Below are 62,507 nucleotides of genomic sequence, written 5' to 3'. Positions count from 1 at the left end.
TTTTTTTTTTTTTTTTTTTTTTTTTTTTTTTTTTTTTTTTTTTTTTTTTTTTTTTTCGGGGATGAGGTTTAAACAATGACGATTGTAACAAGATATCCAAAATGTGCAACCTTACGTACCCAAAATAGAAAACGAACCTTTTATATGACACATACATGCATAGTATCATGGGCTAGGATTTCCCAATGCACATGGAGAACGTTAATTGAACAATCGAAAATATTGTGGAAGCAAATAAGATAAAAAGGTCTATCAGCAAAAATTCACGTCACATCTCTGATGTGTAAAACAGACAGTTTATGTTCTAGATGATGTTTTCAACATCAAAGAGAACAATAGTTTTGTCATAACAAAAACAGTCAGTAACAACAATAACTAATAACGAGTATCTCATTAAAATTGGATTATTGGTATTTGATAAGCTTCTGCATATGAATCTTGATTTCAACACGTCCTTGGGGATTTTTCTTATGTCTCACCTTTTACAAATCTCCTCACAAATGTTACTATCTAACTTTTTCTCTTTTTTCTTTTTCCACATGTCTCTTAAACAATCCAAAATACTACATTTATAAAACTGAGTTATTAATCAACGTAACAACTTACAGCCGATAAGAAGATCATGATCTTTTTTAATTTGAGTCCTTCCTACATTCGGATCGGATGTTACATATTAGGGACAAAATTTTAACAGTGGAGAAAACGGTAATTAAATTTCAAAATGTAAATTGATATGCATAAACGAAATTTATTGCCAAATCATAATATAAAATTAAATTAAGAGAAATATAAGTTTTTTTTATTTTATTTTTAGAAATGACACTATCGACCAATGATAGATGATATATATTCACAATACAAGAGCATAGATTACATGATGGTACATGGGCATTAAGCTCAAAGAGGATAAACCTCAACTTGTATAAGAGGGCATGCATTTCTGCAGCTCAAGAGAATTGAACCTAGGACCTCACGGCAGTGGCAGAGCCAAAAATTCAAGTAAGGGGGACGAATTTGAAAAAAAATTATTTAAGGTGGGAAAATTTGAAAAAATCATATAAATTTGAGCAAAAAATATTTAAAAAAAAAAAAATTTAAGGTAAAATTACAATTTTTAAAAGTTTAGGGGGGGACATTTGCCCCTTCTAAGCCCAAAGTGGCACCACCGCTACTTCACGGTGGAAGTACGTGTGAGATTACCACTAGACCAATCAGCTACATGTTTTTCTACATTATTTTAACAATTAATTAGGAAAATAGCCAACTTAAATGTTTGACATTGCTAAATAGCCAACGTTTGGTAAATCTTAGATAAATAGTCACTGCTTTTTATTTACAAGCGCAGTTTTCCATGAATACCCATACATATCATTCTCGCCCAAACGTTGGCTATTTAAATGAATTTGATAAATCGCCCCTCTTAACACGATTAAGTCAACTAAATAATTAATTTCTAAATTTAAACACATAACACAATTCAAATTTAAATGAATGACTCACAAATATATTCAAATAAAAACGTAGAATAAATGTGTTAATATTTGTTATTATGAGTCAATAATTGTAAATATTATGTAAATACGTATAAATGTGAACTACGATTTTAAATAACACAAAATCAGAAAAATAGCTGTTGCTTATATTTTGGGCATTGATATACTATCAGGAATCCACAAAATAATGTTGAAATAACTGCTTTCTATATTTTTGGAAATATAAGAGAGAATTTAAAATTCAAATTTTTTAAAAAAATTGCCTTAAATAAATGGCTGAATTAATAATCAAAATTTAAATGAAAATTCGAAAATAAAAAAAAAGGGACAAACCTGAAAAACATGAAATTTTATGATAGGGCCATGTAATCTTTGTGGCTATTTACCTAAGATTTATGAAGTGTTGGCTATTTAGCAATGTCAAACGTTTAAGTTTGCTATTTTCCTAATGAATTTGTATAGTTTTTAATTATAAAGGTAAATATATTATTGCTAATTTTCTTAAAACTTTAACTCGGTTTAATTAGTCTCTATAAGAAAAAGAAAACAGTTAATTACGTGCTTTAAACAGTCTAATTCATCTTTTTTTACTTTACAAGATTTTTTTGTTATCTGACCTTATTAAATGTTCAATGTAATATATGTATTAATGAAAAATAGTAAAAAAAAAAAAAAAAAAAAATCTTTTTTAATTAGTTCCATGAAGGAAATCTTAAAGCCATTCCTACACACTACACGCAAAATCTAATTGTTTTATACAAACAAATGGGAGTGCTTGCGCAACGATTTACAATTAATTTATAAAATAATATACCTTCCATGATCGACCTATACTAGGCCACTTTGTTTGCATGTTGAAATAACCATCATCATATTATCAAGTCGTACAAAAAATCAAGAAATAAATATATATATATATATATTGCGGCACGGCGGTGGCGATGGAGGATCAGCCGGATGATTCGCAAGAATACTCCGATGGTCACAATAACAAAATGGCGATTTGGAGGGAGTCCATGAAACTGTGGCGAATAGTTGGACCGGCGATATTCTTCCGAACAAGCAATTTCTCGATGATCACGGTCGCTCAAGCCGTCGCCGGAAAAATCGGCAACCTTGAGCTCGCCGCTATCTCTCTCGCTTACAACGTCATCATTGGCTTTGATTTCGGCCTTCTTGTAACCCTCTATCTCTAATAAGTAATAGCTCTCACTTTTTTTTTTTTTTTCATATAACCCTTGATTTAATCATGAGTTTTTTTTGTTTTATATAGCTGGGAATGGCATGTGCCCTAGAAACATTATGTGGGCAAGCTTTTGGAGCCAAAAAATACAGCATGTTAGGGATATACCTCCAAAGAGCTTGGGTCATGTTATTTCTGATCGCGGTTTTGATGGTCCCAATATTCGTGTACGCGTCGCCGATCATGACTCTGATGGGCCAGGATCCGAAGGTGGCTCAAGAACTTCGTGATCGCGGTTGTGTCGTTCGTTGTCCTCTTAGTCCACTTATTTTTTTGTTGGGCCGCCGTGTCGTGGTTCGACTCTGGCGTGGCCGGAGTGGCCGTGGCTTTGGGCTGCTCGTGGTGGCTCTTGTGCTCGGCTTTGATCATCTACGTCGTTTGTGGCGGGTGTCCTTTGACTTGGGAGTTAGGGTTTTCGTTTCAAGCTTTTCCGGCCTATGGGAATTTGCTAAGCTCTCCGCTGCTTCCGGGGTCATGATATGGTAAAAGAAAAACATATTTACAACAAATAGAGTCGTATCAACTATTATGCGAGATTTTTTTTTTTTTTTTTTTTTATTGGGGGTGCATAAATTAAGTTTTTGGTGGAAGATGGCCCTCAAATGTTTTAACTTTGTAGTATTTTAACTATCTTCTTAAATATATACATACATATATATTATGAAATTCATCACCTAAAAAAGTTAGGATATATTCAAAAATATTAAGCTAATTTTTATTTTAACAAATAATAACTTTTGAAAATATTACATTTTCTTTAATATGTAACGATATTTATTTATTTCTGGTATTATAATTGTGATGAAATTCGCTACTAAATCAATTAAGGAATAATCAATGTTGATGTGTAAGATTACTATAATTCTTTATTTCACGTTTAATTCAATAGTTTTAATTGTAAACAAATTTGGTAATATTTTTTTGTTGACTTATTAATATGAATAATTTTTAGCTAACTAATAACAAACAATTTTCTTCTAAAAAAAATTAACAAATAATTTCCACGTTTGATAAATTATCTTAATGGTAACTATTTATTTTTATAGTAATTTTACATTTATAATTCAATATTCCCTTTTCTTTACGTTCAGTTTAATTTTCCTTTATCATTAACGCCTACAGAGATTTTTTCTTTATCCGGGATGTATAGTTTGTTTTGGTCGGTTGAGAAACAAACATGGTATATGAATAAGATTTGTTTGTAAACTGATAAACATTTGTAAAATGCAATGTATTTCATATCATGAACAAAATGCAGCTTTATTGAACTTTATAGACATGCATACAATAATGAATGTTTATAAAGAAACAACGAGCAACATAACAATGTGTTTATAAACAAAAAAAAATGAACAACATAAAAATTTGTTTATAAACAAACAAAAATAAGAGTTGCATTAGATTTTTGACAATATTGAATATCAATGTTGTGCCCTTTAGTTACCTATTTTGTTACTTTATTATTTATTGTCGATTTTTGTTGTATTAATGAGTATTTATTCTGAGTATAGGTACATTTGACATCACACATTCATTTCAAATATTGTGTTGACCATTCTGTAAAATCTTAAATATGGTGTTGACCATTCTCTAAAATTTAAACTATGACTATGTCTATATTTCTATTGACCATACGAATATCATACGCTTTCATTACGGTTAATTATTTCTTATATATGTTTCATATAATAACAGTTTGGAGAATTGGTACTACAAAATACTGATTTTAATAGCTGGAGCGCTCAGCAATGCAGAGATTGATTTGGATGCCGTGTCCATATGGTTAGCATTTTTTTTCAAGTGCTCTCTCACACTATTTAACATGCATATTCATATAATAATAATAATAATAATAGAATGAGGTTAATATATTCCACAAGTTGTAAAAAAAAAAAAAAAAAAAAAAAAAAAAAAAAAAAAAAAAAAAAACCACTTAGTTACTTACTTATTTAATTTATTTAAACTATGCAGTATGTCTATAAACAGTTGGCAGATGATTATTCCGCTATCTTTCTTTGCTGGTGCTGGGTAAGATATCATTTAAACTTCCATAAAAAATAAATAGAAATCTTTCGTCAACTATAAATGTTATATTATTTTCTAATACTGAAGCTAATTCATTTTATAATATTTATTGGTACCAAGTAAATGTATCAATTGTTTCAACTTTCAAGTAACGCCCTTATAATGCTGATTATATATGGTTTTTATAATATTATTATTATTTAGAGTGAGGGTCGCTAACGAGCTTGGAGCCGGAGATGGAAAAGCTGCGAAATTCGCGGCGACAATGTCGGTGACAACATCGGCAATGGTCGGAGTGTTGTGCTGGTTCATCATAATGCTTTTCAACGACAAGATCGCTCGATTGTTCACATCGAGCGACAATGTATTAGAAGCTGTTAATGGCCTCAAACTCCTCTTGGCCTTCACTGTTCTTCTCAATAGCGTTCAGCCTGTTCTTTCCGGTATTAATTAATATATAAACATAAAACATTTATATTATCAATATATTTAATTCTCACTATTAACGTCGCAGGCGTGGCATTGGGGTCAGGCTGGCAATCCTACGTGGCATTTATCAATCTAGGATGCTACTACATCATTGGAGTCCCACTTGGATATCTTCTGGGATTTCCTTTAGGCCTAGGCATCAAGGTACGTAAGAATAGTATTTTGCTTACGAAGCGAAAAAAAATTAACTGATTATTAGTGGATAATATGTTACTCCAAAGAATCAGTCATTATTAATAAGGCGGGCTAGCTATCTAGCCAAATTAAGCCCCTCTTTTAAAATAATAGATCAACTATGAGTTTAATTGAGTAAATAGTCCAAACTCAAACCCAACAATACAATATACCAATTATACCTTTTTACAATATACAATATACCAATTAAATCAAAATATGCGACTCCAGAGCTCCGACATCGTCTCTCTTAGGCGTCGAAGTCTTGAACGTCATCGAGATTGACTCTGATGCCGCGCCGGATTCGGTTCCGCCATTGTGACGAAAGCTCAAAACCCTAGGTTTCACGAACCTCTTACTCCGAACCCATGCCGAGCCCGTCATGACTCGCCAGAGAAAAGTTGAGTCCTTTTTGCGCCGCTGAAAAGCCCGAATTCATGATCCTCGCTGGAAAATGAGCAGCGATCAGATTAATACACAGAAAGTTAATCCGATTAACCTTCACGGTTAATTGGATTAACTAATATCACAGTTAATACGCAAAACTGGACTTGCGACCTTCGAACGGTCAGATCGACGCAACTGCGGGACTCGCCGATGTTTGAGATAGTTTCCGAAGGAGGATTAATGTCATAGTTAATACGCAGAACTGGACTTGTGACCTTCAAACGGCCGGATCGGCACAACCGCGGGACGCGCCGATGTTCGAAATCATTTTTGAAATAGGTTCATCACAGTTAATCATATTAACTGTGACTGCTAATTGGATTAACTGTGATATTTAGTTGGATTAACTGCTGCCGAACTGGACTTGCAGAAGCAAACGAGTCAGGGAACACAGATCCATCCATGGCGGCTCTGCCTCGAACGATCTCCATCGGCGCTGAGCACGATCAGAGACGATGCTAGGTCGTCCCTCTCTCCCTTCCCCGCGTCTTCGCCGAAACCCTAGCCGAGGCCAGAGAGCTTCTCGCCAGAATTTGCTGGAAAAGAACCAGTGAATTCCTCTCTCGATCTCACCGGAGATGAACCAAATCTGCCTCCCTCGGAAGTTCATTACCTGAGATTATTCCACAACGATTGGACTATCCGTTGTAAAAGGTTGTCGCCGCGGCGAAAAATACATGTCGCTACAACGGATAGTAAGCGTTGTGGGAAATCTGAAATATATGAAATTTTACAACACTTGTAGTAAGCGTTGTAGAAACATCATGTTTCTACAACGCTTAGGCATAAGCGTTGTAGAAACACCCAGTTTCTACGACGCTTAGCCATAAGCATAGTAGAAACACCCAATTTCTACAACACTTATTTTAAGCGTTGTAGAATCTATAGTTTCTACAACACTTAGTCGTAAGCGTTGTAGAAAATGAGTCGTAGAATCTAGAGACATCTTCGTTAAAAATGATCCGCCTCCCTCGGTCCTCCCTCCTCCGTCGGATCGGCTTCGTCGAGGAAGATATACGTCGTAAACATCCCGCGGACATGAACGTGGTGAGATTCAGAGACTTCTTCGTTAAAAAATGTGGATTGTGAAAATCAGTTCATGTGGGAGTTGGAGAAGAAGAAATTGATTTGGGAAAAGAATATTATTGAGATTTTGATTGATGTTGATTATTTTCCTAAAAAAATTAATAGTTTAGCTATTATTTTAAAGTATCTCATTAAGTGTCTATTATGTTACAAATCTCTTATTAATAATATATATGGCTTGTATTATGGAAAATAGGGGGTTTGGATTGGGATGATATTTGGAGGAGAATCCAAACTATTGTATTGGCTATCATGGTTGCTTGTTGCAACTGGGAAAAAGAGGTAATATATACATATATCTCATTTAATTAGTTTTGGCTGGAATACTCTGGAAATTATTTGATTTCATTAGTTTATTTTATTTAATCCAATAATGGCACTTTTTGAGTGAAATGTCGTAGAAAAAACGTCGTTACAGACCAGTAATGTTCACATGTAACAAAATATATAACGATTTTAAGTAAGAAAATAATAAACTAATTTGTTAAGAAAATAGCTTAAAGTAAGAAAAAAAAAATATATATCATAAAAATAAAAATTGAAATTGTTAGTTCTTAAGCAGAATAGCTGAGATCCGACACTGTACATAAACTATTGATACTGTATAGAAAATATGTATTGTATTGGTTTTAATTTAGACTTTGTAAAAAAAATGTACACGTTAAGAGTATTAGTCATGCGAATGTGGAGCTAATGGTTTGTTAGTTTTTTAAAACGTGTTAGTGTATTTTGTTGTTCACATAGCAAGTTACGTGGTAGTAGTTATTACTTAGTCTCTTTAGTTCTTAGAATAGTGGATCTTAGATATTTGTTGTTGTCTTTAAATACTTGTTGTTTTTTATTCCAACAAGTTTAAGCGGTAGAGTACTTTCGTTTGTAAATCACCGTGTGTGTGATCATTTGCAATTCATTAAGAATGTAAACAGTATAGAATACTTTCTTTTTCTCAAATACATTTCTTTTTTCATTTTCTCTATTTTTTGATGTTTTGATTTAGGGACATATCCAACATATTGTGTGTTTTGTTTACCACTTGTTTTTGTTTTAATTTTATATGTTCAGTCCATTTTCAAGATTAAATACACATCTTTCAATTTCTTTGCTGTAACTCTATAATATTTTTTATGTTCTTCGTGTTTTTCATAAACACAGGTGGAGAAAGTGAGAAATCGCAAGTAACACAGCAGCAGAAACACCGAGATCGGCAATCAAACAGAGAAATAGTTTTTAGTGAGTCAAATAGATGTTGTAAATAGTTTCATTGTAAAAAATATTCTCTCTCTTTTATCAATCATTAAGATCTCAACACATAATATGGAGATCAGGGTCGGAACTTCAAAGGAAGTTGAGCTATTGCTTTAAGCAAACATTTAATGGTAGACACAAACAGAAAGAAATGCCTCTAAATAAATTTGTTTTGGGACCAAATATCCTCTTAAATGTATACGTGTTAGTGGCTTATATTTTATCGGCAAACTTGTCTTGACAAGATGTCTTGCAACATGCTTCGAAATATGTTGAGACATCTTGTCCGCTGTTTGCAGAATTGGAATTTTTTTGGAAGTTTCCAGTTTCGTCAAGATTGTCCACGGAAAACCTTCTACGATTATTTTCTATGCGTGAATGGGTATGAAAATCATATTTCGACTTCCAGAGATATTGATCGCTATAAAAGAAACATTCCAATCTTGGTGGTATTTGACGCACTTATTCATAACAATATAGGTTCTTAGACGTGTAAGACCGGCAGACTGAGAAACGGATTGTGTGGTGTGTGTTTTAATACTCTATGTGTTATTCCTTGTTTCAGTAAGAAATAATAAGTTTTGTAATTTGTGATCTGTATTCACGCCTTCGCGCCTGTTGTAATTATAGAAGCAAAAAGTTGAGGAGTGTTTGCGTGGAAGTAAGGGAAGCTCCGATTCATGGGAAGCTTGAGTTGGGATTCATGGGTAGTAATAGGAAAAGAGCCTTGAAGTGTGGATCATTGATATAATACCATTGTGTACTATTGACTACTTTTCATAGTGAATTTCATTTCCAGTGGACAAACTTCCCATCAGGCATAGGTGACATTGCACCTAACTAGGTTAACAATCGTTTGTGTCATTTACTTTACACACTTTTTATATTGTCTATCATATTTGCTTCAAAACAGATTGCGTACACATTGTCTTTATATTGTTTGTGACATCTTGTTTCTATCTAAACATAATTTACGTATGGAAAAAAGCTATTTTCATAATATGTTTATTTATGCACCAATGGTATAGCACGTGCCAAGTGGTTAGAGAAGTTAGTTGAGTTTGTTATACCAATGCATGTAGTGTGCTCTGTATATCATTCAATCGTTAATGAGAAAAATTCTTTTCATTCTCATCAATAAATTATTTCTCTCAAGATATCATATGCTAGGATTCTAATATGGTATCAAGGCTTACCATGTCGGAAATGGAGAACACTTCACTAGCGGTGATCGAAACTTTATCGTCTTCTTCATCGATAAGGACCGGACATGTAGTATTCACGCACTCGTTGTCAATCAAGCTCACGAACGACAATTTGTTGTTGAGGAGTCATCAAATCCGCTTCGCTATTAGAGGATGCCAGCTTCAACGCTTTCTCTCACAGGTTCATCGAAACCAGCTAAATTCCTCTACGAATCTGATCGCACGAATGGAATTGTGAATGTAGAGTTTCTTGATTACGATCAAAAAGATCAGTTACTCATTTCTTGACTCCTTCCATCTAAGTCTGAAAGTCTTCTCACAAGAATGATCAGATGCAATGAATCAAGTGAAGTTTGGGTAAAATTTGAGCAATATTTCACCGTTTAGACGAAAACAAGTAATCCCTACAAGACTTCCATTTTAGGGTACATTTATCCCATAGCATCTTTGTTCATAGTATGTGAGCATCTAGGATTCGTAAGGATTCCTCTGTATAAAACTATCTTTCTGCACACTCCGCTCCGATTGATTATGAGCATCTTGCCTATTTATTCGCCGTCTAATGTGATAATCGTTAATGGCCTTAACCAGTAAGGTTAATATAAGTATTTGTAGCAGCTCTTTCTACAACAGCGAGATACTTTTTCCTCCGGCTAGTTCATGTTAATGAGTTCTTGTGCATCTTGTTTCCATACCAGCTACACAAATAAGTTGTTGATAATCTTCTAACTGCCATGAACTGGTCGCCTGCCGTAGGTATCAAAGATAGGTACGAAAAAGAGGACTAATCACTGCAATAAGAAAAAAAGAAGTCAATAACTACCAGTTTCTATATGCGTGTTGATAACTTCGCAGCCATTAATACATGAAAAACCTGTACTAATTCATCGGATGATGAATGCTGTTTGTTGAAAGTTCTATAAAAGTGACTCACTTTGCAATATTGTTATAACTCAAATACTGCAATAAGACTGCAAGAAATACCATGCACTTTCCGTAGGAGTAATCATGCTAGTTTTTGTGCATATGGTCGTATCTATAGCTCGACACTTATATATATACGAGAATTTAAGGCTCATAAACAAATTTAAGGCTTGATACTTATTTTAGTGTCTAAAATAAAAGTTTAGTACGGAATAGGCCACTTGAAATGTTGAAATTGCATTCTAGTCAACGTTTTCAGTGTGCTTAAAATGTGTCATATTTAATTACATGACCTCATTAATCAAATAGCCATTTACATAATTATCCCTAGTTAAAAAAAATATGCTAAATGCTAGCCCGCGTTCCAGGATTGATGTATTTCCATTCATTCCTAATACTCATTTATTTGATGATATTCACTTGCCTATTTGTAGTCCATATATTTTCGCTTATTTACATTGACTTTCATTCACGCGTAAACCCAAGTGATTAGGAATTAGTTATTTTTAAAAAAATAACATAGCAAATATTGTTATATTAAGCAATTGACATTTATTCTTTATTTTCGTATATATCATTACCTTACCTGATTTAGTTATGAAATTTAAAATTTTTAATTTTTTTGAACAATTATTGGTGAGATGATCAAGGAAAAAAATCCTTGTAATTATTTTATGCCTTTTCCTATTGAAATGTTTTGTTAATTTTTGTTAATTTCTGAGCAGTTTATACAAATAGCTTATTTCTTATTAGGTTTAAAAAAGAAGATATTGTATTAATTTTTGTTAATTTAATAATTACTTTCTTTTTTAATTTTTAAATTGTCAACGTGGCCTATGAAATTACTTAATTGATTTTGTTGAGTATTAATTACAGAATCTTGAAACGTGGGCTAATGTTCGATTTTTGTGATTTTGGCTACATAAGGGTAATTTGGATATTTTCCATATGTAAATTTTGGTAAATTGCTAGATTACAAAATAAACTAAACGTTGACTACCTCCTTAATACTAAGTTTGAGATTGACTACGTAGCTAGATCATCTTAAAAAGAACGAGATCATAGCTAATTGATTAATTTTTCACTTTCATCTTATTTTTAACTGACGGATTGTTACCATGATAAATATTTGAATAATATCTTATGAATGTTTTCATTATTGTTTGAATTAGGTTTAAATAATTGATCACTGATTTTTTGAAACTTAGTATTTGAACTACTTAATAACAAGCTAGGCCAAAACAACATTTTAATTAAATCATCCCACAATAGATAATTGATCTAATAGACGTTCGATCACAGATGGCAATGATATACACTATATAGTAGCAAAATAAACAGATAGGTGTAATTAAATTGATGTCAATAAATTATGTGCTTAAAAAGTGGATCGACGCGTTGTTCCAATTTTCCATAATACATCTCCAAAATATTTTCAGCCTTTGTGACACCTGAAATGAAATCACGAGAGCAACATAAGATTTTTCTGTTTGAAAAAAATGAACCTTAGTGCTTAATTAATGCCTGATTTATTACCCGTCATTGCCACGTCAGCTACCTCATCAAGATAGCCTGATTCTCCCAATCCCCTCCTTTCCAGGCCATCCTATTGTAAAAAACGACATGCATGTTTCATAAAACGACAACAAAAGTAATAAAAATAAAATAATGGTTAATTAAGATCAAATTTAGTTACCTTTGCCCACTTGACAACATCTTGTGCAACGTGTCTAAGTAATCCACCTCGGAAAGGTGTATTCAAGCCACTTCTAGGAACCTAACAAATATGTATACACTCAGCACTCAGGATGTTTTAATATCTCGTGACGTCATTATTATATAGTCAATAAATATTTCATGTACTATAATATTACCTCATTTCTCAGCGTTTGCCTCTCCTCCTCGGTCCAGTCGGATATCAAGTCGATAACATTTTGCAGCGAAATCTCGTCGTAAAGTAAGCCAACCTGGTTAATAAATATGAACAAAATAAATAAATAATTCGACGCCATACATATATTATACTTTATCCGCGGTAAGATGACTAGTCAACTATGTAAGTATTTTCGTTAATTTTTTTTTTTTTAAGGAAAATCATTGTAAGTTTTCATACATATGATGTAAATGTGTGTAATATATATACACACATACAATGTATTTGTATCATTCAATTATTTATTTGTGAATAGGAAAAATAAAACTACCCAGAAAGCTGGTAAGGCATATAGCATGCCCAGAGGCCCAGAATCAGCACCTCTCATCTCCATGTACTTTCTCAATCTAACCTGAAAAATCAATACAACATAGTCATGAATAATCATACATTTCTTTGAGTCCTAATTGCAAAAAAAAAAAAAAAAAAAAAAAAAAGTCAACCTCAGTAAAAAGAAATCCCAAATGGAGTTCCCAATCATCGATGGTTGGAAATTCGCCAGGCATTTCTAGGACTTTTCCAGCCATGAAATCCTGCCCATCCACAAATATTTAAAAGAGAAAACTAGATAAATAGCTTATTTAGAATAAGAATTGACATGAGTTCAGCTATATTTTTAATATTTGAATGATTGAACTATAATTTAAATTAATGAAAGACATTAAATTATTTCGAATAGTTTTTCTTATAATCAAAGTGTTCATTTTTTTTTTTAGCTTTAATCACTATCATTTTATTAATTATGGAAACACGATTGTAAAAAGGTTGGGATTAAATTTATAAAAAGAATTTGAAAGAGTGTTAATAAAAAGACGAGATTCATACCCGGAAAGTACTTTGAGAGGGAATGTACTTATTTTGCCTAAAAATACTTAACAACGGAACATCTAGGGCATAATCCACGTACTTCTCGAATCTGTGCCGCATAATATTAATGACGTCATTAATTAAAAAAAAACAATATATGTGAAAGAAAAATTAACATTTTTACGAAGAATAATGTGTAATGAGATTTACCCGAAAGATTCCTTGAAGACGAATGGTAACATTCCAGTGCGACTATTATCGAGGTCGGTGTAAGTTTCACTATAGTTTCAAGGAAACAAAATAATTGATTATCATAATTTGGGTAGTAAGCTCGATTAAGGTTTTATAATTTGAAAGTAAAAATAACCTCCGAAAACTGAGATAGCCATTTGGTTTTCCCTCCGTGATGGGCGAATTTGCGAATAACGCAGTGGCTAACTGTTTCAAGAAAGATCATAAAAAAAAATTAATAAATAAAAGAAGTCTGCATCGATACTTTCTTTGTTAAAAATGGAAAATAATATTGTCATCCCCCACGATTCTAATATCCTTGAAATTTAATTATATCGAGCAGAAATTAAATATACAAATAATTATAAACTAATGATATAGTATTATTTTTTTTTCATGATAATAAATTAGACATGCATGATAATAAAGTCTCTTAGGGAAATTAAAAAAACAAATATGATAATTAATGTTGTTTCTCACCGGCTGTAAAGCGAGACTAGCGCGAAATTTACGAATCATGTCTAGTTCAGAACTGAAGTCCAAATTAACCTGTATTTATTAGAAGAAATTACATGTGATATGAGTTGAATAAAATAAATATATCAATTAATCCTATAAGAATATCTTGACTTCCTCACTTGAATACTGCTAGTGCGGTGGATAACGTCAAACCCGCGCGAGCCAACTTTGGGTAAAACTACCCTATGAGGACCATACCGTGCCTGATTATTTATATCAAATCATTATTAGTGGATAGCTGAAATATATATATATATATATATATATATATATATATATATATATAGCAATATAAGTCACAAAACATAAATATGTGCATTTTAGCTAATTTTTTGTAAATTTTTCGTTAATAATCATACATATTTCGTAAATAGCTAAAAATATGACATAAACAAGGTTATTTATACATATTACTATAAATTAATCTGCGTAAATAGATTTAGGTGACTATGCATAAAAAAATAACGAAACGTTGACTATGTAAAAATTTATAACGTTTTGTTTTATATGGTTAGATAGTCACATGATCCTCTATATATATATATATATATATATATATATATATATATATATATATTGTTGTATAACGCACAAGATAATTGATAAATGGTAATTATTCCAATAGTTGGATCAATCCTCTAAATTATATATATATATATATATATATATATATATATATAATGACGGAGCGTGCAAGGCTAAAATTCCTCCCAATTAACAATTAATTTCTATTTTACATCCATTTAACCTTTTCTTTATATTATGAAAAGATTAGTAAAGTACTTTATACCCTCATTTTCATTTTTATGTAAAATTACACCGTCACTTTTGAATTGTCTTAACATTTTCAACTTCTTAACAAGTTAAAGTAGCCAAAATGAAACTATGAAATTTATTTTTAGTCTAGGTTTCACAACTTTTAGGGAAATAGCCAACAAGATTATGTGGCAATAATTAAGGTTTGGTTTGCCCTTATTTATTAACAAATTCGTCATTTTCCCTCTCTTACTTTTTTCCTACACTTTTTCTACATAAAAACTTCAAAAAACCATATATATCTCATATGAACTCGAAATTGAGTGATTCCAAATCCTACGGATGCGTGACGCCGAGATCTTCAAAAATAGATCCATTGTGTTTGATGAAAAATCATGTTTAATACTATAGATGTAGAAAAATCACGTTAATACCTTAAATATATATGGAAATAACTGAATTTTTTTGAAATTATCGATATAAATATAATTTTTCATCAAACACAATGGGTCTATTTTTGAAGATCTTGACGCCACGAATTTGTAGGATTTGAAATCACTCAATTTCGAGTTCGTATGAGAAAAATACGAATTTTTGAAGTTTTGATGCAAAAAAATTATTTGAAAAAAAATAGAAGAAAGAAAGTGACGAATTTGTTAATAAATAAGGGTAAATCAGACCTTAATTATTGCCACATAAGCTATTTGGCTATATCCCTAAAAATTGTCAAACATAGGCTAGATACAAAATCACATGTTTAAAGTGGTCTAGTTAGTTACAAATCTCTCAAGTTAATTAATACCCTCACTTTATAATTGTGCAAATACGTACCTCGCTTTATTAATTATTGCTAACTCATACCTTCATGAAATTAATACTTTTAATGGGCCTATTACAACAATTAAGCCCTTTTTCATTTAATTTAGTTTCTTTTGAAGATCGATTACTTTTCATTATCATGTAATAAAATTTTAAAATAAGGTTTGAATTTGCAGATATTTAAAAGTAGGGGCATATGTTTGCATAATTAACAATTGAGAAGAAATTGAAAACGTGTTAGGGGTACTATTTTGCATAATTAAAAAAGTGAAGGTATTGTTTTGCAAAAAAAATAAAAATGAGGGGATTATTTTGTAGGTTACTCTAAAAAAACATGCCTGAAAATTATATACTAGTCCACACAGAAAATAATATATTTTTTTTAATTAACTCAACACAACACACACCTTGGGGATAAAAGGAGTGTCCTCGTTCTTGCACTTTGGATGGAATCCCATTCCAAAGAATCCAATTCCCATTTCCTCTGCAACAGCTTTCACCTGTAAGAAAATCACTCTATCATGATATAAATATATTACTATATATATATATATATATATATATAAATATATGTGTAATTTGTTTGGGTTTGACCTGAAAAAGGTGAGAATCAATCTCAGCACGGACGTGGTGCAAAGTTTCCACAGGAGCTCCACTATACTCGAGTTGACCACCACCCTCCAACGATATGTTTTGCTTTCCCTGAATTAAATTATAATTTAATTCATTTACATATGTTCTTTCAATTCCTAAATAATAATATTATGGATAATTTAACAAAATAACCATGTTGAAAATTGCTAAATAGTCAAGGTTTAGTAAATATTAGGTAAATAACTAATTTTGTATATTTACAAACGTAAATATGAAGTAAATAATCACTGTCATAATAAGCCATGTCATCATTTATGATTATTTACTTAATATTTATTAAACCCTGTTTATTTAGCAATATAAGTTGGCTATTTTTCTAATTTTTTGTAATATTAATAATAATTATGTGGGTTTATCTATTAACCTGTTTAAGTCCTATGATGTTGTGACCCTCCATAACTCTCTCCCAACCGAACCTCTCAGCAATTGCATTTAGTAATTTTTCGATTTGGTTATAACTCATCGGATTCAAACTTCCATACTCGAACCCAAACTTCTCATGCTCAGTACCGATTCTGCATTAAAAGCGGTTGTGTTGTTATTTAGAAGAAACAATATATATATATATATATATATTAAAAAAAAATTACTGCTGAATGTACTGTACTGTACAGTCTGTACTAGTATAGACTATATATATATATATATATTTATATATATATATATATATATATATGTGTGTGTGTGTGTGTACATACCTCCATTGATCCTTAGGCTTGCATCCAGAGGAAAGATACTGAACAAGGTCTTGTTTTGTGAGTAATTCCGTAGATACCAACGGCTGAGGATTTATTGCAACATTTAAGCGACTAAGGCGATTTCTGCTATTCACATCACCAATGTTTTGCATCGCAAAACACGTTCTGTGCTTTGAAATAGAGAAGCTTTGACTCAGAATATTCGCCATGAATATAATTGTAGTGTATATGTGTTTGAGATATATAGAGACTCAGCTGTGCTTACTGTTTTTGCGTTGATTGTTCCTTGGGAAATGATGAGTCTATTTATAGCCCGACCTGTTGAGAAGAAATTAAACAATCATATAGAGAACTTATTTAGCATGCACTCTACCGACATAACTGTATTATCAGGAAATTAAAACGTGTGGTCGATCGCATCTCCACTGGAGCGCCAAATCCCACCTATATTGCGTGGGATGCTCCAGTGGATCTGCATATTCCACGCTATAATAGCGTGGGATCAAAAATTTGAACAGTGCAGCGTTACATGTAGCGTTGCACTGTTCATTGCTTTATAAGTTATAAAATTTACCCAAATGGCCCAGATTTTTTATAATTATTTAATATTAACCCCTAAAATTATTTTTTTATATAAAATTTGTTATGTTCTAGTTTGTTTTACTTTATTTTAATTGAGTTGTGTTGTATTTATTTTATTTTAATTGTGTTGTGTTGTTTAATGTGTATTTATATTTATAATTATAATTAATTTATAGAGTAATATTTTACTCATTATCATAATTTTTCCAAGTTATCTAATTAGTAATAATAATAATAATATAGGGGTAGAAGTATAAATAAGAGATAAAATGGGATAAAAATAGAGTGGGAAATAGAGTTCGGTTGGAGAGAAATCACTGTTTACTGAAAAATAGAGTGAGAAATAGAGTGATCGGTTGGAGATGGCCTAATATATACGTGGACAGACAAAAAATTAGTACAACAATTGTATTACGAAGAGCACTTGATTCCGAGCATGTAATCTCGAGAACTCCTAGGGTCTAGACAAGAATATCTCTAAACACAGACAAATCTAGTTAAATAGAGCAAGTAATAAAAAGTGTTGAGTGATAGTGAAATTTTCGGCGTGTGTTTGTGTGTGCAAGCTAAAATGTGTGAATGTCTTTTTCTAACTTCTTTTCTTGTATTTAGGCATTGGAGTCGAATACGTGGGTGATCAGCGGCAGTTATCAAGTAACCGCCCCTAGAACGTGTGTAGTGGGTGACTATCTCCTCATTTGCTCGGTATAACCGTCGAAATACGCATTTTACTTTAGTTTCAATTTATTTACACGTTTTTATATTTGATTTAACTAGTTTTTGACATATCTTCTCTTCTCTTCTCTTCGAAGTTCTGCTTTATAAGGTTCGTTCTTAATTAACTTGTGAACAAGTCATCCTTTATCCGAGCCCTCAGGCTTATTTGACTCGGGTTCGGTGCTGAATTGTTTTTATGTTTTTGGTGCTTCCGAGTTTATGCTCGGACTATGCAAATTATATGAGTATATATATATATATATATATATATATATATGTATATATATATATATATATATATTAATTTATACTTTGCTCCACGAAAGCGACTCCCGAAAAAAAAAAAACACTGCGTCTTCATAGATTAAATAGTGAAGTATATTAGGAGTTAGCTCTGGTATACTTAAAAGATTTAATCTTAGTGAATTACAGTCACAACATCCACACTTAAGAATCTACAGATTTAATATTGATAAAAATAAACTAGCGTCATGGAATAGAAATTATACAAATCAACTCTTACATAGATATAATAACCTCAATACCTCACAATCCCGTGAAGTGATACAATCCATGGAGTGATCTTTTAAACTTCGTACCCACTAAAACCCAATTTCAATATGCGTGGATTATATATTGATGCGCATTAATAAGAATGGTATAAAATAAAGCAGTCTCGCAAGCAGGGCAGTTATATTTTAATTTGATCGAATATCCAAGACTAAAAGCGTATCTGAAATGCAAACGTCCAATTCAAAAATGGTATAAAATATAGCAGTCACAATAATTTGATCGAATATCCAAGACTAAAAGCGTATCTAAAATGCAAACGTCCAATTCAAAAAAAGTGATGTAGTTAAATAGCTAATTTAAAGTTATGAATTTATAAAATAGTCAAATTTTATCTTAATTTAATGAAATATTCAAAATATGCAGTAAATTAATTTCAAAAAAAAAATTGACACGAAAAGTAATTTTTTTGAAAGTGATAAATTATTTATAATAATCGTCAAAATTTTTAATCTTAGCTGTCAAAAAAATTTTGAAAGCGTAAATTTGGTTATTTTACTGAAAAGTTGAAACTTTGGCTATTTTGCTAATTAATAAATTTCAAATGACTATTTTGTACACTTTTGACTAAAGACGAAATATATGCTTAAACAATTTTATCATGTAATTTAAAATGTTATCAAATTAACTTTTTAGTGAAATTTGAGTCCAACCAAAATCGATCCAAAATGTAAGGCTTAACGAAATTGACTTTCAAGAAGTTATTGGGCTCGATTAAAATTGACCCATTAATTAAGTCCGCTAGGTCCATTTGACTTCGAGCCAGATAAGACTTAGTCCGCGTACTTTTTACTCAATCATTTAAAGTAATAAAATAGCCATTTCATTTAAAATAGTGGTTTCATAAAATCATTTGCGAAAAAATCAGACGACTATCATCTAGAAGATCTCGTGTTCGTGAGAAGCCCTTACATGGTGCATACAATCCAGTGACGATTTTGCTTGGGAAATACTCGACCTATGTGTAGTTAATGAAAATTAGTCGAATAGTTTCTCACATCGGCGATGGTATACCACCTCAACCTATGGTGCTCCGACCTAGGGTTCCCAGAGTCCCCCGTTGGTTCATCTTTGAAGAGGCTTGGAGCTGTGAAAAGGAATGTGAAGCCATCATCTCTAATACCGATTCAGAGCAGCCTCTTGTGCTCTGATGCCCGTCGTCGTTGGTAAAAAGGAAGTTCAGCGAGAAGAGCAAGAATATGGAGAAGGACAAAAATTGCCTTGAATGTGCTAAACCCTTCATTTGCCCCTCATAACTTGGGGCTATTGATCAGGAGGCGAAGAGACCTCTCAACGAGCTCCTTAAGAAGGAGGGCACATATTGGCACGAATGACATTGTATTTCTTAGCTTTGAGATGGAGATCGAAACACGCAGTTTTTCCATTGGAAAGCTTTTCAACAGAGGAAGAAAAATCAAATTGGGTGGGGCTCTTTGACGACACCTCCTAGTCCACGGATCCATTGTTGATCAAAGGTATCATTTCACAATACTTTGTCAATATCTTCTCGTCGTCTAGCTCGTCCTCGAGAAATATTGCATGTAATGGTTGTCTCACCAAAGAGTTCACCAAGGAGGTGCCCTCGGCCTTCTTCAACATCGATCCGAGTAAAGCTCCCATGAAAGACAATTTTTTGGGATACTTCTTTCAAAAATATTGAAGGATCGTGGCGTGGCGGTAACCAAGCTATACCGTTGCATCATCAACCAAAAAGCGGACCTCGGCCCTCTTAATGACATCGCTATTATGTTGGCGATATTCTTTCTCTTGTAATCGGCTTCATTTCCTTCTTTATTTTTTTTCCTAGGCAATATATAATTACGTAGTCCATACTTTAGGAAGATTGATAATCGTTAGCGGTCAGCAAACCGCTTATGTGAGAAAGTAGTGGGACACCTGACACGTGAGATCCACACCCTCTCTCACATTAGCGGTTCGCTGACCGCTGATAATTATCATTTTTGATAATTTAGCCAATTACACTTGAATTTTTTATGTGAGCGCTTTTTTCTCGTTCATGTGGAGGGATATTTTGGCGGATACGCGCAACTTCCTCAAAAAGAAAAGAAAAATATCACAAAAAAGTAACATGAATAGTAAAAGCAGACTTGCGTTTCATGTTCTTGGAAAGCATGGTAGGTGGAGTTGAAATATATCCACACATTATCAATATTTTATGCGCATTAGTAAGTCTTAAACTTAATCTCGTTCACAAGTTCCTGTTAGGTTTTCTACCGGTATCGATTTCTTTGGTATGGAGTCACTCAATTATTTGATGAACGTCGGGCCACACAAAAAGCATGTTGTTATTTAAAAGATCCCCATATTTCCTACCAAATCCTCATTAATTAAAAAGAGATTGTTTCAATTATTTGTGGAAAATCGGGTGCAATATTTTTTTTCAATATTTAATGCCTTGGATTTCATGTTTTTTTGTAAAGGAGTGTAGATGGAGATTGGAGAGTCTGCGTTTGTATATATATGATAATGATAGCTTAGAAACCAGATGAGCTGTACATGTTTGTATATATATTTAAATAACAGAGCGTAAATCATGACAGCAGAGAGCCATGTAAATACAAAGCTGTAGATTTGAACAACCAACCCGAATCTTTTTGGGATTTTACTAATCAGTTTAGTAATATTTTACAAAAATTTTACAAAAATATCCTAAACTCATGTTCATCTACCAAAATCAACTAATTAAACATACCCACAAGCATCTGTCTTAAGTGGAATTACCTTTTACGTGTGCGGTCACTTCCTACGTTAAAACATGAGATTAATTCTGTCACGCCCCGGGTAAAATGGGGTGTGATTAAAATATAATTAAACAGTAATAAACTTTACAAAACTAACCCATGGTGCATACTCAGTTATTTACTTTACAAGTCCAAAGATAAAAGAAAGAAAACAAAAATAAAACCAACCTTCGACACTTGAAACTCTATCCAACGAAAACCTTCAAACTCTCGACCACACTTAATCACGAGGTCTTTCTAACCCTTCTCCTTCCCACTTCCTGATTATAAGAAAAATTTGAAGAAATATGGATGAGCCTGAGGCCCAGTAGGTGTTATAGTAATGGTTTGATTTTTAAAAGATCTTGAGTATTTTTATAAAAAATTAATTCTCTTTTTCGATTTTAGCAATAAAATAGTCAAATTTTAAATTTTGGTAAAGCGACATGAGTTTAGTAATATTTATATCAAAATTCCAATTTTTTTCTAACCAATATTTTATTTCCACCCACAGTCAAAATTTATAGGGATTTTGACATATATAATAGTAAAAACAAGTGGCCTTTACATTTAACCAAAACTCAAACTTTGACGTTTTTATTTTGCAAAAATACTATTCTCTCCTCATTTTTTTTTCTTTTTTCTCTTCCAAAAATTTTCCCTCTTGTCGAAGCCCCTCCCAGCTTTGCCTCCACGTCCTCGTCATCTCCGTGGGGCTCGATGGTAAGCCGACAATCCTTGTCATCGATAAGCTTGGTGAGGCTCAGATCAACCTTATGAATTACTTTGCTGACATCGATAGTTCGTACATCACGTCCTAATTTCGCAGCGGGACCAAAATAATTGTGCTCTTTTTCTTGATATTTGAGGAGGAGGATCTACAACGGACGAGGCACAGAGCATACGACAGCGGTGGTAAGGTTGCAAATTGACCAATCTGGACATTCTGATTTTTTTCAAAATTTTATGAAGAGTATAATAGTCTTTTTGGGAATGTTGAAAGAGTATTATAGTAATTACCCTCAAGAGTATTATTGTAATTACCTGAAAATTACTATTAAACAAAAAATATAAAGACATAATCAATGATAAGATTAGTTGCAAACCTTTTTAAGCAACAACATTTAACTGATCCATAGCCCTCTGCATTAACTGAGATTATATTTCAACATCTGATGTGAGAAAGATATAAATCTCGGGTGGAGCGCTTAAACTGGTCAATGATTAGTCTATGCATGAGTAGCTAGACAGGAAATACATATGCAACTCGATGTAGACCGGTTCTGACGAATTGGAGCATTTTGTATGGGGTACCATACATGACCAGGACAAGTTGAAGTTAAGTGCATTGTTTAAGCGACCATTACGATGAGACGTATCTTAATCACAAATGATGGTCACAGTATGCATCAACCTAAATCCTGAGGTGCTCTTGAAAATTAGGGTTGTACACTCGGCTCTTTGATTCATTCGTTCACAGCTACACTGATGCTTATATACTTATGTTTTTAGAGACCGGGGTATAATCAGTGATGTTAGTGAAAAGATAATGTAATTTGGATTTAATTTCAAATTTATGGAAATTTAGGATAATTTTTTTTACTAATAGAAAGTCCATAAAAGTGATCTTATAGTCTCAAACTTAGTTTAAAAAACGAGAAGTCAAGTACAAGAGCTGAATCAGCGTGGCGCGGCAAAAAAGCATCACGTCGCAACCGTTGTCATCGTCATAGTGCACGAAACGACGAGAATAAAGCTGCATACGGTGTAACATCAAGCAAATCAGCTTAGGTAGACAGTTGACTCGCGAAGCACGGCACACTGGTGTGTTAGGCAAATCAAAATTTGTGCGGAGCTCTGATCTTGTGGTTAGGAAAATTTGCTCTGATCTTGTGGGACGTCTTAATAAAGGTCTGCGACTAGTCAATTTAATGTTTTGGCTCGTTAACATGAGCTTTTGGCGCATCATATTGTAGGCCTCGCACTTGGCTCGCGTCATATTTAGTTTGTGGTGGGTGATTGCGCTTGAACGGGTCATAATTTCTTACTCAAATGTTTGATTTTACATATAAATATGTTTATGGAAAGTTTAATGGTCTATTCAATGCTTCAAAAAAATCAACTAAAATCTTCAATTCAAAACCCTCAAAAATATATATAAAAAAAACGCCACTTTACTCCAAATTCGCTCCAAAATATATTCGCACTAAAAATCTGAAATCTAATCTAAACTACAAAATAATATTAAAACGCGTGAGAACTTGCTTTGATTCAAGCGTAGAAATTAGTGGTTGAGAGCAAAATTAGATATCAAAAAGCCTAAGTAGGATGTCTGTGAGTGGTATACTTTTATTTGAAATAGAATTTTAGGTTTCAAAATGAATATGTGTATTCATCAATTTAGGGCATTGTAGATATTCTATCAAGTTGTTTTCAGAAAACACGTGTAATTACAAATAATAGTTTATATATTAAAAAATAAAATTATAGTGTCCATGCAAATAGAAACTAGGCTTGATGAAATCATATGAAAGCAACCATCTTACCTTTGGCTGGGATATATTATACAAGATATACTATACACGTGATAATCTTCGCATTATCAGCCTCCCAAACATCCAATATATTCACAAAATCATCGACTTTCTTATCGAAAGGCTTAGGCCGTCCACCCGCCTCACGATATATTATGTAGTGGGTGAATAGGAAAACTCCAAAGTTAGAGTTTCTCTATTCCTTCCACTCCATTTTTGGAGTGGGACTTTAATCATATTAAAATAAATAAAATAATTACAAAATGACCTTAAATAATGTGTTATAATATTTTACATGTAGTTAGATTAATTTATCACAAAATCATGTTATATTATTCTAATGTGGTATGAAAAATGATCTAAAGTCATTAAAGTACATAGCATATATATAAATTAAAAAATTTAAAAAAAAATCCTAAAATATAACACACAACAAAGTCAAGTGCAAATTACAAAATAATAGACATAAGCAACATCTAGTATTTAGGAATGTAGGATTCCTCATCATTGAAAATATAATACATCGCCGAGTATTTAAATGTTATATGCAATGTGTGTTTATTTTAAAAAAATTACTTTGTATTTATTGGAGAGTCGCATAATTATTTTAAATTTATATAATATGTATAAAATTGTATAGCATGATCGGATACAAAAGATACAAGTTAAATATATATGGACGATAATGTGATAAATAGGAAGTTAAAATTATTAAATTATAAGAAATATGGATTATGATTTTTTAGTGTAGAGGAGTATTTAGTTAGTAATATTAGATTTCATTTGAATTTTCATTTGAATTAAAACCGATTTTCATTTGAATTTTTTGTCATTTAATTCTTATTTGGTATAAGTGAGTGTAAAACTAAATGTTGAGGGCAATAGCGTCTTATACCATCAAGTAATATTTTTGGAATTGTTAATTATCAAGTATAACAAGGACATTGGTTACTTTGCAATTTCAAGTTTTGCAATGGCTACTCAGTTAGAGCGCTCTTATGATGATTAGACCTTCTTGTTTGTTTATATAAATGATAGTAATTTTTAAAACCCGTTTGTTTATAAATATTAGTCCTTGTGTTTGTTTATAATGATTCATGCTGGAGTTAATATACGAGTTTATAATAATTACTTAAATTTTACTTGCTTAAAACTATTATTCATAAGCAATCCCTATATTTTATTACCATTCGTATCTATAGCTCGATACTTATATACGAAAATTAAGGCTCATAATAAAAATTAAAGTCGAATTTGCAACTTAACATGTAGTGTCTAAAATAAAATTTTAGTAAAATCTTACGGATTATAGGATTAGATCGCTTGAAATGTTGGAATTGTAATCTAGCCAGGTTTCAAACATATTTAAAATGTCACCATATTTGATGATATGGCCTCATTAATCAAATAGTAATTTACATGATTATCTCTAATTAAAAAAATGCTAAATGCTAGCCCACGTTTTTTTTTTTTTACTCTTAGGCCACGTTTCAGCATTGATATATTGCCATTCATTCGCAATCCTCATTTATTTGATTATATTCACTTGCCTATTTTGTAGTCCATATATTTGCTCTTATTTACATTGACTTTCATTCACACATAAACCCAAGTGATTAGGGATTAGTTATTTTAAAAAAACATAACGTAGAAAATATGGTTATATTAGGCAATTGACCTTTATTCTTTATTTTTGTATATATCATCACCTCATTTAGGTATGTAATTTAAAATTTCGTATGTTATTTAAATTTTTTTGAACGATTATTGGTGAGATGATTAAGGAAAAAAATCCTTGTAATTATTTTATGCTTTTTCCTATTGAATTTTTTTTTAGTAAATTTTGTTAATTTCTGAGTAGCTTATATAAATAGTTTATTTTAATCTTATTAGGTTTAAAAAAATAAGATATAGTCTTAATTTTGGTTGATTGAAAAATTAAATTTTTTTTAAATTGTCAAACGTGACCTATGAAATCACGTAATTGATTTTGTTGACTGTTAATTACAGAATTTTGAAATGTGGGCTAGTGGTCGGTTTTTGTGATTTGGCTATATAAAGAAAATTATGATATTTTTCATATATAAATTTTGGTAAATGACTAGATTACAAAATAAACTAAACGTTTACTACTTCTTTAAAACTAAGTTAGAGATTGACTACATAGCTAGATCGTCCTAAGAAGAATTATATTAACTACGTAGCTAGATCGTCATGATAAATATTTGAATAATATCTTATTAATGTTTTCATTATTTTTTAAATTAGGTAAATAATTGATCACTGATTTTTTGAAACTTAGTATTCGAACTACTTAACAAGCTAGGCCAAAACAACATATTATTTAAAGAAAAATTAGTCGAACTAAGCTACTTGAAACGTTGAAATTGTAATCTAGCCAACGTTTCGTCCAAATTTTAACTCTAGCAAAAAATGATGACGTGTCTTAATTATGTAAGATGTTAATTACTATAATATCCTCTACTAGAATTTGCTTACAATACTTGTAGCCCACGTTTGATCAACCAAAATTTTCGAAGTTAATACACGTGCATATATTTAGAATTTTAAAAAAAATTATATATTTGGCAAAGTTTGTTATTGAGCGTTTTCTTATTTCTTTCTAATTTTTTGTTAATCTCTGTTGCTTTATTAATTTATGTTAATTATGGTAAATTTACATATGTGCAGGTAGAGGTCGATGGTGTTATCAATTGATATTTCTTTCCTTTAATTTAATACGCATTTAATATGGTGTTATTCACAAGCCGATCAAATTTTCAATGCGAATTTTCGAAGTTAATACACGTGTATATTTAGAATTAAAAAAAAAAAATCTATATTTGGCAAAGTTGGTTATTGAACGTTTATTTCTTTCTAATTTTTTGTTAATCTCCGCTGCTTTGTTAATTTCAATTAATTTCCGTTTATTTTACGCACGATAAACTTCAGCTGGCTGAAACGTTGGCTAGTATTTGGTTTCTATGATTTATGTTACATAAGGGTATTTTCGATATTTTCTAACCGTTTATTTCTGTAAATAGCTAGATTATAAAATTTATCAAACGTTGGCTACATCCTTAAAACCATGTTTGAAATTGACTACCTTACTAGATTACCCTTATTTAAATCATCCCACAATAGATAATTGATATAATAGACGTTCCATCACATATGGCAATGATATAATAAACAGATACGTGTAATTAAATTGATTTCAGTAAATTATGTGCTTAAAAAGTGGATCGACGCGTTGTTCCAATTTTCCATAATACATCTCCAAAATATTTTCAGCCTTTGTGACACCTGAAATGAAATCACGAAAGCAACATAAGATTTTCTGTTTGAAAAAATGAACCTTAGTGCTTATAATTAATGCCTGATTTATTACCCGTCATTGCCACGTCAGCTACCTCATCTAGATAGCCTGATTCTCCCAATCCCCTCCTTTCCAGGCCATCCTATTAAAAAAACGACATGTATGTTTCATAAAACGACAACAAAAGTAATAAAAAAAATAATGGTTAATTAAGATCAAATTTAGTTACCTTTGCCCACTAGACAACATCTTGTGCAACGTGTCTAAGTAATCCATCTCGGAAAGGAGTATTCAAGCCACTTCTAGGAACCTAAAAATATGTATACACTCAGGATGTTTTAATATCTCGTGACGTCATTATTATAGTAACTGAGATATATAGTCAATAAATATTTCATGTACTATTATTATTTTACCTCATTGCTCAGCGTTTGCCTCTCCTCCTCGGTCCAGTCGGATATCAAATCGATAACATTTTGCAGCGAAATCTCGTCGTAAAGTAAGCCCACCTGGTTAATAAATATGAGCAAAATAAATAAATAATTCGACGCCATACATATATTAATATTATATACTTATCCGCGGTAAGATGACTAGTCAACTATGTAAGCATTTTCATTAATTTTTTTTTTAAAGGAAAATCATTGTAAGTTTTCATATATATGATGTAAATGTGTGTAATATATATACACACATACAATGTATTTGTATCATTCAATTTATTTGTGAATAGGAAAAATAAAACTACCCAGAAAGCTGGTAAGGCATATAGCATGCCCAGAGGCCCAGAATCAGCACCTCTCATCTCCATGTACTTTCTCAATCTAACCTGAAAAATCAATACAACATAGTCATGAATAATCATACATTTCTTTGAGTCCTAATTGCAAAAAATAAAAATTAGTCAACCTCAGGAAAAAGAAATCCCAAATGGAGTTCCCAATCATCGATGGTTGGAAATTTGCCAGGAATTTCTAGGACTTTTCCTGCCATGAAATCCTGCCCATCCACAAATATTTAAAAGAGAAAACTAGATAAATAGCTTATTTAGAATAAGAATTGACATGAGTTCAGCTATATTTTTAATATTTGAATGATTGAACTATAATTTAAATTAATGAAAGACATTAAATTATTTCGAATAGTTTTTCTTATAATCAAAGTGTTCATTATTTTTTTTTAGCTTTAATCAACTATCATTTTATTAATTATGGAAACACTATTGTAAAAAGGTTGGGATTAAATTTATAGAAAGAATTTGAAAGAGTGTTGATAAAAAGACGAGATTCGTACCCGGAAAGTACTTAGAGAGGGAATGTACTTATTTTGCCTAAAAATACTAAACAACGGAACATCTAGGGCATAATCCACGTACTTCTCGAATCTGTGCCGCATAATATTAATGACGTCATTAATTAAAAAAAAAAACAATATATGTGAAAGAAAAATTAACATTTTTACGAAGAATAATGTGTAATGAGATTTACCCGAAAGATTCCTTGAAGACGAATGGTAACATTCCGGTGCGACTATTATCGAGGTCAGTGTAAGTTTCACTATAGTTTCAAGGAAACAAAATAATTGATTATCATAATTTGGGTAGTAAGCTCGATTAAGGTTTTATAATTTGAAAGTAAAAATAACCTTCGAAAACTGAGATAGCCATTTGGTTTTCCCTCCGTGATGGGCGAATTTGCGAATAACGCAGTGGCTAACTGTTTCAAGAAAGATCATAAAAAATTAATAAATAAAAGAATGTCTGCAACGATACTTTCTTTGTTAAAAATGGAAAATAATATTGTGATCCCCCACGATTCTAATATCCTTGAAATTTAATTATATCGAGCAGAAATTAAATATACAAATAATTATAAACTAATGATATAGTACTTTTTTTCATGATAATAAATTAGATATGCATGATAATAAAGTCTCTTAGGGAAATTAAAAAAACAAATATGATAATTAATGTTGTTTCTCACCGGCTGTAAAGCGAGACTAGCGCGAAATTTACGAATCATGTCTAGTTCAGAACTGAAGTCCAAATTAACCTGTATTTATTTGAAGAAATTACATGTGACATGAGTTGAATAAAATAAATATATTAATTAATCCTATAAGAATATCTTGACTTCCTCACTTGAATACTGCTAGTGCGGTGGATAGCGTCAAACCCGCGCGAGCCAACTTTGGGGAAAACTACCCTATGAGGACCATACCGTGCCTGATTATTTATATAAAATCATTATTAGTGGATAGCTGAAATATATATATATACATATATATATATATATATATATATATATATATATTATAAGTCAAAAACATAAATATGTGCATTTTAGCTAATTTTTTTATAAATTTTTCGTTAATAATCATACATATTTCGTAAATAGTTAAAAATATGAAGTAACCAACGTTATTTACACATATTTACTCAAAATTACGTAAATAGATTTACGTGACTATTCATAAAAAAATAACGAAACGTTGACTATTTAGAAATTTATAACGTTTTATATGATTAGATAGTCACATGATCCTATATATATACATACATACATATATATATATATATATATATATATATATATATATATATATATATATCCAGTAGCCCAAACAAGATGTCCAAATAAGAACTTTCTTTAATTTTTCTAAAAACTTATTTTTGCGATGAATGGGAGGATCGAAAAGTTGGAAGAAGACAAGATTTTTTCTAAAAACTTATTTTTGCGATGAATGGGAGGATCGAAAAGTTGGAAGAAGACAAGATTTTATGGTTATATATATATATATATATATATATATATATATATATATATATATATATATATATATATATATATAGACGTTGTTGTATAACGCACAAGATAATTGATAAATGGTAATTATTCCAATAGTTGGATCAATCCTCTAAATTAGATATATATGTAATGATGGAGCGTGCAAGGCTAAAATTCCTCCCAATTAACAATTAATTTCTATTTTACATCCATTTAACTTTTTCTTTAGATCACAATTGCAACGTTTGAAGTGACTTAGTTCGACTAATTTTTGAAAAAAAAAAATGAGGGGATTATTTTGTAGGTTACTCTAAAAAAAACATGCCTGAAAATTATATGGAAGTCCCACACAGAAAATAATATTTTTTTTATTAACTCAACACAACACACACCTTGGGGATAAAAGGAGTGTCCTCGTTCTTGCACTTTGGATGGAATCCCATTCCAAAGAATCCAATTCCCATTTCCTCTGCAACAGCTTTCACCTGTAAGAAAATCACTCTATCATGATATAAATATATTACTATATATATATAAATATATATATGTGTGTGTAATTTGTTTGAGTTTGACCTGAAAAAGGTGAGAATCAATCTCAGCACGGACGTGGTGCAAAGTTTCCACAGGAGCTCCACTATGCTCGAGTTGACCACCAGCCTCCAACGATATGTTTTGCTTTCCCTGAATTAAATTATATTTTAATTCATTTACATGTGTTCTTTCAATTCCTAAATAATAATATTAGGGATAATTTAGCAAAATATCCAATTTAAACATTGAAAATTGCTAAATAGTCAATGTTTAGTAAATATTAGGTAAATAACCAATTTTGTATATTTACAAACGTAAATATTAAGTAAATAATCACTGTCATAATAAGTCACGTCATCATTTATGACTATTTACATAATATTTACCAAATCCTGACTTTAAATTGGTTATTTTTCTAATTTTTTGTAATATTAATGATAATTATGTGGGTTTATCTATTAACCTGTTTAAGTCCTATGATGTTGTGACCCTCCATAACTCTCTCCCAACCGAACCTCTCAGCAATTGCATTTAGTAATTTTGCGATTTGGTCATAACTCATCGGATTCAAACTTCCATATTCGAACCCAAACTTCTCATGCTCAGTACCGATTCTGCATTTGTACAAAAACGGTTGTGTTGTTATTTAGAAGAAACAATATATATATATATATATATATATATACTGTATATATATATTTTTTTATATATATATATATATGTGTGTGTGTGTATATACCTCCATTGATCCTTAGGCTTGCATCCAGAGGAAAGATACTGAATAAGGTCTTGTTTTGTGAGTAATTCCGTAGATACCAACGGCTGAGGATTTATTGCAACATTTAAGCGACTAAGGCGATTTCTGCTATTCACATCACCAATGTTGTGCATCGCAAAACACGTTCTGTGTTTTGAAATAGAGAAGCTTTGACTCAGAATATTCGCCATGAATATAATTGTAGTGTATATCTGTTTGAGATATATAGAGACTCAACTGTGCTTACAGTTTCTGCGTTGATTTTTCCTTGGGAAATGATGAGTCTATTTATAGCCCGACCGGTTGAGAAGAAATTAAACAATCATATAGAGAAATTATTGAGCATGCACTCAACCGACATTACAGTATTAACTAGGACAAATCAAAATTTTATTTTGAGAAAATATCAAGTTGGACTGGGGGGCTGCCATGGCTAGTACTCTCGATTTCAAAATCACCCAAGGTCACGACAAGTATCTTGGGCTATCTATGGTTTTTGGTATGAGCAATTGTCTTTGGATTTATCTGTGGGCAGGTGTGGAAGAATATCGAAGGTTGGAAATTCTCATTCTTCTACATAGCTAGGAATGAGATTATCATCAAAGTTATTGTCCAAGTCATTCCAAGCTAGTTATTGTCGATCGCAATAATCATATCTCTAATTAATTCTTACTTTCAAAAATTAGTACAACAATTGTATCACGAAGAGCACTTGATTCCGAGCATGCAATCTCGAGAACTCCTAGGGTCTAGACAAGAATATCTCTAAACACAGACAAATCTAGTTAAATAGAGCAAGTAATAGAAAGTGTTGAGTGATAGTGAAATTTTCGGCGTGTGTTTTGTGTGTGCAAGCTAAAATGTGTGAATGTCTCTTTCTAACTTCTTTTCTTCTATTTACACACGCCCCTGGAACGTGTGTAGTGGGTAACTATTTCCTCATTTGCTCGGCATAACCGTCAAAATGCGCAGTTTACTTTAGTTTCAGTTTATTTACACGTTTTTATATTTGATTTAACTAGTTTTTGACATATCTTCTCTTCTCTTCTCTTCTCTTCGAAGTTCTACTTTATAAGGTTCGTTCTTAACTTGTGAACAAGTCGTCCTTTATCCAAGCCCTCGGGCTTATTGACTCGGGTTCGGTGCTGATTTTTTTTTTTTTTTTTTTTTTTTTTTTATGTTTTTGGTGTTTCCGAGCTTATGTTCGGACTATGCAAATTATATGAGTATATATATATATATATATATATATATATATATATATATATATTAATTTATACTTTGCTCCACGAAAGCGACTGCCAAAATATATATATATATATATATATATATATATATATATATATATATATATATATATATATATATTAGGAGCTAGCCCTCGTATACTTAAAAGATTTAATCTTAGTGAATTACAGTCACAACATCCACACTTAAGAAGCTACAGATTTAATATTGATAAAAATAAACTAGCGTCATGGAATAGAAATTATACAAATCAACTCTTACATAGATATAATAACCTCAATACCTCACAATCCCGTGAAGTGATACAATCCATGGAGTGATCTTCTAAACTTTGTACCCACTAAAACCCAATTTCAATATGCGTGGATTATATATTGATGCGCATTAATAAGAATGGTATAAAATAAAGCAGTCGCAAGCAGGGCAGTTATATTTTAATTTGATCGAATATCCAAGACTAAAAAAGCGTATCTAAAATGCAAACGTCCAATATAGCAGTCACAAGCAGGCAGGTATATTTTAATTTGATCGAATATCCAAGACTAAAAGCGTATCTAAAATGCAAAACACCAATTAAAAAAAAGGTGATGTAGTTAAATAGCCAATTTAAAGTTATGAATTTATAAAATAGTCAAATTTTATCTTAATTTAATGATATAGTCAAAATATGCAGTAAATTAATTTTAAAAAAAATTGACACGAAGAGTAATTTTTTTTTAAGTGATAAATTATTTATAATAATCGTCAAAAATTTTAATCTTAGCTGTCAAAAAAATTTTGAAAACGTAAATTTGGTTATTTTACTGAAAAGTTGAAACTTTGGATATTTTGCTAATTAATAAATTTCAAATGACTATTTTGTACAATTTTGACTAAAGACAAAATATATGCTTAAACGATTTTATCATTTAATTTAAAATGTAATCAAATTAACTTTTTAGTGAAATTTGAGTCCAACCAAAATCGATCCAAAATGTAAGGCTTAACGAAATTGACTTTCAAGAAGTTATTGGGCTCGATTAAAATTGACCCATTAATTAAGTCCGCTAGGTCCATTTGACTTCGTGCCAAATAAGACTTAGTCCGCGTACTTTTTACTCAATCATTTAAAGTAATAAAATAGCCATTTCATTTAAAATAGTGGTTTCATAAAATCATTTTGCGAAAAAATCAGACGACTTTCATCTAGAAGATCTCGTGTTCGTGAGAAGCCCTTACATGGTGCATACAATCCAGTGACGATTTTTCTTGGGAAATACTCGACCTATGTGTAGTTAATGAAAATTAGTCGAATAGTTTCTCACATCGGCGACGGTATACCACCTCAACCTATGGTGCTCCGACCTAGGGTTCCTAGAGTCCCCCGTTGGTTCATCTTTGAAGAGGCTTGGAGCTGTGAAAAGGAATGTGAAGCCATCATCTTTAATATCGATTCAGAGCAGCCTCTTGTGCTCTGATGCCCGTCGTCGTTGGTAGAAAGGAAGTTCAGCAAGAAGAGCAAGAATATGGAGAAGCACAAAAATTGCCTTGAATGTGCTAAACCCTTCATTTGCCCCTCATAATTTGGGGCTATTGATCAGGAGGCGAATAGACCTCTCAACGAGCTCCTTAAGAAGGAGGGCACATATTGGCGCGAATGACATTGTATTTCTTAGCTTTGAGATGGAGATCGAAACACGCAATTTTTCCATTGGAAAGCTTTTCAACAGAGGAAGAAAAATCAAATTGGGTGGGGCTCTTTGACGACACCTCCTCTTAGTCCACGGATCCATTGTTGATCAAAGGTATCATTTCACAATACTTTGTCAATATCTTCTCGTCGTCTAGCTCGTCCTCGAGAAATATTGCATGTAATGGTTGTCTCGCCAAAGAGTTCACCAAGGAGGTGCACTCGGCCTTCTTCAACATCGATCCGAGTAAACCTCCCATGATAGACAATTTTTTGGGATACTTCTTTCAAAAATATTGAAGGATCGTGGCGTGGCGGTAACCAAGCTATACCGTTGCATCATCAACCAAAAAGCGGACCTCGGCCCTCTTAATGACATCGCTATTATGTTGATTCCCAAGTTGAAAAATCTTGTCAAGATGCAAGACATTAGGCCCATAAGAATTTGCAACGTCGCATACAAATCCATCTCGAAGTGTATCATAGTTTTGTTTAGAATACAATGTAGGCAATGATTTATGAAAAAATCAAAGTGTCTCTGTGGGTGGCCATCAAATTTTCGACAATGTCATCATTAGGCCTGAAGGCATCTATACCATAAAAATGGAAAGGTTTTGCAATGGCCAGAGTAGTGCCTTGAAGCTTGACATGTCCAAGGCCTTCTGTAAAGTAGAATGAGATTATCTCGAACCAACCATGCTTTGCCTCAACGCCTATGCCGCCCCTTGGGTTAAGCTTATCATTAGAAGTGTTCAATATATTTGCTTCTCGTTCAATATCAACAAAGTCACTAATGGCAACATCATTCTGAATAGGAGTCTACATCGAGGCGACCATCTTTCACCTCTATTTTTTCTACTGTGGTCCGAAGGCCTTTCTACCATCATTCGTAGTGCCGAGATGGCAAGTGTTTTGAGAGGTATTAGATTTGGTAACCAAGGGCTCTCAATCTCATATATCTTCTTCGTTGACGATAGTTAAATATTTTTCAAAGCTGCTACGAGTGAACGGCGCTTGTCCAATGGATGCATCGGCATTGATTCTCAAGCGTCGGGTCAACTTATCAACTAGGACAAATCAAAATTTTATTTTGAGTAAATATCAAGTTGGACAAGGGGGCTGCCATGGCTAGTACTCTCGATTTCAAAATCACCCAAGGTCACGACAAGTATCTTGGGCTATCTATGGTTTTTGGTATGAGCAATTGTCTTTGGATTTATCTGTGAGAAGGTGTGGAAGAATATCGAAGGTTGGAAATTCTCATTCTTCTACATAGCTAGGAATGAGATTATCATCAAAGTTATTGTCCAAGTCATTCCAAGCTAGTTACATCTTGAGTGCTTCCAAAATTTCTCATTACCGATCTTCATCAACTCGCTGCTAATTTTTTTTTATCAGATAACAACACGGAAAATAAGAAGACCCATTGTGAAAATCAAGAGAATCTTTGTGTCCACAAATCGAAGGACAACATGGTGTTTTGAAACTTCAAATTAGACAACCAATCAGCTCTCTTGGCCAAAATTGGGCGGCAAGTTCTCTAGTTGCCTCTCCCTTTGTCCCATCGAATTCTAAAGACTCGTTATTTCCCTCACACTAGATTCTTTGTGTCTTTATCACTCGTTATGACTCTAGTATTTAGTGGGGTCTTCTATGGGAAAGAATTCTTCTTGATCGGGGCTTTTCATGGTGGTTCGGAATGGCAAAGACATTGTGGCTTCACTAAAGCGCTGGCTCCCTTGATCGGGTGAGTTCTAGGTGCGCAACCGATTCTCTCTCTCTCTCTCTTCTGTTATGCTTGATGGTTGGGGACCACAAACTCTTCAACTAGCTTGGAAAATAAACTGACGACACTGGTGGCTTTGTGCGGATGATGTTCAGGCTGCTCGATCACTGGATTTTAGAAGTTCGGCTGACCAATCGAACTTGCTCTCTTGGCATTCCACCACCGACAGAGAGTTCTCGATTTGAATCGGCTATCGCTTAGTTAATCATTGAAGCTTCTGGTTTGGCTAACTAAATGATTGGTAGCAAGACTTATTAAGACTCCTCATTCCGTCTCAGTTTTGTGCTTTTATATAGTGCATAGCTATGAATGAATTCGGTGGAGAATATATTGATTAGGGGTATGTTTTTTTTATCCCTCGCCGTACTAGATGTCTCGTTGATAATAAGGAAACTACCTTTGATGGTATTTGGTCTTGTCCAGAAAACAAGCCAATTTGGAACACATGAAGCATTGGCATCTCATCAAGGACTTCTTCTGCGGAGATACCATTGGATTCCTGGCTCGCAAGACAGTACACAGTCAGCGAAAACAATTTTGATGTGTTTTTGATTCTTGCGTGGAAATGCTGGAACTAGAGAAACGGCACCACAACTCCAGAAGCCGCCTCTAGGCATATGTCGTCAACTATTCCATTCTGCTCCTGGGAGATTTATGAGCCAACCTTAAGAGTAGTAAAGTCTTTGCTTTAGGCTTCACTTTTGAAAAGGCCCCAAAAAAATTTATAAAATTTATACATTGTAAAATAGGCTCCATTGGAGTAGTGATATAACACGTAATCAATACTCCAGCAATTCCCTATGTAAAAAAGGTCCATTTCAAAGCTAATAAAACTCATTTAATAAAAAAATGGCTTGTTTATGAAGAAATGTCCAAATTTTATATGATAAAAAAAATTACACACATTTCAATGCTAAGTATAAACGTCCCGCCCATAGCTAGCGTACCAAAATTTAGTATTTTAAACGTTTTTCTAAATATAAAAAAAATTATTATAAAAATAGGTATTTTTTATTTCGCTTTAGGCCTCAGTTTAGGTTAAGCCGGCCCTGCGAGTAGGTCTAGAGGTGGTCTCGGAGAAGTTTTCCGCTCCGGTTCCGACACGTTTTTGGTGCCTTTATTGACCCTTTCTTCGGCGCACTTAGTCTGTTGATCGTCGAGGCTATGGCGATCAAATGTGCTTTGGAAGAAGTTCGGCTTGATCGCGATCCTAGTTCAGACAGACAACGAAGCTCTGCCTTGGACTCTACTCTTCTTTGATGGTGGCGATATTCTTTCTCTTGTAATCGTCTTCATTTCCTTCTTTATTTTTTTTCCTAGGCAATATATAATTACGTAGTCCATAATTTAGGAAGATTGATAATCATTAGCGGTCAGCAAACCGCTGATGTAAGAAAGCAGTGGGACACCTGACACGTAAGACCCACACACTCTCTCACATTAGCGGTTCGCTTACCGCTGATAATTATCATTTTTGATAATTTAGCTAATTACACTTGAATTTTTTATGTGAACACTTTTTTCTCGTTCACGTGGAAGGATATTTTGAGGGATACGCACAACTGTTCCTCAAAAAGAAAAGAAAATATCACAAAAAAGTAACATGAATAGTAAAAGCAGACAATTCAATAATTACTATCAAATCCTACCAAAAAAAAAAAAACAAATTAAGCACTGGTCAATAATTTAATCTCATAATTTAATGAGATCCGCATAATTTAGCACACATGCATGTGACACGTACATACATTAAATAAATAAATATAAAAGATCCGCATAAAACAAAAAAAAAACAAATGATATTTAGTTCGGATGCATTATTTGATGACTTGCGTTTCATCTTCTTGGAAAGCATGGTAGGTGGAGTTGAAATATATCCACACATTGTCAATATTTTATGCGCATTAGTAAGTCTTAAACTTAATATCGTTAATTTTGATTTTTTTTTTACACTTTTGATAATTTTACTAGGTTCAGTCAAATAACCTATTTAAAAATAAATACAAAATCTAGTTGCTAGCTAAAGAGTCCTTTTTTTTATACTTTGCTAGAGATTAAACTTGCTTCATTTTTAATTTTAATTTAAGTAATTAGTTCCAAATTTGAAAGCTAGCCGCTGTAGATTTAAGGAGTGCTAATGGCAAGAGAGAAAAAAAAATTAAAATAACACATAAACCAATACGAATAGAAAAATCAGACACTTCAACCACTATGGAGCAAGGTTTGACTTTCCGGGGGAACCGGTCGGATTCCGGCCGGGATTCACCGAACCGGAGCTCATCGGGACAAAACATGAAGAAACCTTTGCCGTGTCGTGAACCCGATAGGAATCCGGCCGTTTTCCGTGAATTCCATCAACTTGACTGCACTTCCAAGCGGATTCCGTTCGTCACTGCCTTCGTTTGCCAAAAAACCGAGGTTTCCGAGAGGTATGAGTCTAGGGTTTCGGAGATTTGGGGTTTTTTCAAAAATTTGTGTCTTAATCCTAGAATATGATGATGAATTGATTAATTTGATGAGAAATTCATGATTATTGTCATTATTATATTGAATTTAAATTAATTTGGTGATGATTATGATGTTGATCATGTTTATGTTGAATTAAACTTAATTTGACGATGAATTGATGATTGTGATCATGTTTATGTTGAGTTAAAATTAATTTGATGATGAATTATGGCGTTCGGTTCTTCATTCACGAGTGACGAGAGAAACTTCACGTATAATTAACTACTAAGTAGTGTGTTTTATATTTTGCCATACATGTTGTAATCAAGGTTTGACTTTATGGTACTTTATGTTTAATTTTATCTTATTTTGAACTTTGTGTTTTATATTTTGTCGTACATGTTGTAATCAAGGTTTGAATTTGATATTGGTTTGAACTTTGTGTTTTATATTTTGTCGTACGTGTTTGTAATCTAAGTAATTTAGTTTTGCAAAATATGAAAAAAAAAATGTTTATTATTGTAAAATATTTATCTGAATACCCCTCGATTTTCTACATTTTTGTCGATTTCCTCTACGGTAAGCGGTTTCCTACCGGTATCGGTTTCCTTGCTATGGAGTCACTCAATTATTTGATGAAAAAAGGTTGTTTCAATTATTTGTGGAAAATCGGGTGCAATATTTTTTTTCAATATTTAATGCCTTGGATTTCATGTTTTTTTGGAAAGGACTGTAGATGGAGATTGGAGAATCCTACGGTCAGTCTGCGTTTGTATATATATGATAACGGAAATGATTTTTGACACGATGCACGACTGACACGACTACCCCACCAAAAGTAATAAACACCAAAAAACTATTTAAAATTGTCCAGTTGTCATATGTTGTATGAGTCATCCAATAAATTCGAACGATGTCAAATAGCAATGCTCATATGATAATGATAGCTTAGAAACCAGATGATTTAAATAACAGAGCGTAAATCATGACAGCAGAGAGCCATGTACATACAAAGCTGTAGATTTGAAGTTTGAACAACCAACCCGAATCTTTTTGGGATTTTACTAATCAGTTTAGTAATATTTTACAAAATATCCTAAACTCATGTTCATCTACCAAAATCAACTAATTAAACATACCCACAAGCATCTGTCTTGAGTGGAATTACCTTTTACTTGTACGGTCACTTCCTACGTTAAAACATGAGTTTAATTCTCGGATATAACAATTTGTCTTCGTTACTTGAAGTTTTAACGATTTTTTTTTTTAATTAGAACTTAAATGGTCCATATAATCAATATATAATGTAAAAAGATAGCCAAAAAAAAAATTTAAACATATAAATTTGACAGGATTAATAAAGAAAATACATAATTTCTTGACGGACCGATTTTAAACTTTTGTGACAAAAAGATCTTGAGTATTTTTATAAAAAAATTTAATTCTCTTTTTCGATTTTAGCAATAGAATAGTCAAATTTTAAATTTTGGTAAAGCGACATGAGTTTAGTAATATTTATATCAAAATTCCAATTTTTTTCTAACCAATATTTTATTTCCACCGACAGTCAAAATTTATAGGGATTTTGACATATATAATAGTAAAAACAAGTGGCCTTTATACATTTAACCAAAACTCAAACTTTGACGTTTTTATTTTGCAAAAATACTATTCTCTCCTCATTTTTTTTTCTTTTTTCTCTTCCAAAAATTTTCCCTCTTGTCGAAGCCCCTCCCAGCTTTGCCTCCACGTCCTCGTCATCTCCGTGGGGCTCGATGGTAAGCCGACAATCCTTGTCATCGATAAGCTTGGTGAGGCTCAGATCAGCCTTATGAATTACTTTGCTAACATCGATAGTTCGTACATCACGTCCTAATTTCGCAGCGGGACCAAAATAATTGTGCTCTTTTTCTTGATATTTGAGGAGGAGGATCTACAACGGACGAGGCACAGAGCATACGACAGCGGTGGTAAGGTTGCAAATTGACCAATCTGGACATTCTGATTTTTTTCAAAATTTTATGAATAGTATAATAGTCTTTTTGGGAATGTTGAAAGAGTATTATAGTAATTACCCTCAAGAGTATTATTGTAATTACCTGAAAATTACTATTAAACAAAAAATATAAAGACATAATCAATGATAAGATTAGTTGCAAACCTTTTTAAGCAACAACATTTAACTGATCCATAGCCCTCTGCATTAACTGAGATTATATTTCAACATCTGATGTGAGAAAGATATAAATCTCGGGTGGAGCGCTTAAACTGGTCAATGATTAGTCTATGCATGAGTAGCTAGACAGGAAATACATATGCAACTCGATGTAGACCGGTTCTGACGAATTGGAGCATTTTGTATGGGGTACCATACATGACCAGGACAGGTTGAAGTTAAGTGCATTGTTTAAGCGACCATTGCGATGAGACGTATCTTAATCACAAATGATGATCACAGTATGCATCAACCTAAATCCTGAGGTGCTCTTGAAAATTAGGGTTGTACACTCGGTTCTTTGATTCATTCGTTCACAGCTACACTGATGCTTATATAGTTATGTTTTGAGAGACCGGGCTATAATCAGTGATGTTAGTGAAAAGATAATGTAATTTGGATTTAATTTCAAATTTATGGAATTTAGGATAACTTTTTTTTACTAATAGAAAGTCCATAAAAGTGATCTTATAGTCTCAAAATTAGTTTAAAAAACGAGAAGTCAAGTACAAGAGCTGAATCAGCGTGGCACGGCAAAAAAGCATCACGTCGCAACCATTGTCGTCGTCGTAGTGCACAAAACGACGAGAATAAAGCCGCATACAGTGTTACATCAAGCAAATCAGCTTAGGTAGACAGTTGACTCGCAGAGCGCGGCACACTCGTCTGTTAGGCAAATCAATATTTGTGCGGAGCTCTGATCTTGTGGTTAGGAAAATTTGCTTAGTATGTACGACACACAGAATGAGTGTAAGGCGCATGTGGGACATCTTAATAAAGGTCTGCGACTAGTCAATTTAATGTTTTGGCTAGTTAACATGAGCTTTTGGCGCATCATATTGTAGGCCTCGCACTTGGCTCGCGTCCTATTTAGTTTGTGGCGGGTGGTTGCGCTTGAACTGGTCATAATTTCTTACTCAGATGTCTATGTCTGATTTTACATATAAATATGAAGATGGAAAGTTTAATGGTCTATTCAATGCTTCAATGTAATCAACCAAGATCTTCCATTCAAAACCTCAAAAATATATAAAAACGCCACTTTACTTGTTTGATCTTTGTCTCAAAAGGCCTTTGAATCGTCTCAAGTTACTCTGAACTCGCTCCAAAATGTATTCGCACTAAAAATCTGAAATCTAATCAAAACTACAAAATAACATTAAATGCGTGAGAACTTCCTTTTATTCAAGCGTAGAAATAAGAAGTTGAGAGCAAAAATAGATATGAAAAAGCCTAAGTAGGATGTCTGTGCGTGGTATACTTTTATTTGAAATAGAATTTTAGGTTTCAAAATTAATATGTGCATTCCTCAATTTTGTAGAGTTGCTACATTCAAATGTCGTTTTTCATTCAGATGTCGTAAAATGAATTCATAATTCAAATATGCTCTTCTAGGGCCAAGAAACTCGTATTCATGAAGTCATAATGAAAGCAACCATATATATATATATATATATATATATATATATATATATATATATATATATATATAGTGACGGAGCCAGCTAAGGCCCAGCAGGGGCTTAAGTCCCCCCTCAAAAAAAAAAATTTGCACTTTTTGCCCATTTAAAAAAAAATTACATTTTTTACCCTTGAAAATTTACATTTAAGCCCCCCTGAAACTTTTTTTTCAAATTAGCCCCCCTGATGGGCTTTTCTGGCTCCGTCACTGTATATATATATATATATATATGTATGTATGTATTTATGTATATATGATTTTTGTTTATGGATTGCCTTTTTTTGTTTTAGGTGTGTCGTTTTATATTGTGAAAACGACGGTACAACAATTACAAAAATTGCATTTTAATATCGTTATTCTCCTACGAAAAAACCACAGCGAAACCCTAGATAACGTAGCTCGAGATCCAATTTTCGTAAAACATGTACGCTTATCATAAATCCACAGAGGTTAAAATTCAAAATGTTGGATTTGAGATTTTTTTCCCTGTGGAGAAGAGCTTAGTTGCAAAAAAAAAAAAAAAATTACAGACCGGTGGCTACTGCTTCTCCGACACAGATACGTGGCGGATCTCCGAGCGAAAACGTGGTGGAATTGGACCAGGTTCCACGGTGGAGCGACACAAAGCACCGGTCTACGATGGCGGCGGAGCTCGCCGGAGAAGAAGACTCGTCGTTCTCGAAATAGAACACTTCGTTCACGAATGCTGTAATCGTGAAAATGTGTGGGTTTGGGTATTTTTATTAAAGGGCATAATTGGAATATTATAAGGTTGGTTGCTCACATTGGATACATATTCTCTTAAACACACTAATAGTTTAACTATAATTTTAACAACCGCATGACTTGAATTGGCTAAATACCTAGTCTGCCCTAAATAAAATTGGTGTAATTTGGGCAAGTGTTAACGGAAAAATTGAAGTTTAGTCCCATATTGATTTATAAGTCGAACCCAAATTATGTGTTCCACAACTTGTGTGTTGACGAATCTTTTTTCTTCTATCAACCCTTATGAAACATATTTTACTCAGCCCAAATTTATTTATTTGATTCTTCTATTTATATTAAAGTAGAATCATAGCGGATTGCATTTTGTTAGTTAGAATATAAGCATTCTTAAGACGTGAACTAATTAATCAAAGAGTCTTGAGATATGATATTGATAATCACTTCAAGATTTAGATCAATTTTCATATAGACATTATTATGTTTGATACGTGTGTCTACATGTGTTGCAGCGTTCCTTCATGTTAGAGTATACGAGCTGGCGAGCTAAGGAGTTACCTTGCGCGACTGCGAGCTGGCGAGCTAAGGAGTTAAGCGAGCTGAGTTGAGCGAGCTGGCGAGCTACGAGCTAAGCTGAGCGAGCTGCGAACTAGCGAGCTGGTGTATTAAGCGAGCTGGTGTATTAATCGAGCTGGTATTGTACTGCCTACGTGGCATTTCGTTTATGTAGAGCTGAGTATATATAGTGGGCCACGATGTAAAATCATTTCAGAGATTGAAATACAAAATCAATTTACTCTCATCTTTCTCTGTCTTTCTCATTCTCTCATTTCTCTCATGGTATCAGAGCACTAGGTCAGAAAATGGCGAGGGAAGAAGTATCGTCAACAACCATGGATGAAAGCTCACAATCGGCAGTAGCAACGACAGTCATTCCAATTGCGTTCAACAACGCGATCTCAGTGAAGCTTGATGTGAACAATTTTTTGGTGTGGAGAAAGCAGGTGCTCGCTGCGGTCAAAGGCTACAAACTCTCTGGTTTTCTTTTTGGAAGTTCGTCTGCTCCGATGAAATTTCTTTCTCCGACCGATGAAACAACCGAAATGGTTAATCCTCGTTACAGTGACTGGGAACAGCAAGATCAATTGCTTGTTTCGTGGTTGCTCTCCTCGATGAGTGAAGGAGTGTTGACTCGGATGATAAATTGCGACACGAGTGCTCAGATCTGGAGTACACTCGAGATCTATTTTGCAGCTCAAGTGCGAGCTAAGATCTCGCAATATCAGACTCAGCTTCAACAGCTGAAGAAGAACGCACTGTCGATGAACGAGTACCTACTGAAAGTTCATCACACGGTCGATCTTCTGAGACTTGTTGGTGAAGATGTGAGCGTCAGAGCTCATGTGGATGTTATTTGCAATGGTCTCTCCGCTTAGTATGATACTTTTGTTCTTGCCACAACTGCTCGATGTGAAGATTTTACTGTCGAATCGTTTGAGTCTCTTCTTCTTGCTCAAGAGTCTCGCATTGAGTCACGGATTCGAGAACTTGACTCGTCAATGTCGAAGTCAGTGAATCTCACAAGTCAGGCATCGGATCGGAAGAAGTCTGAGGTAAATGAAAATCTCAGTCCGAATGTTAATCTTGCATCTTCATCGCCGGCCACTAGAGGAGGCAGAGGTGGTCGAGGTCGAGGAAGGTACGGACATGGTAACTGGAGTGGTGGTGGATCCAAACCAGTTTGCCAAGTCTGTGGAAGGATCGGTCATGTAGCTCTCGATTGCTTCTATCGTTATGATGATTCATACAGATCTCACTCTCAGCCATCACAGTTTCGCGGTGGTTTCAACAGGGGAAGAGGTTTTGGTCGTGGACCTCAGCCTCAAGCGATGTTTGCCTCACCATCTCACTATGTGTCTGATCCAAACTGGTATCCAGACTCCGGTGCTTCCTCGCACGTCACTGCAGATCTGAACAATCTCTCGTACCAGACTGAGTACCACGGTCAAGATCAGGTGCACGTTGGTAATGGTAAGGGTTTATCCATTCAACATATTGGTCATTCCATGGTGTCCAGTCCTCTTACGTCTCAGAAATTGAGTCTGTCTAAACTTTTACATGTTCCTGAAATTACAAAGAATTTTCTTAGCGTGTCTCAGTTTTGTCTTGATAATAATGTTTTCTTTGAATTTCATTCTGATTGTTGTTTTGTTAAGGATCGGAGTACTCTTTTTACACTTCTGGAAGGCAAGCTTAGGGATGGTTTGTATACCTTCGATCCTACTCAAATGTCTATCGTGGAGTCATCTCGGAGTCAGTCCACAGGGTCGTCTACTAGTCCAGCCATACACAGTGTTCTTAGTGTGTCTAAGTCTACAAAATCTGTTGATTTTCCTATTTGGCATGATCGATTAGATCATCCATCTTCTCAAGTTGTCAACTCTGTTATAAGTAAATGTCAAAATTCAGTGTGTAATAAAAGTGTGGATTTCTTTTGTGATTCTTGTTGTTATGGAAAGATACATAAATTTCCTTTTCCATCCTCATCCACTGTCTATACTACACCGTTGCAACTTATTCATACCGATCTTTGGGGACCTGCCCACACTATTTCTAAAAATGGCTATCGTTACTATATCACGTTCATTGATGATTTCTCTCGTTTCACGTGGATTTACATGCTCAAACACAAGTCTGATGCCCTACAAGTGTTTAAGAATTTCAAATCACAAGTCGAGTTGCAAACCTCTCATAAAATCAAATCCATTCAGACCGATGGCGGGGGTGAGTTTCAGGCGTTTAAAAATTTCCTAGAGTCGAATGGTATTGTTCATCGTATCTCTTGTCCTCATGCGCATCAGCAAAACGGTCTTGCTGAGCGTAAACATCGCCACGTTGTTGAAAATGGCATCACTCTCTTAGCCAAGTCTGGTCTTAGTTTTGAGTTTTGGGATGAGGCTTTTCGAACTGCGGTATATCGCCATAATCGTCTTCCCACGCCTATTCTACAAAACTCCTCCCCACTCGAAGTTCTTGAGAATGTCAAACCAGATTATACTCTTTTCCGTGTGTTTGGGTGTGCGTGCTATCCTAATCTTCGTCCCTTTAACCGTCATAAACTTGATTATCGGTCTGTTGAGTGCACGTTTATTGGGTATAGTCTAAACCACCGTGGCTACAAATGTCTCTCTCCGACAGGTCGCTTGTACATTTCGCGTGATGTTGTTTTTAATGAGCGAAAATTTCCACATAAAGTGTCAAGTGTCTCTTCTGGTGTGTCCTCGTTTTCCCCGGTCTCTTCTAGTGTGTGTCCAGCTCAAATCTCTGTTGTCTTTATTCCGCCTGTGTCTTTGACCAATTGTGTGGATCGGATTGACCCTTTACCTATTAACCATGGTCCTGATCATGAGTCCTCTGTGGTGCAGATGCCGAGTATCTCTCAAGCTGCCTCGCCGCTGGTGGGTTTAGTCTCGCCTCAGTCTCCTGCGTGTGCTGTGACAGTGAATGCTCATCCGATGGTTACTAGAGGAAAAGTGGGTGTGTTCAAGCCGCGTGTTCTTCTCGCTGTTCGTGAACCGTTCACTGTTGCTGAGGCTATGCATCATGCTGGTTGGACTGATGCCATGAAGGCGGAGCTCGCTGCACTTGCTCGGAATGGAACGTGGGATCTGGTTCCATCTCCACCTGATCGTCGTCTTGTTGGATGCAAGTGGATTTTTAAGGTTAAAGAAAATCCCGATGGCTCGTTGCATAGGTTCAAGGCCCGGCTTGTAGCTCAAGGGTGTAGCCAAGTGGCTGGTTGTGATTATGGCGAGACGTTCAGCCCTGTGGCTAAACATACCACGATTCGGGTTCTTCTTACGCAGGCTGTGTCACAGAACTGGTCGGTTCGTCAGCTTGATATAGACAACGCCTTCTTGAATGGAGATCTTCATGAAGATGTGTTTATGCGTCAGCCTCCGGGATTTGTTAATCAACGTTACCCACACCATGTTTGCAAGCTCCGTAAGTCGTTGTACGGCCTTAAACAGGCCCCGCGTGCGTGGTATGAGAAGCTGCAAACTGCTCTTTTTGAGCTGGGGTTTGTTGTCTCAAAAGCTGATAGTTCGCTGTTTATCAGGCATTCTGGTCGTGATTCCTTGTTTGTGTTGGTTTACGTGGATGACATTCTTGTCACTGGGTCCTCTTCTCTTGCCATCGAGGATTTGTTACAGTGTCTCAAGTCTCGGTTTTCTCTTAAAGACCTTGGCTCCCTGAATTACTTTCTAGGCATTCAGGTCACGTCGATTGCTCAAGGCTTGGTGTTGTCTCAAGCAAAGTACATCTGTGACCTGTTACTTCGCGCCAATATGCTGAATGCCAAGCCGATTGCATCACCAATGGCTAGCTCATTAAAACTTTCCAAGTATGGTTTTATTCCTCTCTCGGATCCATACCAATATCGCAGTATTGTGGGGGCGTTGCAGTACGTCACGATCACCAGGCCTGACATCGCCTTTGCCGTCAACAAAGTCTTCCAGTTTATGCACGAACCCAGTGAAGAGCATTGGAAGGCGGTCAAGCGTATTCTGCGCTATCTTGCCGGTACTGCTGAATTGGGTATTCGCATCAGCCGTGCTTCTCATATGAACATTTCTGGCTTCAGTGACGCGGACTGGGGTAGTGACCCCGATGATCGGCGCTCTACGTCTGGTTACTGTGTGTTTGTTGGTCCGAATCTGGTCTCCTGGTCTTCTAAGAAGCAGCGTACGTTGTCGCAGAGCTCCACTGAGGCTGAGTTTCGAAGTGTTGCAGGTGTGGTCTCTGAAATCACGTGGGTTCGTGCCCTTCTTGCTGAGCTTGCTATTTCTCAGACTCGTCCACCGGATGTGTGGTGTGATAACTCGAGCGCTGTGATGCTATCTGCGAATCCTGTTTTGCATGCTCATACAAAACACGTTGAGATGGATCTTTATTTTGTTCGGGAGAAGGTAGCGGCTGGCTTAATTCGTGTCAAGCATATTCCATCGTCTGAGCAGATTGCTGATGTTCTCACGAAACCCATCTCCACCTCGTCCTTTCCGGCTCTTCGTTCCAAACTCACAGTCTTCGACACGTAGACTGTTAGTTTGATGGGGGCTGTTAGAGTATACGAGCTGGCGAGCTAAGGAGTTACCTTGCGCGACTGCGAGCTGGCGAGCTAAGGAGTTAAGCGAGCTGAGTTGAGCGAGCTGGCCAGCTACGAGCTAAGCTGAGCGAGCTGCGAACTAGCGAGCTGGTGTATTAAGCGAGCTGGTATTGTACTGCCTACGTGGCATTTCGTTTATGTAGAGCTGAGTATATATAGTGGGCCACGATGTAAAATCATTTTAGAGATTGAAATACAAAATCACTTTACTCTCATCTTTCTCTGTCTTTCTCATTCTCTCATTTCTCTCACTTCAAAAGCACATTTTTAATCAATTTTGTGTCCAGGTCGTGTACAAACTATATCCACAAGATACTCTTATTTAGTGAATCTACACTTCGTGTTCCACATATGTGGTTTTTGAATCTAGCTACTCTTGAGTAGATTAATTATCACTGACTAAATTTAAGTCTTCTACCTTGATTAGATGTTTCATGTACTTTATAATAATCTCATTCAAGTTACCGCGAGGCTATGGATATGGCGAATGTTGTTATTCCTTTCTTTGTAAAAAAAAATATTTTGTTTGCATTTATAATAATGCTTAGCGTATTCTATTTAAATTAACAATCTTTGATAAATTACAATAATACTTTTATGTGGGCGATTCTTCTAACATGAGAATGAATGGTATATATGCTTTTTAAATGGCAACAGTACTTAATCTCATGTATGACTCTAATATAGAGCAAATAAGGTCCTCATTATAATCATGCTTAGCTTATTCTATTTAAAATAACAATCTTTGATAAATTAAAATAATACCTTTATGTGGGAAATTCTTCTTACATGAGAACGAATGGTATATATGATTTTTAAATGGCAACAGTACCAAATTTCATGTACGATTCTAATATAATATAGAGCAGTAAGTTTCTCATCTATATCAATCTGTCAAAAAGGACTGCGAACACACTCTCTCTATAAAACACCGGGCTGAGATAGACGGTAAAAAGCAAAAACGGTAAAGGATGCAAAAGATGTGGAAAGGGAATAATAAACAAAGGGATCATTATAAAAATAACCAATTTAAACGTTTGATATTATTAAATAGCAAACGTTTGTTAAATCTTAGGTAAATAGTCATTTTCATGTATTTACAGACGTAAATCTTAGATAAATAATCGTCTTCACATTTTAGGTCACGTCATTATTTACGACTATTTATCTAAGATTTATCAAACATTGGTTATTTAGCAATGTCAAACGTTTAAACGAGTTATTTTTCTAGTTTTCTGATAAATAAAATAGAGGCGTTACCCGAACCCCCCCCCCCCCCCCCCCCCCCCCCCCCCTCCCAAATCTATTGTAAGTTCGATCTCTGATACGCATATCCTAGAGCAACAAATTGAAGCTATTTAATAACGGAGGCTTTAATACCATGTAGATTTAAAGAGAAATCTAGAGATCTCTAAAAACAGCCTACGAGAATATAAGGTTTATGAACTATGCAAATGCAAATTACCTTACATAAATGCAATATAAGAGGTTTTATTTTTCAACACATAATTAAGTATTGCCACGACTTAGCATAACATGTGATCATGTTGGCATGCATTACATAGCCACGCGACTAGGCTATAACTTTTAAAGTTTTGCTTAAAAAACAAATTACAGCCACGACTTAATATATATATATATATATATATATATATATATATATATATATATATATTTAACTATATCATAAGTGAGAATGGCAATTTCACTGTTCATAAGGTTTAACCAATTACCATCTGCCACGTGTTAATAATCTCTCTCTTTTTACGTTTGATCGACCTCTTCATCTCATGTTCAGATTTCCCTTCTCACCTGCAAAACAAAAAAAAAAGCCGAAGCAAAAACTTTGCTTGATCTCCGTTGCTTATCCGCGACTGAGAGAGAGAGGGCGAGACGGGGTTTTTGGTCGAGGAGGAAGAGGAAGCTCTGCGAGAGGTCAGCGAAGACACCAAAGCAGACGGGGTTTTAGCTCGAGGAGGAAGAGGAAGCTCTGCGAGAGCTCGGCGACGACACCAAAGCCGACACCGAAGCCGACCGTGGTTGCGACGGAGTCGCGCAGAATAAACCGCGCGAAGAAGACGACGGAGCACGTGGTGAGGACCAGCTCCGACCAGAGCTTCTCGCGCACAGCTTGCTAAGGTAATTTGCGAACCCAAAATCTTAGGGTTCGTAATTTTTGGGGGTTTTTGTTTAGGCTATTCAACGTACAAGTATTTATTATAATTTTCAGAAACTTAAATACATACCACTTGCATTGAAACCCCATATTCAAGATCCATAAACAGAGATACATAACATCCCCATTTAACGATCTCTCTCTTTGATTTATTTATTTATGTTTTACCTCTTCGTTTCTCTTTCCCTCCCTCTAATTATTTTTTGCATCTTCCTCTCGTCCTCAGATTTTCCGTGTCACTCGCAAAAAAAAAACAACAAAAAAAAGGCAAAACAAACACCTTGCTTGTATCACTCTGATTATACAGCTTGTTTTCTCCATAACAAGGTAAAGTCTTTCATTTTTGTGGTTCACTTCTTCTGTAAGTTTCTAACTATATATTACATGTTTCTAAATATAGATTTCTTTGTGGTTAGCATCGAACCACCGACTCAAAGGCGACGGTTTGTTTCGACTTCCTACTACTTTGATTTATGTGATCTTACAAATTCCATGTTTAAATTAATTGTGAGAAATGATATTCTGTTATTTCTTTTGCGCAGACATTTAGATCACATTTATATGAATTCGATGGCCGATGATGGTAACAGATTATTTCAATGCTGCTCTAGCTATGATCGTCTATTATTTTTACGTCTATATTTTGTTCTCATTTAAGGGCATGCAGATTCTATATCTTCGGATACGTTGTTGGTTGAATATGTTAATTCTATCCAATCAAAGCGGTGTCGGAAGGTTTGTTGACTTTGTTTTGTACTTCTGCATTTTGTTTTTCAATATTCAAATTCGAATCAGTTTATTCTAACATGGTCCCTTAATATTTACTGTTTTTGTACTTAGAGGGCGCTTTCCTCTGTTATACAACCGCCATCTTTATCGAGTCGTAGAAGCAAGCGGCAAATGTTTATGCAGCGACTTGGTTCCAAGTCAACAGATTCTAATTCCCTTGAAGGTTTGTGCTATGTTATTTAGTGCTTTTATTTATGAAACCGCTTTTTTATGAGGTTTTTCCTTTCGCAAGTTTACTTCTGTATTGTTGTTTGATTGATTTATGCACATAATTGCATATACAAATTTGTATAAATTCTTGGCAGGACGACTACCAACTGCTGCTTCCGTTTCTCTACAGGTATAAAGTCAGTAACTGTGACGTATTATTATTAAACCTGACTTGACTAAGATACGATGCTTATAAAATCTCATCTGCATATTTCCAGAGATGTGTTCCTTCTTCTTCTGCTAAACAAAACACCGACTCAGTTGATTCTGAAATGTTGTTGTCTGACTACATGATTCATATGAGAAATGAGGTTTGCGTGCATTTCCAGCGAATTGGTTATATATCGTGTTTTAAAAAAAATTATTCTGCTTTCCATTGTTATATCCAATGTCGTTTTTCCATGTAGAAAGTTATTGTTGGTGCACGTCATGCCATATCTGCGCATGCACTGATGAATCAATTCCATGACGTGCAGCCTAATCGTATCAGTGTTTCTCATGGTATGTACCTCTTCGTTTTTTGGGTATTTTATGTTCATATTTAATTTATTTTAGTTATGTCCTAAAAATGCTTCACTATTAAAGTTTTGATGCTATGTTTATTTTAGTTTCATTCCTTTAGTATTTTAAAATCTAACTTTTTTTTAACGTATTGGTATTAATGAATTTACTATTAATTTATTCTTTTCGAATGTGCTACAGATGATATCTAACAGAACAAGTTATTCAGAGATTATAAAATCCCCGATGAATCTCAAACGTTAAGACAAAAGATAAACTGTTTGCATTGTGGTGCTATTAAGTTCGAATTTGAACCGCCTGGCTTTTGTTGTTCATCTGGCCAAATTCATTTATCTACACAAGAACCACCAACTGCTCTTTGTGACTTGATCTTTGGGCCAGGAGCCGAGTCTGAAAATTTTAGACATTATATTCGAATATATAATTCTAGCTTCGCTTTTACTTCAATGGGTATTCACTTGGATGAAAAGTTGATGCAACAAAATGCTGGAATTTATACATTTCGTGTACAAGGCCAAGTTCACCATTGGATTAAGCCATTAGACACCCATGGGAATACTGCTTCTGCACTTCAACTTTATTTTCATGATACCGATCATGAGATCCAAAATCGCCAACAATTTTCCAACAATTTAAAGTTCGAAGTCATCCAAAGAATCAGTAATTTTATGGCTTTAAATCCGTATTCTAAATTATTTAAGAGCTTGACTGATTTTTCAAATTTACGTGAGTTTTCCATTTGTATAAAGAGTAACCCTGCTTTAGACCAACGAGTTTATAACTCGCCATCTGTTTCTCAAGTTGCTGCAATGTGGGTAGATAATGGAACAAATGATGAATGGAACAGAGATATTATTGTTCATGGTTGGGATGATCGTACACACAGTATACGTTATGATTATGGTTGTTATGATCCTTTGCAATATCCAATATTATTTCCATATGGTGAAATTGGATGGCAATCAAACATTGCTCGTAATAACACAATCGATTTGAGTATTCCAAGTACAGCCAATCTAGCAACAAGTGTCGAAGAATTTCTCCAGACAGAGCGCAGAGGTACTTTTTTCCCTTTATTGTATTATAATTAACCGCTTATACATATATAATTAACCGCGTCAGCGCCCACGTGGTCTCATGGCCGAGAGGCCAAAGACCGGCCTCATGGGCTCGCTCTCGGCCTCATGAGCTCGACCTCAACTCGACCTCATGAGCTCGACCCCTCAGGCGAGCTAGACCTCCAGGGAGCTCGACCCCTCAGGCGAGCTAGACCCCTCAGGCGAGCTAGACCTCCAGTCGAGCTAGACCTCAGTCGAGCTAGACCCCTCAGTCGAGCTCGACCCCTCAGGCGAGCTAGACCTCCAGGCGAGCTCGACCCCTCAGGCGAGCTAGACCTCCAGGGAGCTCGACCCCTCAATCGAACTCGACCTCCAGACACGGTCGACCTCCAGGCCAGGCTCGACCCCTCTGGGAGCTCGGCCTCGACCTCCGGGGAGCTCGACCCCCCCCCCCCCGGGCGAGCTCGCCCTCCAGGCAGGGTCGACCTCCAGGCCAGGCTCGCCCCCCCGGCGATCTCGACCTCCAGGGAGCTCGACTCCCCGTGAACTCGACCTCCTGCCAGGTTCGACCCCCTCCGCGAGCTCGACCTCCGGGGATCTCGACCTCTCCGTCGGGGAGCTCGACCCCCAGGCAGGGTCGACCTCCAGGCCAGGCTCGACCCCCAGGGAGCTCGACCACCCCGCGAGCTCGGCCTCCGAGAGCTCGACCTCATGGCCAGGATCGACCGGGCGAGCTCGACATCCAGGGAGCTCGACCCCCAGTCGAGCTCGACCCCCCCGGCGAGTTCGACCTCCAGGCAGGGTCGACCTCCAGGCCAGACTCGACGAGCACGACCCCCCGGCGAGCTCGACCTCTAGGGAGCTCGGGGAGGTCGACCTCCAGACCAGTCTCGAACCTCAGGCGAGCTCGACCCCCCAAGCGAGCTCGACCTTCAGGGAGCTCGACCTCCAGGGAGTTCGCCCTCCAGGCGAGCTCGACCTACAGGGAGCTCGCCCCCTCAGGCGATCTCGACCTCCATGGAGCTCGACCCCCCATGCGAGCTCGACCTCCATTCAGCTCGACTAGGCGAGGTCGAGCTGAACAAATTGCCGAAGCCATTCCAAATCGACTGGACGAAATGGTGACGAAGTCATTCTAGGTCGGACGAGCTCGACTGGACGCGATCGACATCGGCCCCATGAGCTCGACCTCGGCCTCATGAGCTTGACCTCAACTCGACTGGGGATGATCTCGACCAGGTGAACTGTACGAGCTCGACTGGGCCGATATTGCCTAGGCGAACTGGCCGAGCTCGACCAGACGAAATGGTGACCACGTCATTCTAGGTCGGACGAGCTCGACTAGACGAGCTCGACGAGCTCGACCTCGGCCCCCATGCGCTCGACCTCGGCCTCATGAGCTCGACCATTCCAGCTCGACAGTGCGAGGCCAACGTACTTGAAGTGAACGTTCTTCCAGGTCGACTGGACGCGCTCGACTTGGGCCGATCTCGACCAGTCGAACTAGACGAGCTCGACCACCAGACGAAATGGTGACGAAGTCATTCTAGGTCGGACGAGCTCGACTGGACGCACTCGACCTCGGCCCCATGACCTCCACCTCGGCCTCTTGATCTCGACCTCGGCCTTGAGCTCGACCTCGGCCTCATGAGCTCGATCTCAACTCGGCGTCGTGACCTCGACCTCGGCCTCATGAGCGATCGCCCAGTCGAACTGGACGCGCTCGACTGGGCCGATATCGCCTAGGCAAACTGGACTAGCTCGCCCAGACGAAATGGTGACGACGTCATTCTAGGTCGGCCGAGCTCGACCTCGGCCCCATGAGCTCGACCTCAACTCGGCGTCGTGAGCTCGACCTCGGCCTCATGAGCTCGACTTCCACTCGGCCTCATAAGGTCGACCCCGGCCTCATGAGCTCGACCATTCCAGCTCGACAGTGTGAGGCCAACGTACTTGAAGTGAACATTATTCCAATTCGACTGGACGAGCTCGACTGGGGATGAGCTCGCCCAGGCGAACTGGACGAGCTCGACAAGTCTGTTCGACTGGACGTGCTCGGCTTGGGCGAGCTCGATCAGTCGAACTGGACGAGCTTGACTGGACGAAATGGTAACGACGTCATTCTAGGTCGGCCGAGCTCGACTGGACGCGCTCGACCTCGGCCCCATGAGCTCAACCTCGGCCTCATGAGATCGACCTCAACTCGACTGGGGATGATCTCGACCAGGTGAACTGTACGAGCTCGACTGGGCCGATCTCGCCTAGGCGAACTGGACGAGCTCGACCAGACGAAATGGTGACGAAGTCATTCTAGGTCGGACGAGCTCGACTGGACGAGCTCGACCTCGTCCCCATGCGCTCGACCTCGGCTTCATGAGCTCCACCTCGGCCTCATGAGCTCGACCTCAACTCGGCGTCGTGAGCTCGACCTCGGCCTCATGAGCTCGACTTCCACTTGGGCTCATGAGGTCGACCCCGGCCTCATGAGCTCGACCATTCCAGCTCGACAGTGTGAGGCCAACGTACTTGAAGTGACAACATTATTCCAATTCGACTGGACGAGCTCGACTTGGACGAGCTCGCCTGGGGATGAGCTCGCCCAGGCGAACTGGACGAGCTCGACTGGACGAAATGGTAACGACGTCATTCTAGGTCGGCCGAGCTCGACTGGACGCGCTCGACCTCGGCCCCATGAGCTCGACCTCGGCCTCATGAGCTCGACCTCAACTCGACTGGGGATTATCTCGACCAGGTGAACTGTACGAGCTCGACTGGGCCGATCTCGCCTAGGCGAACCGGACGAGCTCGACCAGACGAAATGGTGACGAAGTCATTCTAGGTCGGACGAGCTCGCCCAGACGAAATGATGACGAAGTCATTCTAGGTCGGACGAGCTCGACTGGACGAGTTCGACGACCTCGGCCTCCTGAGCTCGACCTCGGCCTCATGAGCTCGGCGTCGTGAGCTCGACCTCGGCCTCATGAGCTCGGCGTCGTGAGCTCGACCTCGGCCTCATGAGCCCGACTTCCACTCGGCCTCGTGAGGTCGACCATGGCCTCATGAGCTCGACCATTCCAGCTCGACAGTGCGAGACCAACGTGCTTGAAGTGACAACGTTATTCCAGTTCGACTGGACGAGCTCGACTTGGGCGAGCTCGACCAGTCGAACTGGACGAGATCGCCTGGACGAAATGGTGACGAAGTCATTCTAGGTCGGACGAGCTCATGCGGCCGAGTCATTCTAGGTCGGACGAGTTCGACTGGACGCGCTCGACCTCGGCCCCATGAGCTCGCCCTCAACTCGACTGGGGATGATCTCGACCAGGTGAACTGTACGAGCTCGACTGGGTCGATCTCGCCTAGGCGAACTGGACGAGCTGGACCAGACGAAATGGTGACGAAGTCATTCTAGGTCGGACTAGCTCGACGAGCTCGACTGGACGAGCTCGACGAGCTCGCCTGGGCGAGCTCAACGAGTTCGACTGGACGCCCTCAACCTCGGCCTCATGAGCTCGACCTCAACTCGGCGTCGTGAGCTCGCCCTCGGCCTCATGAGCTCGCATTCCACGCGGCCACATGAGCTCGACCATTCCAGCTCGACAGTGCGAGGCCAACGTACTTGAAGTGACGTTATTCCAGTTCGACTGGACGTGCTCGGCTTGGGCGAGCTCGATCAGTCGAACTGGACGAGTTCGACTGGACAAAATGGTAACGACGTCATTCTAGGTCGGCCGAGCTCGACTGGACGCGCTCGACCTCGGCCCCATGAGCTCGACCTCGGCCTCATGAGATCGACCTCAACTCGACTGGGGATGATCTCGACCAGGTGAACTGTACGAGCTCGACTAGGCCGATCTCGCCTAGGCGAACCGGACGAGCTCGACCAGACGAAATGGTGACGAAGTCATTCTAGGTCGGACGAGCTCGACTGGCCGAGTTCGACGAGCTCGACCTCGGCCCCATGCGCTCGACCTCGGCCTCCGGAGCTCGACCTCGGCCTCATGAGCTCGACCTCGGCCTCATGAGCTCGCCCTCAACTCGGCGTCGTGAGCTCGACCTCGGCCTCATGAGCTCGACTTCCACTCGGCCTCATGAGGTCGACCCCGGCCTCATGAGCTCGACCATTCCAGCTCGACAGTGCAAGGCCAACGTACTTGAAGTCACAACGTTATTCCAGTTCGACTGGACGAGCTCGACTTTGGGCGAGTGATAAGCGCATTATACACGTGTTTGTTTGTACCCTCGGAAGTGAAAAGAAGTTGGTTCGAGAGCGTTTTCATGTGTTTTGGAGTGTTTTTCTTAATTTTCAGATTTTAGGAAGTTCAAAATGACAAATAGAGCATAAGAGGACGACGGGGCAATCGTAAGGAGTTCAGAACATCTTTCGGATCTCAATTCCGACACTCGGAGCTCAAGATAGATGGTTCAAGGTGAACCAAGCACTGCACAGACTTCCAGAGTCCTGTGCGTTTGCCCTGTGCGGCGCACAGGCCTGTGCGGCGCACAGGCCTGTGCGCTCACCCTGTGCGGTGCACAAGCTGCCCAGAAGACCTGTGCGGCGCACAGGCCCCGATTCCCACTTTTTTGTGTCACGCGTTTTAATTGTAATCCAAGCCGTTGGATGCGATCCGACGGCCCATATGAGCTCCGAAAAACCTAGGAAACCTACAAAAACACTTTAGTTTATTGAGAAACATATCTTTGCTTTAGTTTTTAGTTTTGTTTTCATTCGGCCGCAAAAATCCCGGGAGAGAAGAAGCGTTCAGAGAGGATCATCGTCGCCACAATTCTCGTTTTCATCATTCACAGTTTTCATCTCTATTCTCTGAATCTTTGGAACTCCCGTTTTTATTAATATAATTCAGTTTTTAGTCATGATTGCTTTATATTCATCGCCGTTTATTTCCCGTTCAATCATGCACTAAATTCACTAAGGGCTATGGTGTAGCAAGTTAGGAATATGGTTATGGATTCAATCATGTCAAATTAATGTTCATATGCTCTATCATGTTTGTTTAATTTAATTCCGTGTGTAATGCTTGAATTCGTTTAGCTACCGTGTTCATGATATTAGGATTGCTTAATGCTTGGAAGAGATTAGGTTAGTCGTGCATAAGAATTAATTTACCGGGATACATTCCTAGGCTAGACATAGCTAAGCTGTTTCGGAGTCGTGTGAACGTTCTTGTTTTTAATGCTAGCCGTTGTTTTTAGGGGTTGAGATCGAGAGAAGATATCCCGGCATAGGTTTAGATTCTTAGATGTTCGAGAGAAATCTTAGATTACCATGATCGTGAGCGTGATTAGCAAACATAAGAGTGTGTGTTTTGTGCTTAATTTCTAAATCCAAACCATAGGAATAATTTGTGAAGCCATAGTTCTTGCTTTCTCATTATCGTAATCTTTCGTATTTTAATTGTTTTTAATTTTCGTTTGTTTTGATAACCATCATAATCATCAAATCATTGGGTTCAATTCGTGCTAGTAATCTTGTCAATTTAATTAAACATTTTCCTCGTGGGATCGATTTGTACTTACGAACTCTACTACTTGAGCGACTACGTGCACTTGCGTACGGAAAAATCGCAACAGCGAGCTCGACCGGTCGAATTGGACGAGCTCGACTGGGGATGAGCTCGACCAGGCGAACTGGACGAACTCGACTGGGCCGAGCTCGACAAGGCGACCTGGACGAGCTCGACCAGACGAAATGGTGACGAAGTCATTCTAGGTCGGACGAGCTCGACTGGACGCGCTCGCCCTCGGCCCCATGCGCTCAACCTCGCGCTCGACCTCGGCCTCATGAGCTCGACCTCAACTCGGCGTCGTGAGCTCGACCTCGGCCTCATGAGCTCGATTTCCACTCGACCTCATGAGGCCTCATGAGTTCAACCTCGGCCTCATGAGCTTGACCTCTGCCTCGTGAGCTCGACCACCCCTCGGCCTCATGAGCTCGACCTCGTCCTCATGAGCTCGACCACCCCTCCGCCTCATGAGCTCGACGTCGGCCTCATGAGCTCTACCTCGACCTCGGCCTCCTGAGCTCAACCTCAGCTCGACCCCCCCGGTCCAGGTGATCGGACTTTGAGTGCTGAAACACTGTCGAACTCGTGCCTCGCTCATTTCTCTCAAGCCTCGGCCTCTAAACACCTGAACCTCCTATATCCACCTCAATCCTACTAATGTTGAGCATCGGCAACCCCTCTGTTTCCCTTTTGTAGTTCACAGTTTTCTGCTTGCTTTTCAGGTGCTTGGACGAGACAGACACCACCTACAGCTAAGGGACACCTTGGGATACCAAGCCCGACACGCTCGAATCAAGACGACACCACTTGGTCCGGCCTTGGGTCTAACCGTCTTTGATCCCTAAATAGTTGTCCGAAAAACTGCGACAACAATACCGATCAGTAATTCCAATTAAACACGTGCGAAGCACGTGACAAAACCTAGTATATATATAATCTGGTCATATGAATTGTGCATACTTGCGATTTAAGAAATCGATCGCTTTTATTTTCTATTATATGTTCTGGTTGGTGGGTCGAGGATTAACTATATCCTACAAGATCTGTATCTTTTTCGATATATCCAGTCAAATCTATCTTTGAGATATTATTTTGACTAAATGCAAGTATAATTTATATTATAGCAATGCCGGATAGGCCGGAAAAATTAGGGAATTCATTATATACATGACATACAGCAACTAGACATGATTTCTATGCCATGTTAAATCTAAGAATTAGATATAGATATACTAACCATATTTTTTGTAATTAGATATGAGTTTTTTTTCAATATTTGATTAAGCTATAGGTATTTTGCTAATTCTGGATCACTCTAAATTAATTTGCATGCTAATTAATAACTGTTGAAGTAGGATACCCCATAGTTTTTTTGTATGTTAATTTGAAATAGAAATAAATAAATAAATAGCTTGCCAATTAATCTCTCTCTCTCTCTCTCTCTCTCTCTCTCTCTCTCTCTCTCTCTCTCTCTCTCTCTCTCTCTCTCTCTCTCTCTCTCTCTCTCTTCATTTAATAACATGCCATGCGTTTCATATATGCCGCGAAAGCTTGGTAGTGGAGACGATGAACTTCTAAATTATTTAACTATTCGGAGTATATAAGAGTTAGATGGGAGAGATCATGCGCACGTGGAAATATTGAAAAGAGTTCGTGAGAAGTAGTGATTTTGGAAGATGAAAAGAAAGATGCAAAACCGTAAATTAATATTGTATTGTTAAAAATATACTTAACGTAGTTACGTAGATCTCGAAGAGCACATCATGGGTATAGCCTTACTATTTTTATGTTGTCCCTGAAGGTGAAACGTACGTATACGGTATATATATGGCTCAGATTAATCAACAAATATTAAAAAAAAGTCCAGTAAATATATAATCATATATACATTTACATTTTATCATTTAATCAACTTTTTATAAGTTTTTGGTAAATAGTCATCCTTTTTTTTTATTTACAACCCAAAAATAATGTATATACCCACAAAAACTTTCCGCCTCAGTTTCGTCGGAGTCTCAGTAACATTCTTAAAACGCTCTCTTGGAAGCAAAATTTCATCGATCGCGAACACTGCAACCGAATCCTTATTTGAATATTGTAAATTTTTTATTTGAAAATATCTGTTAATATGTGTAAATAATTATAAACTATTATAAATATATGTTAATATATATATATATATGAACTACGATTGTATGTATACAAAATAAGAAAATTATCTACTGCATATATTCTGGGCACTGATATGATTTCAGTGATGCACATAATTATATCGAAATAACATTTTGCAATATTTTCATAAATAATTTGACTCTAATAAACACTATTGAATTAACTAAATAATTAATTTCTAAATTTAAACGTGTAACACGATTCAAATTTAAATGAATAACTGTCAAAATATTCAAATAAAAGCGTAAAATAAATGTGTCAATAACTGCAAATATCTATTAACATATATAAATGTGAACTACGATCGTAATGACTCGGTATATAAATATCTATTAAACCCCCACACAAACATCTACATAGACATATATGGCTCGGTATATGACTCGCATTAGTGGGAATTCAAAGTCATTTCTCCTATTTTTCCACATCCCTCTGAAATAATCCATAGAGGCAATAGAAGCTCATGATCTATTTTATTTTTTTCATTCAGAAACTAGGCACACGACAAAAATGTTAACAATTGGGAAGTGGTAAATTTTCAAAATGTATATTGATAGGTGTCAAGTCGTTTTTTGGATTCAACATTTGTCGACACGTGGTGTGCTTGGAATAGTCACGTGCCTAGTCTTGGATGGGCCCAAAATCACTATTCGAGATTCCAAATGGCTCAAGGAAGTTTAGGACAAGGCTCAAAACATCCGAGAGTTTCAAAGAAATCTTTGAATCGTGATTTGAGAATAGAAGTCACTCTTCAAGGTTCCAAAGGGCTCGAGAAAGGTTAAGACAAAGCCTAACGCGTCCAAGAGCTTCAGAGGATCCTGAAATCGGGTAGCGGGTCGATGAGATTTTCCTCTTACTAAGTGAAGAACATGAAAATTGATTTCTCAAGCTCTTGGACACTTTTAGAGAGGGAAATGTAATTTAACTTGGTTAGCCTTGGTTTTTTAGAGAAAATATTTGAGGGAGTAAATATTTCATCTTTTAATCTAGAGAGAATGAAAGTGAATTATTTCTCTTTTTGTGTTTTTATTGTATGAGTGAAGTATTTTTTCTCTTTGTTTTTTTTTTTTTTGGATCGTAATGTGTTTATAAGAAAAATCTAGAGAGAGAAGTGTGAGAGAAATATTTGGCAAGGATTTGGCTAGTTTTTTATTTCTTGAAGAGAAAGATGAAATAAGGGGGTTATTTATAGTGTTGTGAGAGTGTTGAGTGATGTGAGGTATTGGGTTTGGGCGGATGAACATTCTCACGTGGGTGAGCTTCTCAATTTTTGGCAGATGACATGGCAATGAGAGTCTTGGCTTTGGTTTCTATTAGGCAGAAGACTTGGTCAAAGCAAAAGAAAGGAAAACAAAGATTTTTGGCGGATGACGTGGGATATTGGCCGAAGAGATGTGGTAGTAGGGCCCAGCTCCTTTTTTGTTTGTTATGCTATTACTTTTCTCTTGTTTATTGCCTTTTTATTTGACATTCCCGCTTAACAATGGGTACATAAAGAAAATCACCAAAAAAAAAATTATAGAAATATAACAAAAGTAAATATTATTTTTATTTATTTACTTCATATAATCAATAGTAATTACAAAGGTAAATATATCATTACGTACTCAAAATATTTCTAATTTATTTAGTTTTTGAACAAACAAACAAAAAAAATCTAAAATTACCTGCTTTAAAAAGCCTTAAAGTTAACTAATAGTTTGTATCTTCGCCTCAATCTAATTATATTTTATTCAGATCTGAACGATTTCACTGATTATATTATTAAATAATATACCAGACGTGCTCCACTCTACTTCCTTTCAGTTTGTGTCCGTTTCTATATAAATATCGATCAAAAAGCCAAAAAAAAATTATATCACAACGTTTCTTCGTTCAATAATTCAGTATACATACACAGTTTGATACATAAAAGTAATCATTACTATAAAAAGTCCGACGCGGCGGTTGTGATGGAGGACCAACCAGGATATTGTACTCCTTTGTTAGACGATGATCGTCGAGATTTCGAGCATGATGATCGGAAAAAGCTGGCGATTTGGAGCGAGT

General features: G+C 36.1%; 2 protein-coding genes and 2 pseudogenes across 3 annotated transcripts in view; 2 read left to right on the top strand and 2 right to left on the bottom strand.

Moving 5' to 3' along the window:
• The first annotated feature begins 2,434 nt into the window (after window positions 1-2,434).
• Window positions 2,435-8,136, top strand: LOC149405702 (protein DETOXIFICATION 27-like; annotated as a pseudogene).
• A 3,540-nt stretch (window positions 8,137-11,676) lies between these two features.
• On the bottom strand, window positions 11,677-17,007 carry LOC149405701 (glutamate--cysteine ligase, chloroplastic-like). The gene is made up of 15 exons (XM_089603869.1): window positions 16,749-17,007; window positions 16,415-16,565; window positions 15,991-16,098; window positions 15,804-15,896; window positions 13,941-14,024; window positions 13,783-13,851; window positions 13,439-13,509; window positions 13,282-13,350; window positions 13,090-13,180; window positions 12,708-12,797; window positions 12,536-12,616; window positions 12,206-12,298; window positions 12,028-12,108; window positions 11,868-11,937; window positions 11,677-11,782 (listed from the first exon to the last, which is right to left on the bottom strand). Exons 1-15 carry the CDS (start codon window positions 16,955-16,957, stop codon window positions 11,694-11,696), a joined length of 1,449 nt encoding a protein of 482 aa, XP_089459995.1. The 5' UTR covers window positions 16,958-17,007; the 3' UTR covers window positions 11,677-11,693.
• A 10,006-nt stretch (window positions 17,008-27,013) lies between these two features.
• LOC149405700 (glutamate--cysteine ligase, chloroplastic-like) lies at window positions 27,014-30,210 on the bottom strand (annotated as a pseudogene). The gene is made up of 12 exons (XR_016295575.1): window positions 30,205-30,210; window positions 29,352-29,435; window positions 29,194-29,262; window positions 28,856-28,926; window positions 28,699-28,767; window positions 28,505-28,595; window positions 28,121-28,210; window positions 27,960-28,040; window positions 27,628-27,720; window positions 27,441-27,521; window positions 27,284-27,353; window positions 27,014-27,198 (listed from the first exon to the last, which is right to left on the bottom strand). The product of XR_016295575.1 is annotated as a glutamate--cysteine ligase, chloroplastic-like (transcript).
• A 26,971-nt stretch (window positions 30,211-57,181) lies between these two features.
• The window catches only part of LOC149405699 (protein DETOXIFICATION 27-like), a 10,070-nt gene continuing 4,744 nt past the window's right edge, over window positions 57,182-62,507 (top strand). Inside the window, exons 1-3 of the mRNA XM_089607863.1 lie at window positions 57,182-57,314; window positions 61,736-61,855; window positions 62,448-62,507. The exon at window positions 62,448-62,507 is cut by the window's right edge and continues 164 nt beyond it. Coding sequence (XP_089463989.1) covers window positions 57,182-57,314; window positions 61,736-61,855; window positions 62,448-62,507 — 313 coding nt within the window. The remainder of the gene's footprint in view (window positions 57,315-61,735; window positions 61,856-62,447) is intronic.

The sequence above is a fragment of the Urtica dioica genome, chromosome 2 (genome assembly GCF_054948205.1).
Source record: "Urtica dioica subsp. dioica isolate 48M chromosome 2, U.dioica_male_clone48M_v1_H2, whole genome shotgun sequence".
In the NCBI taxonomy this organism is placed as follows: domain Eukaryota; kingdom Viridiplantae; phylum Streptophyta; class Magnoliopsida; order Rosales; family Urticaceae; genus Urtica; species Urtica dioica.
This window is presented reverse-complemented; position numbering and strand designations above follow the sequence as displayed.

Coding starts and splice junctions, on each gene's coding strand:
- LOC149405701 (XM_089603869.1), bottom strand. CDS start 16,957: ATGGCGAATATTCTGAGTCAAAGCTTCTCTATTTCAAAGCACAGAACG. Junction 16,099..16,414: donor ACATCATAGGACTTAAACAG/GTTAATAGATAA, acceptor AATTTAATTCAG/GGAAAGCAAAACATATCGTT. Junction 12,617..12,707: donor TGGGATTTCTTTTTACTGAG/GTTGACTTTTTT, acceptor TTGATTTTTCAG/GTTAGATTGAGAAAGTACAT.